Below are 71,723 nucleotides of genomic sequence, written 5' to 3'. Positions count from 1 at the left end.
ACACGTGGAACAACTCCTACAGAACTCCTACTGAAGGCTGGCAGAAGACCTCAGACCTCCCAAAAGGCAAGAAACTCCCCACGTAACTGGGTAGGGCAAAAGAAAAAACAGAGACAAAAGAATAAGGACGGCACCTGCACCAGTGGGAGGGAGCTGTGAAGGAGGAAAAGTTTCCACACACTAGGAAGCCCCTCCGCGGGCGGAGACTGCGGGAGGCAGAGGGGGGAGTTTCGGGACCGCGGAGTAGTGCACAGCGACGGGTGCGGAGGGCAAAGCGGGGAGATTCCTGCACAGACGATCGGTGCTGACCAGCACTCACCAACCCGAGAGGCTTGTCTGCTCACCCGCCGGGGCGGGCGGGGCTGCGAGCTGAGGCTCGGGTTTTGGTTTTGGACGGAGCTCAGGGAGAGGACTGAGGTTGGCGGCTTGAACATAGCCTGAAGGGGTTAGTGCACGACGACTAGTCGGGAGGGAGTTCGGGGAAAAGCCTGCACCTGCCGAAGAGGCAAGAGACTTTTTCTTCCCTCTTTGTTTCCTGGTGCGCGAGGAGAGGGGTTTAAGAGCGCTGCTTAAAGGAACTCCAGAGACGGGCGCGAGCCGCGGCTAAAAGCGCGAACCCCAGAGACGGGCGCGAGCCGCGGCTAAAACCGCGGACCCAAGAGCCGGGCGGGAGACGCTAAGGCTGCTGCTGCCGCCACCAAGGGGCCTGTGTGCGAGCACAGGTCACTCTCCACACCCCTCTTCCGCGGAGCCTGTGCAGCCCGCCACTGCCAGGTTCCCGGGATCCAGGGACAACTTCCCCGGGACAACGCACGGCGGGCCTCAGGCTGGTGAAACGTCACGCTGCCTCTGCCGCCGCAGGCCCGCCCCGCACGCAGTGCCCCTCCTTCCCCCATCCCCCAACCCCCGGCCTGAGTGAGCCGGAGCCCCCGAATCAGCGGCTCCTTTAACCCCGTCCTGTCTGAGCGAAACAACAGACGCCCTCCAGCGACCTACACGCAGAGGCAGGGCCAAATCCAAAGCTGAGCTCCTGTGAGCTGTGAGAACAAAGAAGAGAAAGGGAAATCTCTCCCAGCAGCCACAGAAGCAGCGGATTAAAGCTCCACAATCAACTTGATATACCCTGCATCTGTGGAATACCTGAATAGACAAGGAATGATCCCAAATTGAAGAGGTGGAATTTAGGAGCGAGATCTATGATTTTTTTCCCTTTTCCTCTTTTTGTGAATGTGTACGTGTATGCTTCTGTGTGAGATCCTGTCTGTATACTCTTGCTTCCACCATTTGTCCTAGGGCTCTATCCGTCCATGACTTTTTTTTTAAAATTCTTTTTCTTAATAATTAAGTTTAATTGTAATAACTTTATTATACTTTACCTTCGTTCTTTCTTTCTTTCCTTCCTTCCTTCCCTCCTTTAGACAACGAATCACCCCAAATTGAGGAGGTGGTCTCAGGGAGCAGGATTTATGATTTTTCCCCCTTTACCTCTTTTTGTGAAGGTGTATGTGTATGCTTCTGTGTAAGATTTTCTCTGTATAGCTTTGCTTCCAACATTTGTCCTAAGGTTCTATCCGTCCCTTTTTTTTTTTCTAAATATTTTTTAATTCAATAACTATATTATACTTTATTTTATTTTTACTGTATCATCTTTCTTTCTGTCTTTTTTCCTTCTTTCCCTCCTTCCTTCCTTCCTCCCTCCCTCCCTCCCTCCTTTCTTTCCTTCTTTGCTTCTTTCTTCCTTCCTTCCTTTCCTCCTTTCCTTCTTTCTTTACTCATACTTCTACTAATTCTCCCTACTTTTTCTCCCTTTTATTCTGAGCTGTGTGGATGAAAGGCTCTTGGTGCTCCAGCCAGGAGTCAGGGCTCTGCCTCTGAGGTAGGAGAGCCAACTTCAGGACACTGGTCAACAAGAGACCTCCCAGCTCCACATAATATTAAACGGTGGAAATATCCCAGAGACCTCCATCTTAACACCAGCACCCAGCTTCACTCAACGACCAGCAAGCCACAGTGCTGGACAACCTATGCCAAACAACTAGCAAAACAGGAACACAACCCCACCCATTAGCAGAGAGGCTGCCTAAAATCATAATAAGGCCACAGACACCCCAAAACACACCACCAGACGTGAACCTGCCCACTAGAGAGACAAGATCCAGCCTCATCCAGCACAACACAGGCACTAGTCCCCTCCACCAGGAAGCCTACACAACCCACTGAAACAACCTTAGCCACTGGAGACAGACATCAAAAACAACGGGAACTACGAAAGTGCAGCCTGCAAAAAGGAGACCCCAAACACAGTAAGATAAGCAAAATGAGAAGACAGAAAAACACACAGCAGATGAAGGAGCAAGATAAAAACCCACCAGACCTAACAAATGAAGAGGAAATAGGCAATCTACCTGAAAAAGAATTCAGAATAATGATAGTAAGGATGATCCGAAATCTTGGAAGTAGAATGGACAAAATGCAAGAAACAGTTAACAAGGACCTACAAGAACTAAAGATGAAACAAGCAACGATGAACAGCGCAATAAATGAAATTAAAATCACTCTAGATAGGATCAATAGCAGAATAACTGAGGCAGAAGAACGGATAAGTGACCTGGAAGATAAAGTAGTGGAAATAACTACTGCAGAGCAGAATAAAGAAAAAAGAATGAAAAGAACTGAGGACAGTCTCAGAGACCTCTGGGACAACATGAAACGCACCAACATTCGAATTATAGGGGTTCCAGAAGAAGAAGAAAGAAAGAAAGGGACTGAGAAAATATTTGAAGAGATTATAGTTGAAAACTTCCCTAATATGGGAAAGGAAATAGTTAATCAAGTCCAGGAAGCACAGAGGGTCCCATACAGGATAAATACAAGGAGAAACACGCCAAGACACATACTAATCAAACTGTCAAAAATTAAATACAAAGAAAGCATATTAAAAGCAGCAAGGGAAAAACAACAAATAACACACAAGGGAATCCCCATAAGGTTAACAGCTGATCTCTCAGCAGAAACCCTACAAGCCAGAAGGGAGTGGCAGGACATACTGAAAGTGATGAAGGAGAATAGCCTGCAACCAAGACTACTCTACCCAGCAAGGATCTCATTCACATTTGATGGAGAAATTAAAACCTTTACAGACAAGGAAAAGCTGAGAGAGTTCAGCACCACCAAACCAGCTTTACAACAAATGCTAAAAGAACTTCTCTAGACACGAAACACAAGAGAAGGAAATGACCTATAGTAGCGAACCCAAAACAATATATAAAATGGAAATAGGAACATACATATCGATAATTACCTTAAATGTAAATGGACTAAATGCTCCCACCAAAAGACACAGATTGGCTGAATGGATACAAAAACAAGACCCTTATATATGCTGTCTACAAGAGACCCACTTCAGAACTAGAGACACATACAGACTGAAAGTAAGGGGATGGAAAAAGATATTCCATGCAAATGGAAACCAAAAGAAAGCTGGACTAGCAATTCTCATATCAGACAAAATAGACTTTAAAATAAGGACTATTAAAAGGGATAAAGAAGGACACTACATAATGATCAAGGGATCGATCCAAGAAGAAGATATAACAATTGTAAATATTTATGCACCCAACATAGGAGCACCTCAATACATAAGGCAAATACTAACAACCATAAAAGGGGAGATCAACAGTAACACATTCATAGTAGGGGACTTTAACACCCCACTTTCACCCATGGACAGATCATCCAAAATGAAAATAAATAAGGAAACACAAGCTTTAAATGATACATTAAACAAGATGGACTTAATTGATATTTATAGGACACTCCATCCAAAAACAACAGAATACACATTTTTCTCAAGTGCTCATGGAACATTCTCCAGGATAGATCATATCTTGGGTCACAAATCAAGCCTTGGTAAATTTAAGAAAACTGAAATTGTATCAAGTATCTTTTCCGACCACAACGCCATGAGACTAGATATCAATTACAGGAAAAGATCTGTAAAAAATACAAACACATGGAGGCTAAACAATACACTACTTAATAATGAAGTGATCACTGAAGAAATCAAAGAGGAAATAAAAAAATACCTAGAAACAAATGACAATGGAGACACAACGACCCAAAACCTGTGGGATGCAGCAAAAGCAGTTCTAAGGGGGAAGTTTATAGCAATACAAGCCCACCTTAAGAAGCAGGAAACATCTCGAATAAACAGCCTAACCTTGCACCTCAAGCAATTAGAGAAAGAAGAACAAAAACACCCCAAAGCTAGCAGAAGGAAAGAAATCATAAAAATCAGATCAGAAATAAATGAAAAAGAAATGAAGGAAACAATAGCAAAGATCAATAAAACTAAAAGCTGGTTCTTTGAGAAGATAAACAAAATAGATAAACCACTAGCCAGACTCATCAAGAAAAAAAGGGAGAAGACTCAAATCAATAGAATTAGAAATGAAAAAGGAGAAGTAACAACTGACACTGCAGAAATAAAAAAAATCATGAGAGATTACTACAAGCAGCTCTATGCCAATAAAATGGACAATCTGGAAGAAATGGACAAATTCTTAGAAATGCACAACCTGCCAAGACTGAATCAGGAAGAAATAGAAAATATGAACAGACCAATCACAAGCACTGAAATTGAAACTGTGATTAAAAACCTTCCAACAAACAAAAGCCCAGGACCAGATGGCTTCACAGGTGAATTCTATCAAACGTTTAGAGAAGAGCTAACACCTATCCTTCTCAAACTCTTCCAAAATATAGCAGAGGGAGGAACACTCCCAAATTCCTTCTACGAAGCCACCATCACCTTGATACCAAAACCAGACAAGGATGTCACAAAGAAAGAAAACTACAGGCCAATATCACTGATGAACATAGATGCAAAAATCCTCAACAAAATACTAGCAAACAGAATCCAAAAGCACATTAAAAGGATCATACACCATGATCAAGTGGGGTTTATTCCAGGAATGCAAGGATTCTTCAATATACGCAAATCTATCAATGTGATAAACCATATTAACAAATTGAAGGAGAAAAACCATATGATCATCTCAATAGATGCAGAGAAAGCTTTTGACAAAATTCAACACCCATTTATGATAAAAACCCTCCAGAAAGTAGGCATAGAGGGAACTTTGCTAAACATAATAAAGGCCATATATGACAAGCCCACAGCAAACATCATCCTCAATGGTGAAAAACTGAAAGCATTTCCACTAAGATCAGGAACAAGACAAGGTTGCCCACTCTCACCACTCTTATTCAACATAGTTTTGGAAGTTTTAGCCACAGCAATCAGAGAAGAAAAGGAAATAAAAGGAATCCAAATCGGAAAAGAAGAAGTAAAGCTGTCACTGTTTGCAGATGACATGATACTATACATAGAGAATCCTAAAGATGCTACCAGAAAACTACTAGAGCTAATCAATGAATTTGGTAAAGTAGCAGGATACAAAATTAATGCACAGAAATCTCTGGCATTCCTATATACTAATGATGAAAAATCTGAACGTGAAATCAAGAAAACACTCCCATTTACCATTGCAACAAAAAGAATAAAATATCTAGGAATAAACCTACCTAAGGATACGAAAGACCTGTATGCAGAAAATTATAAGACACTGATGAAAGAAATTAAAGATGATACAAATAGATGGAGAGATATACCATGTTCTTGGATGGGAAGAATCAACATTGTGAAAATGACTCTACTACCCAAAGCAATCTACAGATTCAATGCAATCCCTATCAAACTACCACTGGCATTTTTCACAGAACTAGAACAAAAAATTTCGCAATTTGTATGGAAACACAAAAGACCCCGAATAGCCAAAGCAATCTTGAGAACGAAAAAAGGAGCTGGAGGAATAAGGCTCCCTGACTTTAGACTATATTACAAAGCAACAGTAATCAAGACAGTATGGTACTGGCACAAAAACAGAAAGATAGATCAGTGGAACAGGATAGAAAGCCCAGAGATAAACCCACGCACATATGGACACCTTATCTTTGATAAAGGAGGCAGGAATGTACAGTGGAGAAAGGACAGCCTCTTCAATAAATGGTGCTGGGAAAACTGGACAGGTACATGTAAAAGTATGAGATTAGATCACTCCCTAACACCATACACAAAAATAAGCTCAAAATGGATTAAAGACCTAAATGTAAGGCCAGAAACTATCAAACTCTTAGAAGAAAACATAGGAGGAACACTCTATGACATAAATCACAGCAAGATCCTTTCTGACCCACCTCCTAGAGTAATGGAAATAAAAACAAAAATAAACAAATGGGACCTAATGAAACTTCAAAGCTTTTGCACAGCAAAGGAAACCATAACCAAGACCAAAAGACAACCCTCAGAATGGGAGAAAACATTTACAAATGAAGCAACTGACAAAGGATTAATCTCCAAAATTTACAAGCAGCTCATGCAGCTCAATAACAAAAAAACAAACAACCCCATCCAAAAATGGGCAGAAGACCTAAATAGACATTTCTCCAAAGAAGATATACAGACTGCCAACAAACACATGAAAGAATGCTCAACATCATTAATCATTAGAGAAATGCAAATCAAAACTACAATGAGATATCATCTCACACCAGTCAGAATGGCCATCATCAAAAAATCTAGAAACAATAAATGCTGGAGAGGGTGTGGAGAAAAGGGGACACTCTTGCACTGCTGGTGGGAATGTGAATTGGTTCAGCCACTGTGGAGAACAGTATGGAGGTTCCTTAAAAAACTACAAATAGAATTACCATATGACCCAGCAATCCCACTACTTGGCATATACCCTGAGAAAACCAAAATTCAAAAAGAGTCATGTACCAAAATGTTCATTGCAGCTCTATTTACAATAGCCAGGACATGGAAACAACCTAAGCGCCCATCATCGGATGAATGGATAAAGAAGATGTGGCACATATACACAATGGAATATTACTCAGCCTTAAAAAGAAATGAAATTGAGCTATTTGTAATGAGATGGATAGACCTAGAGTCTGTCATACAGAGTGAAGTAAGTCAGAAAGAAAAAGACAAATACCGTATGCTAACACATATATATGGAATTTAAGGGAAAAAAATGTCATGAAGAACCTAGGGGTAAGATAGGAGTAAAGACGCAGACCTACTGGAGAACGGACTTGAGGATATGGGGAGGGGGAAGGGTGAGTTTTGACAGGGCGAGAGAGAGTCATGGACATATACACACTAACAAACGTAGTAAGGTAGATAGCTGGGGGGAAGCAGCCGCAAGGCACAGGGATATTAGCTCGGTGCTTTGTGACAGCCTGGAAGGGTGGGATGGGGAGAGTGGGAGGGAGGGAGACGCAAGAGGGAAGACATATGGGAACATATGTATATGTATAGCTGATTCACTTTGTTATAAAGCAGAAACTAACACACCATTGTAAAGCAATTATACCCCAATAAAGATGTTTAAAAAAAAAAAATTAAAAAAAAAAAAAAAAGAAGAGAGTGGAGTGAAATATTTAAAGTTTTGAGTGAGAAAAAAACCCCACGATCTAGAATTATGTACCCTGCGAAACATTCTTCACAAGTAAAGGAGAGGGTGGAGGTTAAAAAAAAAATGAAGAAGAAATACAGACTTTCTCAAACAGAAATTGAGGCAACATGTTGCCAGTAGACCTGTCTTGAAAGAAATTTTAAAATAGGCTCTTCAGACAGAAGGATATATGTGGTGATGAGATGAATTGGGAGATTGGGATTGACATATATACACTAATATGTATAAAATAGATAACATAAGAACATGCTGTATAATAAATAAATAAATTAAATTAAAATTTTTTAAAAAAGGATATAGGTCATAAAATAATCTGGTCTGAGCATCTGAGAGGGAATACTTGAAGGTAACATAAGATTTATTTCTCCTATTCTTAATGGATTTAACAGACAACAGCTTGTGAAAATAACAATGGCAACAATGCATTCAATTTTGTATGCTTGGGGTAAGACAGGAATAAAGACGCAGACCTACTGGAGAACGGACTTGAGGATATGGGGAGGGGGAAGGGTGAGTTTTGACAGGGCGAGAGAGAGTCATGGACATATACACACTAACAAACGTAGTAAGGTAGATAGCTGGGGGGAAGCAGCCGCAAGGCACAGGGATATTAGCTCGGTGCTTTGTGACAGCCTGGAAGGGTGGGATGGGGAGAGTGGGAGGGAGGGAGACGCAAGAGGGAAGGCATATGGGAACATATGTATATGTATAACTGATTCACTTTGTTATAAAGCAGAAACTAACACACCATTGTAAAGAAATTATACCCCAATAAAGATGTTAAAAAAAATAAAATAAAATAAATAAATAGCATAACACAAAGCTATGACAAAGGCCTACTTTTCTTTTGTCTTAACCTCAGTAAACTGATACATAGCCTTTTGATTTAAGTGGCCAATTAAACACACACCTATCTTCTCACCTATTTAAGGCCCCACTCAAATGACACATATAAAAATTATATAAACTCAGATGAACAAAGAGAGCATAAAAAGGGACAAAGTAAGCAACAGTACTATGGAAAATGGAAAGCAGAGAGGGCTAATTTGCACAAGAGTCTCCCATAAAGACTGAATGCTTAGAAGTAGTAGGTAAAGAAAAGAGGGGGAGTGTGCCTGGGCAGGGGCAGAGAAAACAGGAAGTTATTTTGAAAGTCCATCTATGACACAGTACACCTCTACATTCACACCAGATGCAGAAAGCCATCAACAGACACCTACTCATCAGGGATGAGAGAAGAAGATAGATTTTTTTCTTAGAGTCATTGACTGGGAAAGACTGAGGTCTTAGATACAGGGGCAGGGCATGGCAGGGTACAGGGGTGAGGCAGGGGACTAGAAACAAGGGTATTATTTACAAACCTAATTACAGAAAAATTCATCTGCCCCTCACCCACCCTAAGAATTCTATAATCAATCAACTACCAATCTGAAACAAAGGCAAAATGAAGACATATTCAGACATGCAAGGACATGAAGTTCATCTCTCATGCTTCCTTAGAATGCTTTTGGAGGATATCCTCCAACAAAAACTACATAATAGAGACTTCCCTGGTGGTGCAGTGGTTAAGAATCCACCTGCCAATGCAGGGGACATGGGTTCGAGCCCTGGTCCAGGAAGATCTCACATGGTGCGGAGCAACTAAGCCCATGCGCCACAACTACTAAGCCTGCACTCTAGAGCCTGTGAGACACAACTACTGAGCCCACATGCCACAACTAATGAAGTCCTCGCACATAGATCCCGTGCTCTGCAACAAGAGAGGCCACCGCAATGAGAAGCCCGCGCACTGCAACAAAGAGTAGCCCCTGCTCACCACAACTAGAGAAAGTCCGCACGTGGCAACAAAGACCCAATGTAGCCAAAAATAAATAAATAAATTTATAAAAAAACAAACAAAACCTACAGGGTAAACCAAGAGAGAAGGGTACATGGGATCCAAGAAACAATGGATCCAATCCAAGAAATTAGTGAAGAGAGCCATTACCTCCCTTGAGTGCTCTAAAATATCCCAGACCATGAGGTGCTTCACACAGGCAAATGCAAATCTTCTCTGGAAGAATGCACCTTCAACTAGGGTTCAGAATTCCTCCAATATAGTTATTCAAAGACAAGGAACAGCATAGCATCAAAAAGTAATCAGTCAAAGAGGGAAATAAAGCACCATGATAAACAACCAGCAGAAAACTATCTGGAGCAAATACTCCAGATATTGAAATTATCAGACACAAATTAAAAAATAACCTGCTACACCTTCCCAAAATCACTTTGAGCTTGGGAAATAAGCCTTTCAAACCCTCTACTAGCATTGCTTCTTTAAAAACTGCTATGTAGAAAAATCTGAACTCTATTTCCTTTATAAAAATATGAATTCTTCAACCAGGCTCCTCGTGACAGACTTAGGTTTCCTTTAAGTCCAAGGTTATTTTTTGTAGCTTTCTTTTTTCCTTTTTTATACTAAACAAAAGCTAGTGATGACTTCCCTTGAAGTATTCACATGAAAAAAAAAGACCACATTTTCAAGAAAAAATAATAAAATAACCTGCTTACTATGAAGACAAGCTTGAAAATATCATCCATGAAGGGGATCACACACAATCTAGCATTTCAAATAGAATAAAAGGTCTACATTAGCTTTGATATGTAACATTTCATTACCATCAGTTTTCTGCAGGGGTCAATGATGCATTCTGTATATAGTCCCATAAGGTCAAGTTTGTTAACCATGATTTTTTATATCATACTGACTTTTTGTCCAATGACTCAAGTTAAAAATAAAGCAAGAAAAGATAAAGGGCTAAAACCACATAGAAACAAAGACACATGGACACCCTTAAATGTGCCAAAAGCAGTGACTCTTGAGCTCCATTCAGAGATGCTCCTTAGACTAGGTTGGTTGTCAGGGAATTCAACTGTGAAAGAAAAGGATGTGTACAAAGGACTGAAACGCATCCTTGAAAACTGGGTCTAAAATGTAAGACCCAGTTTTTCACTTTTTAAATCTTCATTGAAGTGAAAAACTTAAAATCTTCATCGACATTCTTCCCAGCATTAAAATCAAGTTATAAGGCTTCCCTGGTGGCGCAGTGGTTGAGAGTCCGCCTGCCGATGCAGGGGACACGGGTTCGTGCCCCGGTCTGAGAAGATCCCACATGCCGTGGAGCGGCTGGGCCCGTGAGCCATGGCCACTGAGCCTGCGCGTCCGGAGCCTGTGTTCTGCAGTGGGAGAGGCCACAACAGTGAGAGGTCCATGTACCACAAAAAAAAAAAAAAAAAAAAAAAAAAAAAAAAAAAAAATCAAGTTATAATTATCCTCGTAAGTAAAGTGAAGAAAGATTTTGAGATAAATTACTTCAGAAATACATAAATTTTATTGTCTGTGTTTTAAGGTCAATCTATATAAACATATATACATATATACACACATATATATCAAGCTATAATAATTCAAAGTACTGCTTCATAGATCATAGACCAATGGGACAGAATGGTCCAAAAAGACCAAAATATGTGTGAAATGTGGTAAAAGATAAAGATGACATCTTAAATCAGTGGGGGGAAATATGGCTTAATTAATAAACAATGTTGTGACATCTGGATAGCCATCTTGAAAAAATTTAAATTTGTCCTATAGTCTCACATCTTACACCAAAATTATTTCAAGGGCTCAAAGATTTTAAAGTAAAAAATAAAACTGGAAAACAGTGGACAATTTAAAAAGTAATCTTGGTGTGGATAAGTACGTTTTACCTGTGATTTAAAACTCAGAAGCCATGAAAGAAAAAATTAATCAATTGTGTTTAAAAATAAAGCTTTGTAACAAATAAAAACACCATTATGTACAAAGTTAAAAGACCAAAAACAAAACTATAAAATACATTTGCAACTCATGACAATGGGCTAATCGCCTTGTTATGGAAGAGAACATACAAATTGATTTCTAGAAACCAACAAACCTAGAATGAGATATACAGTGGCTCTTAAGCACACGAAATGATGCCCAATCTAATTCATAGTAAGACAACTGCACTCTCAGTTATGAGTAAGTGCCAGGATCTAATGTTCAGCATGGTGAATGAGTTAACAATACTGCATTTTACACTTGAAAGTTGCTATGAGAGTAGAGCTGTAATGTTCTCACCATACAATGAGAACAACGTGCTAATTATGTGAGGTGAATGCTGTGTTAACTAACCTTATTGTGGTAAACATTTTGCAATATATATGTGTATCAAATCATCACATTGCGCCTTTTGGCCATCTGTATGTCTTCTTTGGTGAAATGTCTATTTAGGTCTTCTGCCCATTTTTTAATTGAGTTGTTTGGGGTTTTTTTTTGATATTGAGCTACATGAGCTGTTTGTATATTTTGGAGATTAATTCTTTTTCCATTGCTTCATTTGCAAATATTTTCTCCTATCCTGAGGGTTGTTTTTTCGTCTTGTTTATAGTTTCCTTTGCTGTGCAAAAGCTTTTAAGCTTAATTAGGTCCCATTTGTTTATTTTTGTTTTTATTTTCATTACTCTAAGAGGTGGGTCGAAAAAGATCTTGCTCTGGTTTATGTCAAAGAGTGATTTTCCTCTAAGAGTTTTTATAGTGTCTGGTCTTACATTTAGGTCTTTAATCCATTCTGAGTTTATTTTTGTGTATGGTGTTAGGCAGAGTTCTAATTTCATTCTTTAACATGTAGCTGTCCAGTTTTCCCAACACTACTTATTGAAGAGGCTGTCTTTTCTCCATTGTATATTCTTGCCTCCTTTGTCATAAATTAGGTGACCATATGTGTGTGGGTTTATCTCTGGGCTTTCTGTCCTGCACCATTGATCTGTATTTCTGTTTTTGTGCCAGTACAATACTGTCTTGATTACTGTAGCTTTGTAGTATAGTTTGAAGTCAGGGAGCCTGATTCCTCCAGCTTCGTTTTTCTTTCTCAAGATTGCTTTGGCTACTCAGGGTCTTTTGTGTTTCCATATAAATTGTATGGAATTAGAAAATTAGAACAAAAATTTTGGTTCTAATTCTGTGAAGAATGCCATTGGTACAGATAGACAAGAGGCACATGAAAAGATGCTCAACATCACTAATTATTAGACAAATGCAAATAAAAACTACAATGAGGTATCACCTCACACTGGTCAGAATGGCCATCATTTAAAAAATCTACAAACAATAAATGTTGGAGAGGGTGTGGAGAAAAGGGAACCCTTTTGCACTGTTGATGGGAATGTAAATTGATACAGCCACTATGGAGAACAGTATGGAGGTTCCTTAAAAAACTAAAAATAGAACTACCATATAACTCAGCAATCCCACTACTGTGCATATACCCTGAGAAAACCATAATTCAAATGGACACATGTACCCCAATGTTCATTGCAGCACTATTTACAATAACCATGACATGGAAACAACCAAAATGTCCAATGACAGATGAATGGATAAAGAAGATGTGGTACATATATACAATGGAATATTACTCAGCCATAAAAAGGAACGAAATTGAGTCATTTGTAGAGATGTGGATGGACCTAGAGTCTGTCATACAGAGTGAAGTAAGCCAGAAAGAGAAAAACAAATATCGTATATTAATGCATATATATGTGGAATCTAGAAAAATGGTACAGATGAACCTATTTGCAGGGCAGGAATAGAGATGTAGAAGTAGAGAATGGACATGTGGACACAGGATGGGAAGGGGAGGGTGGGGCGAATTGGGAGATTAAGATTGACATATATACACTACCATGCATAAAATAGCTAGTGGGAACATGCTATAAAGCACAGGAAGCTCAGTTCAGTGCTCTGTGATGACCTAGATGGGTGGGATTGGGGGTGGGGTAGGAGGGAGGTCCAAGAGGGAGGGGATATAGGTATACACATAGCTGATTCACTTCACTGTACAGCAGAAACTAACACAATATTGTAAAGAAATTATACACCACCAACAAAAAAATCATCACATCGTACACCTTAAACTTACAGAATGCTGTATATTGATTATATCTCAATCAAGCTGGAACAAAAACCCACCTTAAGACACCCTTTTTATCAGATTGGCAAAGATCAAAGAGTTAGCTATTGTTCTGTGCTGGCAAGTTGTGGGGCATGGCCCCCACCTCCCATGGCCCGTGGAATACACACAGTACAGCCTCTAAGGGGGGCTAGATGGCACTGTTTTGCTAAATTTAAAAATGCGCACACCCTTTGAACCTAGCAGCTCACTTCAGGGAGTTTTTCCACCAGAAATACTTGCATGAAATGGCACATATCTAAGAACATTAATTGCAGCATTGTTTGAAATAATGAAAGATTGAAAACAACCTCACTGCACCTCAGTTGGGAGCACTGATTTAAGTGTATTATGGTGCATCCATGTGTCGATGAGGCCAACCAATAAATAATCTATAATAGGAATAGAAAACAGTTTTATTTGAGCCAAACTGAGGACCATAGCCCAGAAGACAGCCTCTCAGATAACTCTGAGGAACTGCTCTGGAGAAGCATGGCTTTCAGCACAGTTTTATATCTTGTTAGAACAAAGAACATTAAACAAGTCAGGGATACATTCCTTCAAGTTTTCAAAAAACAGATCAGCACATACACAGTAAGTCAGTATGGCCTTGGCACCTGGGAACCGGCCTTATCATAGAAGGAGTACCAGCATTGGTGTCCTAGGAAGGGAGGCATTTAATCTTTATTTTTAATATGGACATTACTTTTGGTCAATGTGTCCTTTTCTTTAATAATTAAAGTAGATGTACAATGTATGTTTGATAGGCCACAAACAGGCTGTTTTAGTTAGCATCAAATTCAAGTTAACACATGTATAAGCCAGAATGACTTCCCCATACTTCAATATGTGAATATTTCCTTTATCACAAGCAATGGAATATTTTGCAGCCACCGGAAAGAATGAGAAAGTTCTATATGTACTACAACGAAAACATCTTTGAGATACGTTGTTAAATAAAAGCAAAACGCAGGACAACATATCTAGTATCTGCATTATAAAAAAGTTGGGGGGTGCTTCCCTGGTGGCACAGTGGTTGAGAGTCTGCCTGCCGATGCAGGCGACACGGGTTCGTGCCCCAGTCCGGGAAGATCCCACATGCCGTGGAGTGGCTGGGCCCGTGAGCCATGGCCGCTGAGCCTGGGCCTCCGGAGCCTGTGCTCCACAACAGGAGAGGCCACAACAGTGAGAGGCCCGCATACCGCAAAAAAAAAAAAAAAAAATTGGGGGGCTGTATATGTATAGACTATCTCTGGAAGGACACATAGAATCTGGTAACTGCTGTTGCCTCTGGGGAGAGAAACTGGGAAGGTGGAGGAATGGGAGAGAGGCAGTTGCTTTTCACTGTACAAGTTTTGAATTTGTACCACGTGCTATCAAAAAGGAAAAAAAGAAACCACATTAAATCACTTTAAAAACAGTGATATATCTACTGAATAACACTCAGAGGATAACGCAGCCACTCCTCCCACTTCCTTTCTCCTCCCCAACATTTATACACAGGGTAGCTGGCTAAGTACAGAATTTTCCCTTATAATGTAGCCCTGGGAATAGAAGTGCATTTTATAACCCATAAGCCAACTGAAGGCATTTTACTTTAAAGAGATATGTCATAAACCATACAGGCCTCAGCAAATTATTTGTTGGAAATAGTGAGGATCACCTGTTTACTAATTTAACACATATCTGTTGACACCACTATGTGCTCAATTTGAGTTGGGTTCTGGGCCCAGTTCTTAACATTAGCTCACAGCCTTCTTGGGGAACTAGACAAAGAGATGATGATAACCCAATCTGGCATGCCAGGAGCTACTGGCAGTTCCATTTTTGCAGGGTAAGGTAGGGAGATGAGGCTGGAGAGTCTACATGGATCTGGTTGTGAAGGGTCTTGAAGGCCTTGCTTTTAAGCAGGTGAGACCTCACCATCTACAGGGTGGACACATCACTGGTTGCTGGAGTGGAAGATGGACTGGAGCACACCAGAAAATTGGTCAGGAGCCTGGGGCAACTTACCAGGGGGAATCTGGCATATGCCTGCCTGAAAATATATTTATAATTCTTTATTTTTTGTATCTAAGAGCTAGAAATTATAAAATAACATCAGGTAATAATCAGGGTTGTGTCAGAGAGCAACCCTGTACGTTGGTTAAGGTGTATTGCTGAAATAAATTAGCAATTGAACTTTAGGTGGTTAAATAGTTTTTCCAACTTTGGAATTTCTTATTCATTACAAGGGAAATTAATTGGGAAAGAAAAAAATCAGAAAAATTTACAATCTTTTATGCTCTAGTAAAATTTATATATCAGTGGGAACTCTCTGTAGCTTAGAAGTTTGAAATGCAAAAGCTAAAACCTGGCAGTAGCTTCCTTTGTGTTAAACTGCCAAAGCTCATCGCACAGGCTGGTCTGGCTGTGTGGTCTCGCCTCTTCCCATCCAATCTCATCTTGCTCACATGGTTCCCAACTCTCTCTACCCACACGCCCCACTTTTAAAAAACATTTATTTATTTTTGGCTGCGTTGGGTCTTCGTTGCTGCGCAGGCTTTCTCTAGTTGCAGCGAGCAGGGGCTACTCTTCCTTGCAGTGCATGGGCTCATTGCGGTGGCTTCTCTTGTTGCAGAGCATGGTTCTAGGCGTGCGGACTCAGTAGTTGTGGCACACGGGCTCAGCAGTTGTGGTTCACAGGCTCTAGAGCTCAGGCTCAGTAGTTGTGGCACACGGGCTTACTTTCTCTGTGGCATGTGGGATCTTCCTGGATCAGGGCTTGAATGCACGTCCCCTGCATTGGCAGGCAGATTCTTAACCACTGCACCACCAGGGAAGCCCCAGACCCGTTCTTGAGATGTCATAGTCGTGGGTGTGCTGGGAAGTGTTTGTGCCAGTAGGGAGTAGTGGGGGATGTGCTGGATGTGTTAAGCACAGCACATCTAACCCTGGCGTGTCCCAAACAGTGGTCCTCATCTTCTGTCATGGTGTCTATCAGTAAAACTAGAAAAGCGAGGTGCAGAATGAACTGCTCCTCCTAGGAGGTTGGGGTAGAGAAAAGTCCCTGTCAATAATTGCTCAACTCTTGTTAGGCACAGGTAAGACAATTCATACGAATATATTTTTTATAAACTAATTCACCAATATAAGCTTAATATTATCTACATTACTTTAGACTTTTTCTATAACAAGGTATTCACGAAAAATACTATGAGATAAAGTATGTTAAAGAAATTTAAAAAAATAAATAATTGCTCAATTCTTGTCTAATACCATGCAGATCAGCTGGCAGAAGAAAAGGTGGCTGAAGGACTTTAACTCAGAGTTCTCAAAAACGCACTTTTGGGGGGTTAAGCCAAAGGTCAGACTGTCAGTGTGGAGAACCTACTTCAGATTTAAAAAGTATGAAATAGCACCCAGGCAAATTTTGGCTCACTTAGTTGAGGTGGTCATACCATAAGGTGTTAATCATATGGCATAATGTAATAAAGCCAATGCTAATGGTCTGGTCAGATGAACAGTACTATCATAAATATATCCAAGTTGACTCAGGCATTTCTAATAGGCCATTTACTTTTTGCCTCCCCAGCCAGGGGGCAGCTCAGAGGCATCTCAGAGGTCTAATTTCATGAAGACCCAAGTCTGACAGTGGTGGGCTCAGGGAAAGTGGACTGTAATCATATGGAGGGCCTTCACACTGCACTAATGCTGGTGGAAGCACAGCTGCTGGAGCTGCCACTGGGATGAGTGGCAGAAGGTCTTGGCCTTAGCCCAAATGCAAGCACATTCCAAGGGGCAGCAGCTCTCATTTAAAACAAAAGGAATGGGCTTCCCTGGTGGCGCAGTGGTTGAGAGTCCCACCTGCCGATGCAGGGGACATGGGTTCGTGCCCCGGTCTGGGAAGATCCCACATGCCACGGAGCGGCTGGGCCTGTGAGCCATGGCCGCTGAGCCTGTGCGTCTGGAGCGTGTGCTCCACAACGGGAGAAGCCACAACAGTGAGAGGCCTGCATACAGAAAAAAAAAGGAACAACAAAGTTAGCTGAGAAATATGTTCCTTGTGAGGGATTCAAGGCAAGGAGGTAATAGTGAGGACAAGGCGGGCCATAGGGATAGTACTGAAGGCAGATCTCTGTAGCAGTGAGCAGCTTTCCAAGTTTATTGTGGAATCTGGAGTTGCCAGCCATGTAAGGCTGCAGATGAACATGTGTGGGCCCAGGGCATGGAGAGTTTCAAGCAACCTCTTGAAATGCTGCTTCACCTGAAGCTCAATAGGGAAGAAAGGATGAGTTGCTGATCTAACAGGAGATGCCTACCCACACCGGTGGCCTTTATTAGGTGGGAGCTGAATTTAGAGAACTTGGGTATTTAAAGTTGCTGGAAGCTTCCAAGTCCATGTTCAACCTGAAGTCCTGATTCCACCATGACAGACTATCCTCTCCTGTAACTTGGAGCTGAGGTGCAGCATTCGTAGGGGCCGGCAGTTCCCCAAATTGATAGAGAGCACTTCCACAGACCAGGAACCTGTCACACTGCTTCCCAGACAACAGTTGACTTGCTCTTCCACCTTCATGCTGTAGTATGCTCCAGTCTGCAGTAGTGCAGGCTCCGCATTCTTTGTGGTGGGGAAGGGGAGGTGCCCCCAGAGGCTGTGTGTGAAGGGACACAGATGTTATTTTATCTGTGACTTCTACTGACAGCACTGAAGAATTAAAGATAGTGAAGGAACTGTACCTGCAGGACTAGAGTATTATTAAGACTTCTGGGCATGGACACTGCCCCTGCCAGAGAATGTCATGGTGCTGTTGACTACTCAACACGCTGCTCACCACTGTCAGAACGGGGTAAGCTTTAAGTGGTGGAATACCCAGGTGGAGGACACGAAATGGCCACTTCCAAATGCAAAATCAGAAATTCAAAGCTCTCTGTGTTTTCTGTGAACAGAGTTGATACCTTCAGAAAAGTAGACAAAGCAGGGCAAGAACCAGGATGCAGCAGTTCAATATTCTGGGAGTAACAAATATACACTAATGCAGTGGACACAGAGGATTGCCCAGCCAAGGGAAAAAGTGGGTGAGAGCCTTTTGACAACTCCCTTGAGACTCTAACCTCCCTTGTCAGATGCACATCAGGAAATGGCAAGTCATAGAAGTAGCAGTGCCCAGAACATCTCTAGGTGGCTGGGATCATCACACCGGAAGCTGAGCATGCCCCTGACTGCCGTGTGTAGCGTAACTACAGTGCAGAACAACTGGCGGGGGGAATGTATGCACAGATTAAGCCCCTACTTTAGGGATTATCCAAGGGTCAGAGTCAAACTGAAGCCCAGAGGACCTGGGTTACTCAGGAATTTTTATCAACCTCTGCCTTCCAGATAGGGGTCCTGAGTTCTGAAAGCTGGGTTTGGAACAACATCCAGAATCATGGACTGTGTGTGAGGTCAGATAACCACAGTCTTCAAGGGCAAACTGGGTGGTAGTAACTGATGTGATGTTATCAGTTAGGAGTTGCTAAATCAAAAAGGGACACACAGTTCAAATGAATTGTCCCAGGAGAAGAATACAGGTAAGAAGCCAGTGGACACACGAACCAGGGAAATCTGACAAAAGTTGGTTTGAAGCAGAAGGTGGGAAGCATAATTTAAGTAACTCCTGGGCCAATGCACAGGTGACTGCACTTTCTTTACACTGGGTGTAAGCAGTGGGGGTGAGGAAAACAAAGGGTTCCCTTAAAGGTAGAAACCCTCCTATATAAGAGAATCAAGTACAGTAAAATACTTATAGACCATTTTCTTACTTTTTTGTTCCTGTGCTTCTCAATTTTTACAATTTTATAATTTATCTTAATGGTCAACTAATTTCTATGTTGTTAATGAAGGTCCATGTTGGTTCTGATACTTGGTAATTCAGACTATTCAACTGAGGCAGTTCTGAATTATGAGTGTTTGACATTCTTAAGTTCTCAAAACCCACACTACTGTGAACCTTGACTCTCAGTAAATAAAATGACTATCTTCATGTAAGCTTTCATGGTTATTCTGTAGAATGGAAATTCTCTTGCATTCAATAATTAATACACTTAGTCTCAAAGCTCTTCCATATCACTTTTCTCCAATATGATGTCTCTGATGCTGAATGAGGTTTGCAGTCTGGTTGAAAGCTTTCCCACATTTATTACATTTATAGGGTTTCTCTCCCGTGTGAATCCTCTGATGTTGAGTCAGGTGTGTACTTCGGATAAAGGCTTTCCCACAGATTTTACATTTATAAGGTTTTTCTCTAGTATGAATTCTCTTATGTTGAGTGAGGGCTGAATGGTCACTGAATGCTTTCTCACATATATTACATGCATAAGGTTTCTCCCCAGTATGAATTCTCTGATGCTGGGCTAGGGCTGATTGGTCCCTGAAGGCTTTCTCACACAAACCACATCTGTAAGGTTTCTCTCCAGTATGAATTTTCCGATGTCGAGCAAAGGATGAATTATCCCTGAAAGCTTTCCCACATTCGTTACACTTATAAGGTTTCTCTCCAGTATGAATTCTTTGATGTTCAGTAAGGGAAGAGTTCACCCTGAAAGCCTTCCCACATTCATTACATTCAAAAGGCTTCTCCCCAGTGTGAATTCTCTGATGCTGAAGAAAACTTGTACTCTGATTGAAGGCCTTCCCACATTCATTACATTTATAGGGTTTCTCTCCACTATGAATATTCTGGTGTTTGGTAAGATGTGCCCTGCACACAAAGGCTTTGTCACATATGTTACATTTAAAAGGTTTCTCTCCAGTATGTATTCTATGATGGTGGGCAAGGTGTATGTTTCGGATAAAAGCTTTTCCACATAAGTTGCATTCAAAAGGCTTCTCTCCAGTATGAATTTTCTGATGATAAGTAAGTGAGGAGCTCACTGAGAAGGCCTTGCCACATTCCTTACATTCATACGGCTTCTCACCAGTGTGAATTCTTTGGTGATGGATGAGGTGTGTGCTCTGGTGAAAGGCTTTTCCACATTCTCTACATTCATATCGCTTCTCTTTAATAAGAATTTTCCGATTTGCATTAAGTTTTTCAGTATGAATCTTCTGATGTTTATTGAGGGTTGAACTCTTAGTGAAGACTTTTCCACACTCATTACACTCAAAGGCTTTTTTGCTAGATTGAAATCCCTGACTCTGAGCAAAGGATGAGCTCATGGTGCAGTGCTTCCCAGATTCATCACATTTCTGGTCACCAACCACAGATGAAGTTTTCTCATGAGCAAGCATCACTTGCTGCAACTTTATCTCCTGGCTTCCATGCTGCCATTCCAACAGTGTATCATATTTCCAGTGAGTATCTTTAGTGAATTTTTCCTTTATCATCCACTGATCCAATTCTCCTTCAGGAATATCTGCCTTGAGAGTTGATTTCTTACTCACAGGTGTAGTCATCCAATCTGAAAGACATCAAAAATTCAAATGTCTGTTTTATCCTAGTAAAACATCTAGTTGGGATAAGAACGTGACCTTGTTTATAATGCTAACAGAGAGGTTGTAATTTTGAAGATTTCTTGAAGTGAAGATAAAACAGGAAAAGGGAGAAGAGGTGAACAGAGGACATGGCAGGAAGGGGTTGACAACTATACAATGTATGAAGCAGGAGAGCTTGGAGCTGGCATTCAGAAGTCACAGGCCTGAGCTGGGATCCTGAGTACAATATTTATTTTCTTTGTGATTACAGAGAAGTTTCTTGAATTTTGAAGCCTCAAAAACACCTGTAAGACCACACTATGCTAACAGATAAGAAAAAAATGTACCTTATCCGTTTTAGTGATATGGTCTTTAAAATAACCTAGATGTGACCTTAAGAAACCATTGAAACTAGAGGTCAACACTTGGTAGAAAAAAAGTTCAGCTTTGGAGTAACTACTAAAACCAGCATTTATGTTTTATAGACACATTTTAGCATTCAGATGGAAAATAAAATTTAGGCTACTATAGAGCCTGTGAAACACTGATACCTACTAATAAAGTTAGAACCTCCTGCTACCAGTGAGGAAGCAACATCTTCAAACCTATATGAATAATGTGACATCGATATAAGGAAAATGTACCATGAGGATGTATATGTGAGCATAAAAAATTAGGAACAAAGCAGCAAATCTGCCAGGATATATCCAGTATGTCTTGGAGGCAAGGCCCTGAATTTGGGGAAAGGAGTATAATAGTCATTAGAAATGGGACTCTGCTACTGGGATCTGGGCCAAGGTCCCATGAATTGTCTGACAAAATGATTCCTCTCCCAAAAAACAAATTCCACACTTACTCAACAACAGTCTCACTTGGTCTCATGGGTATCCTGATATTAACAAGTAGAGTTCTGAATGCATACTAGTTTTCTGTACGTATTTGTGAATATCTGTCTTTTGTGTTAAGTCTATTTAAGACTTTGTACTAAGAACTGCAATGATAAGGACTTGATACTAGCACAGATGATGCAAAGATTCCTGGGAAAGCCTATCAAGAACAAGCCTCCCGCAATGCTTTTTTCTCCTACTCACTCCAGAAAATCTATAAAGAGCTATAATAATAATAATAATAAAACTCCTTGTACTTACCTGGAAAAGAAAGTTAAACAGGTGCACTTTAAGGCTAAAATCCTTGTGAGCTTAGAATAATATATCCTTGCTCAAAACAAAGAATGTTTAAAGTTAAACACCAGTTTTGCCAAATCTCAAAATCTTAAGAACTGACTTTCGCTTCTGGACCTGACAAAGTAGCCTGTGGAAGACCAGATTCTTGCAAAAAACACCCGAAAAATCTGAATTGAAAAAAAAAAATCTGTCTAAAGGCATCAGATATCACTTGAGGCCAACTTGATAGTCTAATATTTGGGATAGAAGGGAAATATAGAGGTGATTCTAACAGTGTTTTTTTTCGTCAGAGAATTTGCTGAATTCTTAAACTTCTCAGGGCAAGAGACTAAGCTAAGCAGAAATTCAGAATTCTCTATAGTCTTAGAGTACTGTTGAACCAAAAACTGGCGTTCAGGACCTTCTGGGGGGCTGTGGGGTGAACAGTGGTCAGAGTAAACATGTAAAGCTCTTGGTTGGGACTCCTGGAGGGCTACAACCTAACAGCAAGGGCAAACAAGAGATAGGTAAAGCTTCATAAACATTCAACCCAATCTCCAGCTAATGAGTACCTGGGTGGATGGATTAGGGTGGTTTGCTTGTACTCCAGCTGTCTACCAGAGGGAAGGAAAATCTTCTCTGGAGGAACATAACCTCATCCAGAGCATATTCACTCTTTCACACATGATGTCAAGGATTCAGTCAAAAAGTACCAGGAGTACTAAGAAATTATTGAATCAAGAGAAAAAACAGACAATAGAGAAAGACCCTCAGAACTCAGATACCAAAATTATCAGACATGGGGTTTGAAATAAGTGTGACTACATGTTCAATAAAACAGATAAGAGGGGCTTCCCTGGTGGCGCAGTGGTTGCGAGCCCGCCTGCCGATGCAGGGGACACGGGTTCGTGCCCCGGTCTGGGAGGATCCCATATGCCGCGGAGCGGCTGGGCCCGTGGGCCGTGGCCGCTGAGCCTGCGCATGCGGAGCCTGTGCTCCGCAACGGGAGAGGCCACGACAGTGAGAGGCCCGCGTACCGCAAAAAAAAAAAAAAAAACAGATAAGAATGAGAACTTTAACAGAGAATTGGAACCAAAAAATCAAATGAAAATTCTAGAACTGAAAAATATAACTGAAATTAAGAACTCAATAGATAGCTTTAACAGTATATTGGACACTGGGACTTCCCTGATCATCCAGTGGTAAAGAATCTGCCTTCCAATGCAGGGAACAGGGGTTCGATCCCTGGTCAGGGAACTAAGATCCCACATGCCACGGAGCAACTAAGCCTGTGTGCCACAACTACTGAGCCTGTGCGCCTCAACTAGAGAGCCCGTGTGTCACAAACTACAGAGCCCATGTGCTCTGGAGCCCAAGTGTCACAACTAGAGAGAGAAAAAACACACACGCCACAACTAGAGAGAAGCCCACGTGCCACAGCGAAGAGCCTCTGCACTGCAACAAGAAGATCCTGCATGTCACAACAAAGACCCGACACAGAGAAAAAAAATTTTTTTAATAAATAAATAAAATGAATAAATATTTTAAGAAACAGTATATCGGACATAGCAGAAGAGAGGAATAGTGAACTAAAAAAAAAATACATAGGCAGAAAATATCCATGGTAAAACCTGGAGGAAAAAATTTTAAAAGGCATATAAGACATGGTGAAAACATTTATTAACACATATGTGACTGGAGTTCTGGAATGGGAGGAGGAAAAGAATGGGGCAAAAAACACTACTTTTTTTAAAAAAATGTTGAAAAATGAATTTGAGAAGCACAACAGACTGCAAGCAGGATAAATTCAGAGAAAATCCACCTAGGTACACCATAGTCAAACTACTGAAAACATAAGACTAATTTGAAATTTCCTTGAGAGGAAAAATATATTACCTTTAAAAGAGAAAAAAATAAAACTGATAGCTCTCTTTTCAACCAAAAACAAGGGAAAACAGAAGACAATGAAATAGGAACTTCCCTGATAGCACAGTGGTTAGGAATCTGCCTGTCAATGCAGGGTACATGGGTTCAAGACCTGGTCTGGGAAGATCCCACATGCCGTGGAGCAGCTAAGCCTGTGTACCACGACTACTGAGCCTGCACTATACAGCCCATGAACCACAACTACTGAGCCCTCATGCCACACCTACTGAAGCCCACACACCTTGAACCTGTGCTCTGCAAAATGAGAAGTCACGGCAACGAGAAGCCCATGCACCGTAACAAAGAGTAGCCCCTGCTCACCACAACAAGAGAAAGCCTGCATGCAGCAATGAAGACCCAACACAGACAAAAATAAATTAAATAAATTTTTAAAAATAGCTCTGTAATTGTCTAAAAAAAAAAGAGAAGACAATGAAATAGCATCTGAAGTGCTGAAAGAACATAATTGCTAAACTAGAACTCAATAGAAACAAAATGTCCCAAAAAGGTAAATATGAAATGGATATTTCTGTACAAATAAAAACAGGGATTGTGTCACCAGCAGGCCCATATTAAAAAAAAAACAATAAAAGGAGTGTTCCAGGCAGAAGAAAGATAATCCCAGGTGTAAAAGTAAGAAAAGGCAATGGAAAGAGTAAATAAAAATATTATTGCACAAAACAATAATTATAATGTCTTGAGAGGTTGAAAATATATACATAATTAAAATACATAGCAAAAATACCACAAGACATGAAAGAAAGAAAATAGTATTGTTTTAAGCTATTAGCATTGCCTGGGAATTATTTATTTTGGATAGTAATAAGCTGGTTTTACTTATTAGACTTACCAATAAAAGACTGGTTAAAGAAGATACAAGCTCATACAGTCTTTAAGACTAGTTAAAGAAGGTACAAGCTCATTGGAATATGGAACAATAAAAATAGTTGATTCAAAAGAAGACAAGAAAAAAATGGACTTAAAGCAGGTGAGTAAAATTAAAATTAAATAATGAAATAGCAGACGTCCAATCCTATACATATTAGTAATTGGTCTAAATTCTCCTATTAAAAAACTAAGGTTGGGCTTCCCTGGTGGTGCAATGGTTGAGAGTCCGCCTGCCGATGCAGGGGACACGGATTCATGCCCCGGTCCGGGAAGATCCCACATGCCGCGGAGCAGCTAGGCCCGTGAGCCATGGCCACTGAGCCTGCGCGTCCGGAGCCTGTGCTCCGCAACAGGAGAGGCCACAACAGTGAGAGGCCCATGTACTGCAAAAACAAACAAACAAACAAACAAACAAATAAAAAACTAAGGTTGTGAGGCTGGATTAAAAAAATAAAATCCAACTATGTGGCACTCAGGAGAGAAATATCAAAAATATAGATCCAGAATTAAAAGGAAAGAAAAGAATGGAAAAGGATTTATCAAGCAAGCACTAACCACAAGAAAGCTGGTATACCTATACTAATATCAGACAACTCTCATAATATTAGAGAAAACAGGCTTTAAGATAGTTCATATTGACAAAAGGTTCAATTATCTAGGAAAAGACAACAAATCTACATTTTCACATAATATAACTTCAAACTGTATAAAGTAAAAATTGAGAAAATAAAAAGGAAAAATAGAGAAACCTTAACAATGATAGTGAGATATGTTTACATACCATTCTCAATAACTCACAAATCAAACCATTAAGAATAGGGGATCTGAATAACAAGATAAACAAACTTGATCTAAATGATATACTTATAACACTATATCCAACAATGACAGAATATACATATTTAAGTGCATATAGAACATTTACCCAAACTGAACATATACTGCGATGTTAAGGAGTATGAACACATTTCACAGGACAGAGGTCATTCAGAATGTGTACTCTGAACTCAGTGGAATTATGCCAGAAGTGAATAACAAAATACCAAAAAGACGGTTAGAAAATCCATATATTTTAAAACTAGTCCATACATTTCTAAATAACTGATAAAGCAAAGAAGAAATCAAAAGAAAATTAGAAAATATTTTAAACTTAATGATAATAGAACCATGAAATGAAACTTACAAAATGCAGCTACAGCATGGTTAGAAGGAAATGTACATCTATCTATCTGTATCAATTATCAATCTCAAGAAATCAGAAAAATAGCAAATTAAATACAAAGGAGAAGGAAAGAAATAATAAAAATAACAGAAATCGATAACTTAATAAAAAATTGATAGACCTTTATCAAGACTAATGGAGAAAGAGAGGAGGCACATATTACCACTATCAAGAATGATAAAGGTGAAATCAAGACAAATTCTAAAGAGATTTATAAGATAATAGCATAATGAGGAAACTTTATGCCAATAAACTAAAAGACTAAATTCTAGGAAGGTATAGTGTATCAAAACAGATGCAAGAAGAAACAGAATATCTGAATGGTCCTACATCTAATAAATAAATTGAATCTTCCATTTAATACCTTCTCACAAAGAAATTTCCAAGCAGAGATGGCTTCACTAGTGAATTCTTCTGAACACTTAAGGAAGTCCAGTCTGTATACAAACAGGCCAGCGGAACAGATTATAGACCCAGGATCAGACCTATGCCCATGCAGTCCCCATATGTATGACAAAGGTACACTGCAGTACAATGGGGGAAAAGATAGTCTTTTCAGTAAATGATCCTGGGTCAACTGAATACCTTTATGGAAAATAATGAAAATAAATCTTCCATGTGGACTGTAGACCTAAATATGAAAAACAAAAGAATAAAGGAAAACAAAGAAGATCTTCATGGCATTAAATGTCTTAAGTAGGACACAAAAAGCATTAACTTTAAGAAAACCCCCAATTAATTGGACTATCCTAAAAATTTAGAACTTCTGTTTACCAAATAACACCATTATTCGAAGTGTGAAATAATATTTATAATGCATTATGTATCTATATGACAGAGGATCAAATCCCAAATGTACAACCCTAAAATATATCAATAAGGAAAGATTAGACAACTAAATAGAAAATAGGGGAGAGACTTATAGATACTTTACAAAAGAGGATATTTAAATGATCAATAAAAAAATAAAAAGATGATCAACTTCATTAGTCATAAGTTAAGATACAATGAGATACTCCATATATCCTCTAGAATGGTGAAAAACAAACTTTTAATGACAATACTAAGTATATAAGAGGACATGGAACCCTCGTATCCTGCTGGTTGGAGTATAAACTGGTATAACCACTTAAAAAAACTATTTGGCGGTGTCTATTAAAGCTTGCAGGGACTTCCCTGGTGGTCCAGTGGTAAAGAATCCACCTTACAATGCACGGGACACAGGTTCGATCCCTGGTCAGGGAACTAAGATCCCACATGCTGCGGGGTAACTAAGCCTACAAGCCACAATTACTGAGCTCACATCCCTCAACTAGAGAACCTGCATGCTGCAAACTATGGAGCCCACACCACAATTACAGAGCCCACGTGCCCTGGAGCCTGTGCGCCACAACTAGAGAAGAGAAAACCTTCATACCACAACTAGAGAGAAGTCCGTGCACTGCAACTAAGACCCAACGCAGCCAAAAAAAATAAATTAAAAAAAAAAGCTTGCCTACTCATGAACATAGTACTCCTAGCTATATGCTCAAGAGAAATGTATAACGTACATTCTCTAAAAGATGTACAAGAATGTTCATAATAGTTCCAGTATTACTGATAATAGCTCCAAGTCAGAAATATACCAAATATCTAGCAACAGTAGAATGTATAAATAGTGGTAGGTTTACAGAGTGAAATATCATACTTCAATGAGAATGAACCAACTATTGCTACATAAGACAACATGGATGAATCTCAAATACACTGGGAAACCAAAGAAGCCAGACACAAAAGAGTAGACACATATGATTCCATTTATAAAAAGTTTTAAAATAGGCAAAACAAAGCTATGGTCAGGGTAGAAATTATCTCCAGGACAAAAGAAACAGAGGGGATGGGAGGGGATATCTGGTGTTCTAGGAACATTTTATTTCCTCATATAGGTGCTGGTTATACAGATGTATTTATACTGTAAAAATATGTACACTTATAATTTATGTATTTTCCTGTGTTAGTATTACTTCAATAAAAGTTTAAAAAATCTGGGAGTGGCTTTCAAAAATAATAATTTGGCTCAATAAAAACAACCAATTGCTAGCTTTCTTTTCTAGCAGCTATTAGATAGCTATGTTTATTAAAGCCTTTTCTTGATTGTGATCATAAAACGTATCACCTATATATAAGAGAAAATTGGCTTTTTAATGTTTTGTGTTACAGGAAAACACTCATCTAATTGTGTTATCAAGAGGGGGTCAAACACACCCTGGTTTCACGATGCTGAAGATGAACTGAGATGGGGAAAGACTGGACCCTCAGAGTCAGTTCTCACTGGGGCCCAGGTTACTTCATGGGGGCTGAATTAGGAGCAGTACCTGTAGCTGCATTGGGCCACACTAAAAAAAAAAGTATGGTTTTAAACTATATATCGATAACTCTAGGGTATCAAACAAGGTATGCAAGTAGTATGATCCAAACCCTATACAATGTAGTCCAGAGGTCACCCCCAGGGAGGGACCAGAAACTGACCCAATTTCCTCCAAATCATCAAAAGTTTCAAGACTTTGCACTATCAAGTACATCTGAGAGTGGGGGTGGATAAAATAAGGAGTTTTGGATTAAGGTCAGTTTATGCCTTTATGCCCTCAGATCCCTTCCTCAACTCAGAGGAGCTGGAAGGTTCCCCTCTCCCAACTGAGGAAAGCCTCTAACAAGAAAGAGATACCAAAGAGATATCAAAACAATCAAAGAGAAAATTTGAGAACACAGTGCCTATAAAGGGAGATGAAAGTGTTTTTGGAAATCATTACCTTTAGAGGTAAGATATTACAATTGTAAAACACGAATAAGAGCTTACAAATAAAACAAGAGTTTTTGGAAATTAAAAAGGATGGCAGAATTTGAAAACTCAACAGAGAATTCCCACCATAAACAATTAGAAAACCAGGGGAAAAATGAAACAACTATTTTTAGGCAATGGAAAAGTAATCCTGGAAAAGTAAACTCACAGTGACAGAAGCAGACCTGTGGTTGCCAGGGGACGGGATTAATTGCAAAGAGGTAAGAAGGCATTTTTGGTTAGAGATGACAAAAATGTTATTCCTTTGATTTGGTGATAAATTTGTCAAAACTGATCAAATATTACACTTAAAATGGTGAATTTTATTGCATGTAAATTATACTTTAATGAAGCTGATTAAAAATATTTTAAAAATCTCAGTAGATGAACTGGAAGACATAACTGAAGAAACCTGTCAAAAGTAGAACAAAAAAAATAAAGATGGAAATTTTAATAAAAAGATAAAATTAGGGCTTCCCTGGTTTTGCAGTGGTTGAGAATCTGCCTGCCAAAGCAGGGGACACGGGTTCGAGCACTGATCTGGGAAGATCCCACATGCCGCAGAGCAACTAGGCCCATGAGCCACAACTACTGAGCCTGCGCGTCTGGAGCTTGTGCTCCGCAACAACAGAGGCCGCGACAGTGAGAGGTCCATGCACCGCAATGAAGAGTGGCCCCCGCTCACCACAACTAGAGAAAGCCCTCGTACGGAAACAAAGACCCAACCCAGCCATAAATAAATAAATAAATACATTTTTTTAAAAAACAAAAAAAACTTACTGGGGACAGTAAGATTTATATATATATATATATATATATATAAAGATAAAATTAGAAGACCAGTCCAGGTGGTATCAGACATTCCATCAAGAGAAAATAGAGAAAACTGAAGGTGGAAATTAAAAAATGCAAGAAAATGTCCAAGATCCACAGGGCAGAAATTTAGATGGAAAGGCTCACCAATCCTCAGTGGATCCAAGTATAGGAGCACACCAGGGTACACCACTGAGAAACACTGGAGTAAATGAGGAGATCATGCAAGCTTTCAGGTCACAAGTGATGAAGAACCTGAAGATTTTGGATTTCTCAATAGCAGACTTAGGTCTAGAAAACAACAGAGCAATGTCTTCAGAATTCTGAAGAAAAAAGATTTCCAGTGTTGAATTCTATCTAGTCAAACTATCCAGAAAGTGTTAGGGCAGGAAAAAGACATTTACAGACTTGCTAGGTTACCAAAAACTTCTTCCTGTGCATCCTTTCTTAGGAAGCTACTGGAAGACATGTGCAAATGAAGAGATAAGCCAAGAAAAAGGATGATGTGGGACGTGCAGGCCGGGAAAGACGAGATTTGCAGGAGGATGACAGCTAGGCACCTGCCATTCCAGAAAGGAGCAGGTCAGATGGCTCCAGAAGAGACTTTTCCAGGAAAATGAAATTGTCAGAATGACTTCTGATCTAAAAGTCTTGAGAATCGAGATGCAGACAACTAGAGAAGGTCTGAGATTAAATTAAATTAAATTAAACTAAATGAACCCTGGGAAAGATTGCTTAGGAAAGCAAAAGCAAAAGTTGCCAGGATTTACTTCATGGATCAGCTGTGAATAGTGCTTCAGAATGTAAACAATGACTATTTCTCTGACCATTAAGTACACTATAACCCTACTGGAAGGACAGGGAATGGAAAAGGTAGTAAGACGAATAGTCGGGGAGGTGAGTTTAATCCTCACTTTTATAGAAAGAATTCAGTAAATAATGCCTAAAACTGAAAAGTCAAGAGGTAGCAATATAAACACATTCCTTGAAGACATGGAAACAAATGTACCAAATAATCAACTGAAAGAAGAGAAAATGGTTACTTCTAAAGAGGAGAGAATGGGGATAAGGGGGGATAAGAGGCCATCAGTTTTCATAATAAACATTGTAGTTTTGTTAAACTAAATGCATTATTGTGATGACATTTAATACTAAAAATAAAGAAAAAGGAGAGAATAAGCGCCAAAAAATTCAAAGGAAAGAAATAATGAAGAGCAAAAATTAATGAAATAAAGATAAAATAGAAACAATCAGTAAAGTCAAAAATTATTTATTAAATTTATTAAAAAGGCAAACCTCTGATAAGATTTATACAGAAAAAAAAAGACAAAAGTAAATTATTATTAGAAAAAATTCATGATTTCATTCAACAAATACATTATGGGACCTGGTGAGCTAAGATACAAGAGTAAACATGACCAAGTCCTTCCCTCATGGAGCTAAGGGTAGAAAGCATTATTTAAACAGGACACAGAAAGCACTAAGATAAAGATCATTCAGACAAAGACTGATTACGAACTTCTGCTAGTAAAGAAAGAGAAAAGATAAGCTATAGACTGGCACACATATTAACTGATAAAGTATTCAATTCCTAATTATATATAGAAGTCTTACAAGTGAATAAGAAAAAGATAAACTATAACAGAAAAATGGATGAAGAATAAGAATATGTCACAGAACACAAATAATCAACATATGAAGATGTTCAAGTCCACCAGTAAACAAGGAAGTGCAAATTAAAACCACAATGAGATACCATTTCTTAGGAATTTTGGTTCAGTTCCTGCTACTTGCCAAAGCAACAACAACTAACCTGCATCAACTATTAGTATAATTTGGATCAACTAATTTAATCAGCAATCTGGGACCATGTAGTAGACCTGAAGAAGCATATACTCTTAAACCCACTATTTCTACACCTATGAATACACCTAAAGAAATTGCCAAACAAGGCCCATGTGTATAAGGAAGTATGTACAAGAATATTCAGGTCTGGACTTCCTTGGTGGTGCAGTGGTTAAGAATCCGCCTGCCAATGCAAGGGACACAGGTTCAAGCCCTGGTCCAGGAAGATCCCACATGTTGTGGAGAAACTAAGGCCATGCACCACAACTACTGAGCCTGCACTCTAGAGCCCACAAGCCACAACTACTGAGCCCTCACGCCACAACTACTGAAGCCTGCATGCCTAGAGCCCATGCTCTGCAACAAGAGAAGCCACCTCAATTAGAAGCCCATGCACCACAACAAAGAGTAGCCCCCACTCACCACCACTAGAGAAAGCCCATGTGCAGCAATGAAAATCCAACGCAGCCAAAATTAAATAAATAAATTTAAAAAAAAAAGAATATTCAGGTCAACATCACTCAAAAGGCAGCAAAAAGTCTGGAAACAACCTACAGGTCTATCAGCAAGAAAATAGTTAAATAAAGGTATAGCCATTGAAGGAGTATCAGAGTGCAGTTAAAAATGACTAGAGCTACACATCTCAACAAGGATTAAAAAAAATGCAAGCTGTGGAAAGGTATCTATAGTACAATACATATATATCAACTTTAAAGTGTGCAAAGCTAAACAATATTGCTCAGAGCTATGGATAAATGTGGTAAAGAGCAAGAAGAGCAGCACAGGAGCTAATGTAAAATTCAAGCTAGTGGCTCTCTGGTATGAAAGGAGGAAGATCTGATGAGGAGGGACACATTGAATTTCACATATGCAGCTTTGTTCTCTTTCTTCAGCTGGAGAGCAGGGTATGGAGGGTGTTTGCCCATTCTTCAGGCTGTTCAAAAATGTTACATATTCTGTTCTGTAGATAGGATTACAGTATCAAAATATATTTGCTTTAAGTAAAAAAAGGAAATGATAATGCTAAGTGTCGAAATAAAATTATAGCATGTAAGAGAAATAGGAGCTGGTTCTCTACAAAAAGTCTCAACAAATTTTAGAGGAAAAATACACAGATAAAGTTGGAAATGAGAAAGAGGATATAATATAAAATGTTAAAATTCTAGATGAACCTGGAAGAAATGGACAAATTCTTAGAAATGCACAACCTGCCAAGACTGAATCAGGAAGAAATAGAAAATATGAACAGACCAATCACAAGCACTGAAATTGAAACTGTGATTAAAAACCTTCCAACAAACAAAAGCCCAGGACCAGATGGCTTCACAGGCGAATTCTATCAAACATTTAGAGAAGAGCTAACACCTATCCTCCTCAAACTCTTCCAAAATATAGCAGAGGGAGGAAGACTCCCAAACTCATTCTAAGAGGCCACCATCACCTTGATACCAAAACCAGACAAGGATGTCACAAAGAAAGAAAACTACAGGCCAATATCACTGATGAAGATAGATGCAAAAATCCTCAACAAAATACTAGCAAACAGAATCCAACAGCACATTAAAAGGATCATACACCATGATCAAGTGGGGTTTATTCCAGGAATACAAGGATTCTTCAATATACGCAAATCAATCAACATGATACACCATATTAACTAACTGAAGGAGAAAAACCATATGATCATCTCAATAGATGCAGAGAAAACTTTCGACAAAATTCAACACCCATTTATGATAAAAACCCTGCAGAAAGTAGGCAAAGAGGGAACTTACTTCAACATAATAAAGGCCATCTATGACAAACCCACAGCCAACATCATCCTCAATGGTGAAAAACTGAAAGCATTTCCACTAAGATCAGGAACAAGACAAGGTTGCCCACTCTCACCACTCCTATGCAACATAGTTTTGGAAGTTTTAGCCACAGCAGTCAGAGAAGAAAAGGAAATAAAAGAAATCCAAATCGGAAAAGAAGAAGTAAAGCTGTCACTGTTTGCAGATGACATGATACTATACATAGAGAATCCTAAAGATGCTACCAGAAAACTACTAGAGCTAACAAATGAATTTGGTAAAGTAGCAGGATACAAAATTAATGCACAGAAATCTCTGGCATTCCTATACACTAATGATGAAAAATCTGAAAGTGAAATCAAGAAAACACTCCCATTTACCATTACAACAAAAAGAATAAAATATCTAGGAATAAACCTACCTAAGGAGACAAAAGACCTGTATGCAGAAAATTATAAGACACTGATGAAAGAAATTAAAGATGATATAAAGAGATGGAGAGATATACCATGTTCTTGGATTGGAAGAATCAACATTGTGAAAATGACTCTGCTACCCAAAGCAATCTACAGATTCAGTGCAATCCCTATCAAACTACCAATGGCATTTTTCACAGAACTAGAACAAAAAATTTCACAATTTGTATGGAAACACAAAAGACCCCGAAAAGCCAAAGCAATCTTGAGAACGAAAAACGGAGCTGGAGGAACCAGGCTCCCTGACTTCAGACTATACTAAAGAGCTACAGTAATCAAGACAGTATGGTACTGGCACAAAAACAGAAAGATAGACCAATGGAACAGGATAGAAAGCCCAGAGATAAACCCACACACTTATGGTCACCTTATCTTTGATAAAGGAGGCAGGAATGTACAGTGGAGAAAGGACAGCCTCTTCAACAAGTGGTGCTGGGAAAACTGGACAGGTATATGTAAAAGTATGAGATTAGAACACTCCCTAACATCATACACAAAAATAAGCTCAAAATGGATTAAAGACCTAAATGTAAGGCCAGAAACTATCAAACTCTTAGAGGAAAACATAGGCACAACACTCTATGACATAAATCACAGAAAGATCCTTTTTGACCCACCTCCTAGAGAAATGGATATAAAAACAAAAATAAACAAATGGGACCTTATGAAACTTCAAAGGTTTTGCACAGCAAAGGAAACCATAAATAAGACCAAAAGACAACCCTCAGAATGGGACACAATATTTGCAAAGGAAGCAACTGACAAAGGATCAATCTCCAAAAGTTATAAGCAGCTCATGCAGCTCAATAACAAAAAAACAAACAACCCAATCCAAAAATGGGCAGAAGACCTAAATAGACATTTCTCCAAAGAAGATATACAGACTGCCAACAGACATATGAAAGAATGCTCAACACCATTAAACATTAGAGAAATGCAAATCAAAACTACAATGAGATATGATCTCACACCTGTCAGAATGGCCATCATCAAAAAATCTAGAAACAATAACTGCTGGAGAGGGTGTGGAGAAAAGGGAACACTCTTGCACTGCTGGTGGGAATGTGAAGTGGTACAGCCGCTATGGAGAACAGTATGGAGGTTCCTTAAAAAACTACAAATAGAACTACCATATGACCCAGCAATCCCTCTACTGGGCATATACCCTGAGAAAACCATAATTCAAAAAGAGTCATGTGCCAAAATGTTCACTGCAGCTCTATTTACAATAGCCCAGAGATGGAAACAACCTAAGTGTCCATCATCGGATGAATGGATAAAGAAGATGTGGCACATATATACAATGGAATATTACTCCGCCATAAAAAGAAACGAAATTGAGTTATTTGCAATGAGGTGGATGGACCTAGAGTCTGTCATACAGAGTGAAGTAAGTCAGAAAGAGAAAGACAAATACCGTATGCTAATACATATATATATGGAATCTAAGAAAAAAAAAAGAAAAAAATTTCATGAAGAACCTGGGGGTAGGATGGGAATGGAGACGCGGACCTGCTGGGGAATGGATTGGGGATATGGGGAGGGGGAGGGGTAAGCTGTGACAGGGCGGGAGTTGTGGCATGGACATATATACACTACCAAGCGTGGAATGGATAGCTAGTGGGAAGCAGCCGCATAGCACAGGGAGATCAGCTCGGTGCTTTGTGACCACCTAGAAGGGTGGGATGGGGGGGGGGGGGGTCGGGGGGAAGGGAGACGCAAGAGGGAAGAGATATGGGAACATATGTATATGTATAACTGATTCACTTTGTTGTGAAGCAGAAACTGGCACACCATTGTAAAGCAATTATACTCCGATAAAGATGTTAAAAAAAATTATAGATGAATACCATGCACAGTTGTAAATGAATACATTTTATGGCTCAAGAAAAGATAATTTAAAGATAAAGGGCAAATGTACAATCGATATAACAAAAAAACTAAACAGATTAATAAGTAAGGAAGAAATGTAAAAAGTTATTAGCAATCTACTCAAATTAAGGGATCAGGTCATTTTCTTTAGGTTTACTGGGTAAACAATTTCTGTAAAATTAAAACTATTTTGGAGAAGTGGGGGGGAATGACACCATTCGAGGGTCACACTGGTTTAACCCTCATCCTGACTTGCAACAAAATGGCAACATTAAATACATTGATATTAGTTAACCACCCTGAAGTTGAGTTTTCTGGGTTTTCTGTAGTGGGGTTAATCATATTTGCCTCACAGGTTGTAAGGTTGAAATGGGGCAGCTAACAAATCCCTGGAGATCACCCAGCACAGTGCTGATCCACAGGGGCTCAAATGTCAGCTCCCTGCCTACACTAGATCATGGCCCAGGGAAGAGAAAAATTTTAAAAGAAAGCTATCAGAAGGACTTTTTCTTACTATTATTAAAATTAAGTGTCTTTCTAAACCAAGAGTGATTGATGCAACAATGGAAAAATTCTAGATCCGATCCTTTGAAAAATCAGAGATAAACCTATTATCATTGTTCTACATGGTTTTTCAAGTCCTAGCCAGTCATTAAGAAGTGAAACAGAAATAAAAAAACTATACTAAAAATGATTCAGTGAACACTTTAAGAATAAGAATTGGAGAGTGACAAGGGGAATACATATTTGGAAATGACTACCACTTCTTTACAGCAGCAATTTCCAGTTGAAAAACAAGGAGGTAGTTCTATTAAAAAACAGAACTATAATTTTAATAGGAAATTGAAGAAACAACTATAAAACTTTACTGGGGGAATTCCCTGGTGATACAGTGGTTGGGACTCTGTGCTTCCACTGTTGTGGGCCTGGGTTCAATCCCTGGTCGGGGAACTAAGGTTGGGGCACTAAGATCCCGCAAGCCGCATGGTGCAGCCAAAAACCAAAAACAAACAAACAAACAAAAAACCCACCAAACAAACAACAACAACAGCAACACAAAACCCCAAAAATTTATTGGGAAATATAAGATTTCTTTCCATGTCTGACTGGCTGACCACTAATCATCCTTCGTGAATCAGCTCACAGCTTAGGGTGTCCAGGAAACAAGAGGTGCTGGAACAGAGGATCGTGAAAGGCATCTGGGAAGGACTGAACCATGACCTCATGGTTTTTCATGTCATTACTCATACCTGACTATAAAATCCCTTCTAGGCATAAAAGTCCTCTTCATCTTCACAATCAATCCCCCCTCAGAAGTGAAATAAAGAATTAGTGTCAATGATGAATAATGGAAGAATAAATGATGTTATTAGGCCAGAGTACTGGGACAGTGGATTAATTTCTTTTAATTCCCATCCTTTGTCTTTTTTTGTTATAACACTGCTTGTATAATATAATACTGAGTGAAATATTAAAAATGCCTTAGTTTGGGTGTAATAGAACATACAAATTCAGAATGCTATTGGGGTAAGTTAAAAGATTTTTTTGATAACTGAGTTTTGGAGTTAAGACATATAAATTCCATAACAGATTAGATCCTAGACATTCCAGTGAACAGTTACTTACTGTAGGATATAAAGTCCTGCCTACTTCATTGGGCTCCTGTGAAAAATCAGTAACAAAAGGTTTTAAAAAATATTTTACAATTGGCCAAATGCTGGCAGAAAGTGAAATGTAATGTCTTGAACATGCCAATAGCTCTCTAAAATATTGGGGGGCTTAGGGAAAGGCACCCCTGCTCCCGTTCTTAAGCTACCAGATCCAATGGGTTCCTCAAAACAAGTAACAGCCGCTAAACTGTCGTGTTCTCTGTATCCCCAGGCAACAAGTCTTTGCCACTTACTAGGTGCCAAGCACTGTGCTGGGCATGAGTAATACAGCAAAACAGGCAAAACATCTGGCTGTGCTCGTATGGTGCTTACAGCCCAGTGCAGCACCAGCGGAAGGTGGAGAATAATTAAATGCTGAATGTAGGTACACGTGGATGAACAAATATGAAGGTGCAATGTTTAGCTAGAAGAGCTGCCTCTGTAGGCATATGGTGACTGGCCCTGAGGACCAGAAGCTGCTCAGCTGTGTGTAACCTATGCTGTTCCTCCTCACTGGAGAAGTGTGAGCAGAGACTGCACGGTCAGATGCTGAAGGCAACAACAGGACACACAAGCACAGTGGGGAGCTGTCCATCTATGCCAAATAGAGAGAGAAGAAAAATCATGGGGAGGAGGAGCCAGGGAGGCACAAACTGCCACAAGAAAGGAGTGCCACATGCACGTGGGGACAAATATGGCAACAAGGTATTGAGGTGAACATGAAGGGAAAAGATGCTCGTTTCTCAGTCCACAGGCCTGGCGCACGTGCTGTGTTCCTCCCGATGCCTCCCACATGCAGCATGCTTACCAAGACAGAAGCCTCCCAAGGAGTCCTCCAGCATCCATTCTTCCCCCTTTCCCAGCTGGGAAAACATATCTGGCTTGGATCCTAAGAGTCCTGTTTTTGAGGGGAAAAAAAAAATGGGCCATATCTGTTCATACCAGAGATAAAATCATTGCAAGGATGAGGTATGGGCCATAGAACTTCCTGGAAAAGGTGACCTGATAGGGGCCCAGGGTAGACAACAGTTCCCAGAAGGAGGAAAAGATGGTTTGGGCCTGACACAGAGAATCTGTTCCCATCTTTCTCTCTGCTGGAAGGGAGGGAGGATTCGACCTTTAGTCACCTTTGAGACATCTGCACTTAGACTCCAAAGAGCCCTGTGCCCAGGACACAAAGGATAGGCACTGAGATAACATCCTCAGAACAGCTCACTCCCAACCCCAACTTCTGTATGGAACCAGTTTACGGGTCCCAAAGAAATCTCCAAATATGAAGATGAGACTTCAGAGGCTCCCACTTACCCAGGGACACCAGGTTGCTGTAGTTCTCCAGCATTACATCCCTGTACAGGGCTCTTTGAGCAGGGCTCAGCTGCACCCATTCATCCTGGGTGAAAAGCACGGCCACATCCTTGAAGGTCACTGATTCCTGTAAGGGCAAACCCATCCCCGTTGACTGGTGGCTACTCCCTCACATGACTCTCTGGGAAATGCTGTGACCGTCTGCAGGGCTGTTAGCACAGAAGGGGGATGGTGTTCTGTGACAAGGGAAGCACTTCCTCAGGGTCTCCTAGTAGTCAAGCTTTTATCAGACTTCGTTCCCCTGAAGAAAAATACCTTGTGGAGAGGACAGGCCTCCTCAGCACTGGGACTTCACACTGGCTGTTCATCTTGCCCAAAACATTTTCTCCCATCTCCATCAATCTGCACAGCCCTGCCTGTACCCCCACCCCTATGACCAATCCTACCCAGGTCTTGGCTTCAGCATTACCTCTTCAGCACCCCTCCTCAACTGCTCCCATATCACCTGTGCAGGGCCATCCAAGCACTGTCCCACTTTACTGAGTTTTGGTTTACTTTTGGTTTCCCCCACTAGACTCTTAACTCCAAGAAGCTATGGACCATTTCCACATCTCCCTTGTCTTCCCATCATGTCTTCTAGAACATGGCCCATATACCCAGCACCTGTTACAAATGTGTTACTCAGCAACTCCTGCTTTTCTTCAGCTGAACCCAACACACATACACAGTTCCCATGGAAACAGTCCTTCTGGACAATGTGACCTTGTTCCCTCTGATCACAGCTAGTACCTTCTGTGGAAACACTTGGCTGAGAGGCCAAGAGAGCTGGTGTGAACTGAGAAGGAAGAGTTAAGTAGAAGCCCAGAGAAGAAAGGCAAGGGTCCAAGAGAAAGGACTTTTAGATTATTCTAGACCCCACTTGCCTAGCTGAAGTACAGGTGCATTTTGGCCTTTGGATTTTGGGCAATACCCCAGTATCCTTCCAATGAAGACCTGCTTTTGCTTAAGGTAGTCTGAGTTAGGTTTCTGTTACCTGCACCCAGAGCCTTGCACAAAGTAGGCTGAACCAAGGAACATTTGTTGGACTGAACCCATGAACCAATCTGTCAGGGAACATTGTTCACCTTTCTATCATGGGCATAGATCTAATACCTGGCACATTTTACATCCCTAATACAGGTCTGCTGAATGGCAACCAAAATTATGGCAGCCTGTAAACACAAGATAGTTGTGTGACACCAACAATGAATTTGAGGAAAAGGCTACGGAAGAGAAATATCACAGTGGACTGGCACCGTGAAGACAGGTTTCAAAACAAAAGTGGTGCCTGAGATGGGTTCTAAAGGACAAGCTAGAAACCAAGGAGAAGGGTGAGCAACCAGTGAGCTGGGACTGGGTTGACATGGCACTTTCAATCGGCTGCTCAGCCCTTCCAGTGATTTCTGCCACAGATTCCTGCCCTGGACAGGTTTAAGTATGAATGAATTAGAACAAATTTACCAAATTCATCAGAATTTGTACATTCAAATGAATGTTGTCTCCTTCAAAGTGGAGTCCATACCCTTATTCTAATGAAGTTGGCACTGCTCAAAGCTTTTCAGTAATTTATTGAAATTGAAAACATACCACTTGAATGATTTCATTTGTACCCAATATTCCTCTGAAGTAAAAAGCCAAATATAATTTTTTTTAAAAGCCCAGTAAATCCCACCTTTCTAAGAAAGCATTCTAATTTCTCTCTTCTATCACTCCTATGTTAGGTACTGCCTTTACCACTTTAGACCCTTATTTTACTTGCTAGTGGAAAGAGCGCAGGTTTCCACTTTGGACCAACCTGGGTTTCACTTCCAGTTGTGTCACTTAGGTGAGCTTTAGCAAGTTCCTGAGCTCTGACACCCACCAGGATGTGCCCAAGATGGGGGGGGGGGGTGGGCGGGCAGGAGCGGGTCAGGCTCCTGAGTGAGACTGGACTGGGAGAAAAGCTCCTGATCAGGGGAAAGAAACAGGCCCACCCTCCTCAACTACTACATTCAAATCTCCTAAGGCAATTTAGAGGGGGAAGCCCACAGCAATCCCTCACTCACCTGGACCACGGTTGGCAGGCACCTGACTGCCATTCCTTCTTCTCTGATGAGCCTCAGGCTGGTAACACCTTCTACTGTTTATGAGGAGAGGACTGGGTCAAAAGATACCACACAGCAGTCCAGAGTGGGTCTTTGAGCATTCACACCCTGGGAATCCTCCAATACTCCAGGTAGTGAATTCTTAGTCCCTATTTGCTCCCAATCCTCTCTCCTCCTGGAGGGTCTTTCTGATGGTCTCCCCTGTAAAGGGAATAGCTCACCTTGCAGCTACTCCCAGCACCTCCCACCAATTTTCCCCCTAGCAATTTGAGTCAGATCCTCCATATCTTCCCTTCTGTATTTAAATACTTTGACTTTTCTTGAAGAAAGCATCCTCCAGCCCATTTTCACACTTTCTACACACTCTCCAGCCTTTTACCCTTAAATTATGCTGAGAGATCTCAAGAAAAGTGTGTCTCCTGCCTGGACGGCTGCCTAATCCTGGGGCGGGGAGTGAAAGAAGTAGAGAAGGAGGGTCGTCTTCTTTCTCCTAGAAAAGAAGCTAAGAAGGCTGGATTTTCATTGTCGAGACGTCTCTCAAGGCCATGCCGTTCTCTGGCCTCAAGCCTCTCCTTCTCTGGCGCCCAGTTTGGGAGACCTGGAGTCAAAGGTAGGAGAGAAGCTGTGTATTTGTGCGGGGTGGGGGTGGGAGTGGGCGTTGGGCGCCACGAATGCTAATCGTACAACCCACCCTCCCGCCCTCTGCCAGGTCCCCTGGGAAGCTGCTGCAGGGGCTGCGCAGCTGCTGACCCGGCCTCAGCGAGTTCCGGATACTGTGGACCACACCGGGAGCATCTACCACAGAGCGTAAATGGGTTTCCCGGAGTCGTTTCCAAAACACACGCCAGAGGCCCTGACCGCATCCTTTTCCACATGCACCCACAGATTCGGACCCTAAACCCGAGAGCTCACACCTGGCCTTTTTGTCTTTGGAATCAAACCTTAGCCATACGTCCCGGGAAGTTTGGGGCATCAGATTACCGTCCTTCAGAACGGACCACGACCCAGACCTACTCGGTTTTCATCCGCCCTTCCCACCGGGCTCCACCACCCCAAGGCTGCTCCCGCTCTCCCGATGCGGCTTCGGCCACCGTGTCTAGTCACCACTGGGTTGCCCTTCGAGGAGCCTCTGCCCGCGGCGAGAGACCGCCACCGCCACATCGCAGGCAGAACACAATGAAGTGGAGTCTGCAGTCCGGATCCGAACTGCGCTTGCGCGTTGCCGGGAGACCCGCCGAGCCGGATTCCCTCAAGTCAGAGAGCTGCAGCGCTTCTGCTTCGCAGACTCCACTTCCCAGAGGGCGAATCGGCGGCAAGCGCCCGCACCAGCGCCGGGCGGAGAAACTGATACTTCGCGCCTGAGCAGATTAGGGCCCCGCCGCTCAACACCCCCACCCGCCACCTCACCCAGGCCAAGGGGGTTTCCTTGCAGAAACTACATTTCCCAGGGACCTCGGCGGAGGCGTCACGGTTCCCTAGGCAGGTAACCACCCGCGCGCTAACCCGCACGTGAGGATTTGGTTCCGTTTGGGTCGGACTAGGGAAGGCAGAGACCAACGAAAAGTTAACAAAGGGATGAGGAAGGTCAGTCCGAGGAAGTGGAACCTGATCCGGTGAGTAGAGCTGATCCAGGACGGCCCCCAAGGACTCAGAAAGAGGCGACAAGTCGAAAAGGAGCGTTCCTGAGGGAGGACCGCGCGGAGATGACTTGAGAAGGCAGCGGGACTATGCCTCGGCCACGGGGATGCAAAAAAACCTAACAGTGTGGCTTGGCGTTCGTGGTGGGGCGTGGTTCGGGCGATGAGTGGGGCCCGGGGACCGGGAGGACGGAGGTGCGGGCAGAAGGCCTGCGGACCAGTGAGGAGGCTGCTGCGGCAGTTCAGGAGGTGGCTGGGACCAGAGTGGTGGCCAGGACCAGAGTGGTGGCCACGGGACCAAGGGCACGGCGCGAGAAACGTCGACAGGTGGAATAAACTTGGTTCTCCACGACTTATCAGGAGGAAGGAGCTGGATGCCAAGGAGTCTGTCTTGTACAACTGGGTGGTATTTATTTTTGTGGACAGTATTTTGCGGAGGCGGGCAAGGATGAGGTAAAATATAGAAAGATCCGACTGGAGATACTTAGTTGCCTTTGAATTTTCACGGAGCTCGGGAAGGAAAGATGAGAGAGTTTTAACTTTGTCGGTGGCGGAAAAAAAGCCAAGAATGGACCTCTTAGTGAGCAGTGTCAGTGACTTTACTTACGTAACATTGTGGCATTCTGTTTTGGCTTTTACTGAAGATTTCATTCTATAGACACTTTTGGAGCATTTATGTGTCAGGCATTGTTCTAGGGGCTGGAGAAATAGTGAAACCCTGAACTTATGCAGGTGGAATTCTACTAGAGGGGGTACACAATAAACAGAAAATATTGATGAGGTAGTGATGACACATTGAGGCTGTGTTACGGTTTAGAGTGTGACGGGGGTGGGGAGGTGGGAATTATTTTCAGCAGCGTTTTGAGAAGTTCTCTTTGAGGAGGTAACATTTGAGCAGAGATTTGAATGTAGTGAGGAAGGAAACCATGTGCATATCTGGGAAGAGAACAGATGCTGACCAGAGATAGAAGTGTGCTTGGTGAGCCTGTGGTTTAGCAAGGCCAGTGTGACAGGAGAGGGCATAGTGAACAAGGGAGAGTGGGAGAGGAGGTTGGAAGGGTAAGTAGAGGGCTTGAAGGACATCGTAAAAAGTTTGCATGTATTCTCTGTGTGACAGAAAACCATTGAAGGGGTTTGAGCAAAAGAGTGGCTTGGCTGAACACATTTTGACAGAATAACCGGTCCGCTGTGGGGCGAACAGGCTGTGGTGCGGCTAGAAGAAATACAGGGAAACCAGTTAGGAGGCTGTTACACCAGTGGGGGTGGGGTGGGGGGAAGAGAGAGCCTCCTACAATTATATCACCTTCCTACAAGGCATTTGCTTTGAGAGCCTAAGATAATTAAGGGTTGTGGATGCCATGCTAAGGAGTTTGGATATTGTTCTGTTTTCAGATATATAAGGATAATAATAAAATATTTATTGAGCACTAAATATGTGTTGGGCACTTTCATAAGCACTTTACGTTAGTATTGCATGTAATCCAAAGCTATGAGGTTTGCACTGTTAACAAATAAGAAAACTGAGACAGCGATATATTAAGTGCCTTGCCCAAGGTCTCATGTCTAGTAAGTGGGACCAGGAGTCCTGCTCCTGCCGATAGAGGAAAGGTGCAGAAGTTTCCTCCTGACTTGTTGCCCAGAATGGCTGAGCACTGACATACAGGGGCCCGAAGCTTCCAAAACTCCTGAAAAAGTAGTGAAACCTTCTACTGACCCATTTGTCTGACCCATTTCTCCTGCTGCTCCAAGTGTTAATATTTTACCAGTTTGGGGTTACTGCATCCATCTTAGGCTTCAATACATTTTATTCTTCCTATCCCCCTTGTCTTCTGCCTTCTTTTGAGCCTTTAATTTTGCTACTGTCTTTATAATCTTCCATCTGTTTTCTACCCATCTCTCTGCCTCCTTCTTCCCCTCCATTTCTGTCTTGAGATCAGGTGGGGAACAAGAAGATACATGAAGAGAAAGGAAGAAGCTGGATGCAAGGGAGAGACATTATTTAAAATCTTAAGTTTCTGAGGTTACAATTAATTCAGTGTTTCATTCCTCCTTAGTCCTTGCCTTTTCTAATTCCATAGAGGTCCTGTAGCCCAAAGAGACCAAACTGCTCAAATTCCAAACACTCAGAGTCCATGGGGAACCTCCTCCATTGCCACCCACAGATATCTTCTGTACCCATCGTTTCTTGATTCCCACCTCTCCCAGTGGAAAGTTTCCTTCCTCCTGTTGAAAAAAGATCCCTGCAGCCTCCACCTGTGCCCCAAATCTTATTTCCCCACTTTGAGCTGCACATCCCCTCCTTTCTGCACCTTCAGACTCTCCCATGCAGTGATAAACATGCTCAGTTCTTCTACCTTAAATCATACAAATGCTCTTGGCAGATTATTCATTGGCTAAATCACCACCTTTCTCAATCCCCCCTTTTCCTTGCCTACCTCCTCTATAGAGGCTGAAAGAGCTAAGTACTTATTTTTTTCAGCCTCCTTTGCTCCTAGCCTCCATGCAACACAGCTGTGGTCAGTGAGGTTTAGGCAGAAGTCTGCTGAGGGGCTTCTGGGAAAACCTTTTCTGATAAAAGGCACAGATGTTGCTGGTGCTACACACCCCCTTTCTTCCTGCTCTGAATGCAGATATTTTACCTGAAGCTATAGGAGCCATCATGTGACATGATGAAAAAGTTATGAAACTCAAGGCATTGAACTATTTTGTCTGAACCAATGCCAACCACCTCCAGATTTGTTATGGGAGAAAAACAAATCCCTATTTGCTTGTAAGCCATTGTTATCTGGGCTTTCTATTATTTGTAGCCAAAAGCTCTTCTGATATATACACCCTCTCTCAACCACAATCTCTCTCTAGTTATCTTCCTAAATCTCTCCTTTCTCAAACTACTAAGTCCTTTTCAACCTTTAAGTCACTCTTCAACCCACTAAAATTTACAGAGGTTATCAATAACCAAAACCAAAGGCCATTTTCTATTTTTATCTTACTTTAATCCTCTGTGGCATTTGAAAATATGAAATGTTCCTATCCCTATGCTAAAATTCTTTTTTCTATGCCACCACCTTCTCCTGATTTTTCTTTGTTTTTCATTTTTCTTTTGCCTGTTGTTTCCCCTCAGCTTCTACTGATGATGCCTTCCACTTCCTTCAAAGACAGTACTCCCAAAAAACCCTTTATCACTGCCCCTTCTACTTATTCTACTGCCTATCAGGAATCTTCACTTGGATACCCACAGACTCATAAAATACCCCCAGACCAAACTCACCATTGCCCCACAAAGTCAGTCAACATTTTGTGTTCTTAATTATGGCACCCATCCACCCAAATAAATTCAAGTGCTCACATTTAATTGATTACATTACCTAGATTCTGCCTTATTATTGCTTGAATTCTTCCCTTCCTCTCCCATCCCACTGCCAGTTTCTCGGTTCAGCCCTTAGAAAACAAAACAATCTTATGCAGTTTGATTTCCTAATCATATTTAGCACCTATTTAGCACTTATTAAATGTGTATAAAATAAATTGCCTTAACTATTCTCATAACTATAGATCTATAAAATCTTTCTCTATGATTGTTTTGAATATGTTGTGAGTAGCAAAGATTTTGTTAATATGTCAAATTTTCATGTCTGTTAGTGTTCAGCCTCTTCTGCTTTCCACTCTGATAGTTAGAGTACAACACAAAGATGTATTTGAATCCTATGTACTCAAAGACTATATTTGTTATATTGTTTTCTAAGTAATTAGCTTATTTAACAATAGTTTAATGACTGTTAATTAAGAACTTAAAACAGCATGCTATTGCATTAAGATTTGCACAATTATTCTATCATCTGGTAGCAAGCAGCCAATATTTCAGAGGAGAAAATAACAGGGAGAGGGGGAAGGACATGGAGGGATAATAGAAGTTGGTAGAGGTAGAGAGTTTTGACTCAAAACATTCAGGGAAACCAGATTATGGAATAGGAACATCTAGATAACATATATAACATGGTGAAAAATCAAGCATATTTATGTTTGTATCATTTTAGATCTTATAGGGATCTTGGAGCCTTCTAAATCTAAAATCCCTCATTTACCAAATAAGGACACTGGGACCTGGTGAAAGTAGGTGACTTGTCCAAGTTAGTGGCAGATCAGGACTACATACCAGGTCTTTGGGCTATCCAGTTAAGCACTCTCACATTTCCTCTCCAGTGTGAAGTCTCTGATGTCCAAAGGAGAATCTGCAGTATAATACAATAGAACTTATCTTCAGCATGAATCCTCATTGCTTAGAACATTAGCTACTTAAACCTGGTATAAAGTTTTACTTTCTGAATCAAGATTTCTCCACTTTTATATGGTTTCTCTGCAGTGGTCTGTATTTCTGATATGGTATATTATACTTCAACTAAAAGATTACTACAATCGTTACATTTATTAGGTTTCTACATCACATGACTGATCTGATTATCACTGAAGGGTTCACCACGGTGAAGGATCCCATGGAAGCTTCCCTCATGTATGAGTTCTCTGATGCCGTGTAAGATTTGTACTCCGACTGAAGGCTTTTCCACATTCATTACACTGATAGGGTTTCTCTCCTGTATGAGTTCTCTGATGCACTATAAGGGATGAATTCTTAATGAAGGCTTTTCCACACTGATTGCATTCATAGGGCTTCTCACCAGTATGAATTCTTTGATGCTCAATAAGGTATGCGCTCTGGCTGAAGGCCTTTCCACATTCACTGCATTCATAAGGCTTCTCTCCAGTATGAGTAACCTGATGTACAGTAAGGGATGATCGCCCAGTGAAATGTTTCCCACATATCATACACTCATAAGGTTTCTCTCCAGTATGAATTCTCCGATGCTGAGTAAGAGATGAATTCTTACTGAAAGCTTTCCCACACTGATTACATTCAAAAGGTTTTACTCCAGAATGAAGTCTCTGATGCTCTATAAGGTATGTACTTTGGCTAAAGGACTTCCCACATTTGTTACATTTGTAGGGTTTTTCTCCAGTATGATTTCGCTGATGCAGGGTAAGAGCTGAACTCTTACTAAAGGCTTTTCCACATTCACTACACTCATAGGGCTTTTCTCCAGTATGGCTTCTCTGATGTACAGTAAGATGCATACTTTGACTGAAGGCTTTTCCACATTCATTACATTCATAGGGTTTTTCTCCTGTATGAGTTCTTTGATGCACTGTGAGATTCATACTTTGGGTAAAAGCTTTACCACATTCATTACATTTGTAGGGTTTCTCTCCAGTATGAATCCTTTCATGCTGAATAAGGGATGAATTCTTGCGGAAAGCTTTTCCACACTCTTTACATTGATATGGTTTCTCTCCAGTATGAGTTCTTTGATGAACAGTAAGATTCATGCTCTGACTGAAGGTTTTCCCACATTCGTTACATTTGTAAGGTTTCTCTCCAGTATGAATTCTTTGATGTATGGTAAGCGAGGAGCGTTCAATGAAGTGCTTCCCACATACATTACAGTTATAGGGTTTCTCCCCTGTATGAGTCCTCTGGTGCTTAAGGAGGGATGAACTCTGGCTGAAGGTTTTCCCACACTCATTACATCCATAGATTTTCTTTCCTGCAAACATTCTTTGAGTTTTAATTAATTCAGCATTTTGTTTAGTGTCTTTTCCATGTGAATTCCAACTGTGAGGACTTTTCCCCACAGGAATAGTTTGTTGTGTATCAATGATTGAACCCTGACTGAAACATCTTTCAAATTCATTACCTCCACATGTCCTTCTCACAGTGAGGGTTTCCTTATGGGTAATGTGCACTTGGCCCAGATGTCTATCCTGGTTTTTCTGTTGCCCCTCTAACCAATTATCAGGTTCCCAGGTTTCCCCTAAAGAAGAATGCCAGAGACCTTCTCTTTCCATTATTACCCCATAAGATAAATCTTCAGTAATTAGGGCTTTGTAGTTGACTCTTTGGTTTCAAGTCTTATCTCCCAGTCTGAAAAAAATAAAAATTCAAATACACATTGGTTTCTGTGCTGAAAACTGTATAAGGCAGGAAGAAGAGAATGAAACTGAGAATAACTATAGGGCACATCTGAGAGCTTTCAAAGATGTCCCTATAATTAGGAAGAGAATTAGAAGGGAGGGAAAAACAGTGAGCCGTCCATAAATAACAGGGAAACTAGAAGCAGGGTAAGCAGAGGAAAGAGTGAGCCTATGCAGGAGGGATAGATACTGAAATCACTGACCACTGGACAAAACTAAATAATGAAGATGGAACTAAGGGAAGATATACAGATGAGCTGGGATTGGGAGAGGCAGATCACAAAGCCCTGGAACATTTATCTGGTACTCCTACCAGCAGTTTCTTCCCTCCCGAAGGCTGCCTATAATTCTGATACTAAATCTTCATAAAACATCACAGTGTGACACAGTGAAAAGATTGTTTACCCTAGAGTCAGACAAACGTGGGTTTAAACACTGGCTGTTAATCACTTATCATCTTAAGTAGTTGTTTCTCTGAGTCTGAGTTTTCAGAGATATAAAATGAGGATAAAATAATCTGATAAGGATTAAGTAAATTAATGTATATAAACTATGCTTAGGGAACATACTTGTCTGGAACATAAAATACTAGAACATACTTGAAACTTAAACTCTCAAGGGAGGATGGCAAAATCTAAAAGCTCCTCTGCTCCACAAGGAGCATGTGATTTTCTCACTCTCTTTAGGTAAGAGAGTCCTAAAGGGCCCTACCCTTTCCTAAATATCCATTCCTTACAGATAAGAACTGGTGGCAGAGGCAGGTAGGGGAGAATCTGTTGAACTGCTTGAGATGGGGCTGGAGGAAAGGCCTTGTAGCCACTCAGACTTTATTTTCTCAGATCCCATTTCTTATCCCAGACAAAACATCCTGGAGGCAGAGGGGCAGAGGACAGGGACTACAATCCAAGAATCACCTTGTCGGCTTGATCAAAATTATCAACACTGAACCAACAGACCAAAGGTCTGTGGGCAGGAGGTTTACTATGAAGCAAAAGATACACATGAACTGGACTTCCTCCTTCCAATCTGACCTGGTTACATAAAACAGAAAAAGTGGAAAGCCAAGCAGGCTCCACCTGTAAAACACACACACCACCAAGTAACCTCAGAGAGGACCTATCCAGTCAAGCATGAAATACCAACAGGCAACACATGAACTGGAGGCTGCCTCCTGCCCCACTTCACTCTATCATATCCAGCTATCCAACTGAAGTTCTTTGAGATCATTCCAAGTGCTACCCAGTAAACAACATAAAGGACATGGGACATCTATTAGACACACTGTTAGACAAATACAATGTCCAGACAGACAAAACTATTCAAAGATGAATGACACACAGAAAATATCAAATTTGGAAACTAGGTAGAGGTTCAAGAAAATTTTAAAATAATAAAAGCAGGAGAACAAGGGGTTGGGGGGAAAGCATTAAAGCCAAATGGGAGAATAAACATTGGAAGAATAAATGCTTCCAGTCATCAAAAGATGTGAAAAAAAAAAGATGTAAAAAAAATAAAAAGTTACATACTGGGAGAAGGGATTTGCAACACATGACCCAAAAAGAGCTCTAGAACTTAGACTTGGAAAACAATATCTGTTTAACACTAAGCCCACTAGAGAAATGGACAGAAGACTTGAATAGACACTTAAGAAAAGGAAACCTGGGGACTTCCCTGGTGGTGCAGTGGTTAAGAATCCGCCTGCCAACACAGGGCACATGGGTTTAAGCCCTGGTCTGGGAAGATCCCACATGCTGTGGAGCAACTAAGCCCGTGCACCCCAACTACTGAGCCTGCACTCTAGAGCCTGTGAGCCACAACTACTGAGCCCACATGCCACAACTATTGAAGCCTGCGCGCCTAGAGCCTGTGCTGTGAAACGAGAAGCCACCACAATGAGAAGCCCACGCACCGCAACGAAGAGGAGCCCCTGCTCGCCGCAACTAGAGAAAGCCCATGCACAGCAATGAAGGCCCAATGCAGCCAAAAATAAAAATAAATAAATGTATTTTAAAAAAAGAAAAAGAAAAGGAAACCTGAATAGTGAGTAAACATAAGCAAAGATGCCAATCCAACAGTAACCAGGAGAAGGTTGAGTAAAGCCTCAGTGAGATACTATTACCACATCCACCTGAGAAACAAAATTCAAAAATTCAAACTGACAGCCTCAGAATTTAGAAAGATGTGCAGTATGGGGAACTTCACATACTGCTGGTAGGAGTGTAATTTTGTTCAAGTATTTGAAAAACAGTTTAGCACTACCTAGAATGTAGAACAGGCACACAGACTATAAGATTTAGCAAATCCACTAGTAGGTACATACACTTAGGTAAATCTATATTGTAAAGTTTCACCATGATTCATAATTTTTAAAGTAGCATTGTGTACAGTAGCAAAAAACTGGAAACAACCCAAATGTCTACCAACAAGAGAAAGGATAACTAAATTGTCAAATACTTATACAAGAGAAATGAAAACAGTGAATGTTACGGATTTCACGTCTGCCTCTCCCCAAAATTCATATGTTGAAGCCTAATCCCCAGTGAGACAATATTAAGAAGTGGGAGTCTTTGGGTCATGAGGGTAAAGCCCTGATAAAATTAGTGCCCTGATAAGAAGTGGCACACATGAGGGAACTTGCTCTATTCTGTGAACCAGGAGGAGGGCCCTCACCAAAAACCCATCCATGCTAGCACCCTGATCTCAGACTTCCAGCGTCGGGAACTATGAGAAATAAATGTCTGATAAATTCAGTCACCTGGTCTATGGTATTATGTTATAGCAGCCTGAACTGCTTAAGACAGTAAACATTAATAAACTAAAGCCACACATATCAATATAAATGAATAATTTAAGCAAAGTCACAGAAAAATAAATACAGTAAGAGTCCATTTAGATAAAGTTTAAAAACAGACTATAAATATATTGTTCATCTGTGGATAGCAATACTATAAAGAAAAGCAAGGGAAGGGATTTATCACAGAAGTGAGAACAGTGGTTATGTCTTGGGTAGAGGAAGAGGATGGGAATGAGGAGGTGCATATAAAGCTACTAGGGTACTAGCAGTGTTCCGTTTCTGAATCTGAATCTGGGCTCTGGTGCCTGGGTGTTTTCTTTTGTTATTATTCATTCATTTTTATCATCATGAACTATAAAAAAAGCAGTACGGTTAAGACAACAACTTTGGAGCCAGACCACCTGGCTCCATCACTGTTAGCTGTGCGACCTTGGGCAGATTACTTAACCTGTCCTGTGCTCCAGTTTCCTCATCTGTTAAATGGTACCTATCTAGTGTTGATATGTGAACAATAATTAGTTGATATTTATAAAGGGCTTAGAAGATTAGGCAGGTTTTTGCTAAGTAGTACCCATATTTTACACATTCTTCTGTATATATAACATTTCAAAAAACAAATGAGAAGAACAACAAAATATTTTCTATTTTGGAAAATATTGATCATTTTAAGTTGAAACATATACTGCAGAAAACTTAATAGTAAGGGTTCAGTGTATCTTCATGGAATTTAGAGACCTAACTTAAAAAGTTACCTCTGAAGATTTGTTAAGAAAAAGAAAAAAAATAGACTGCCCTACAAATTTTTTTAAAACTGGCCTAAGTGATCTCTCCAAGAACATGGGATGGCGAAGGACAGTGGAGTCATGTCTACAAAGGATTGAGGAAAAACTGATGTGACTCAAGAATTCCACATAGCCAGTACTCTATACATGCATAGGAAAAAACAATACATGTTCTTAAATATGAAAGATTCAGAAATTGCAATACTCCTAAAGCATTCCTGAAATGTTACTTAAATGTTTATATGTTTGAACAAAGGATTTATCCAGGAATTCCAGACTGCTCACTATTAGGAATCTAGTAATATATTAATAGGTCATGGAAAAAAGGGCATATGATCAACCTGATGGATGCTTCAAAGTGTTTGATAATATCCAACATCCAATCCTGATTCAAAAACAAAAATATTAGCATTGTACCAAGCATAAAAAGAAAACACTAGAAGAATTCACACTAAAAAACAGAATCAAGGAAAGGATGCTTACTATTACTGCAACTATTTAATATTGTTCCAAAAGTGTGACCACTTTTAGACAAATGAGAGGGGAGGAAATTTCATTTTTCCCAGATTACATAACTGTCTCTGTGGAAAACATAAAATTGTTAAGGTGGCTTTACTCATATTAGTGAAGTATTGAAGCCTGGAACTGAGCACTAAATATCAAAACCATAGCTCTTTCAGGATTGGACGACATTTCCAATCCTTACCATTTTGCTCTCATTAAATAAGGACCTGTAACATGCACAGCTTTATGCTTGGCCACAATAAGAGGTCAATGATTGTTAGAGGTTATCATTATTATTTTATGTCAAACAATATACAGCTCTCTCTTCCGTTCCTTTATTCCTAAGCAGTTCTTTCAAGTGATGGCCCATACTCCCTTATAGTCTTAGAATGCCTAGTTAACTTTAGGATTTATATTAACTTTGGTACTCATCAGGACGTAAGAGTCCCCAGGACCAAGGGGTATGGGAAAGCACAGCTCTTTCAGTATTTATGGCTGGGACTGGCCATAGTAGAGGCCAAGAGCCTGCAGAGTATTTGACCAGGGGTTGGGGGCCTGGGTGAGAGACTTGGGCAGCAGGCCCTGCTCTTCCTAGAGCAAGCTGATTTCTTTCTTTTCTCCTTTTATATTTCTTCCAGCCTAACAGTTAAGTTACTCCTTCCATTCAACCAGACTATTTCAGTACTCACCTGACTGGACTTCCTACGTAACACTCTTACTACCCTAGAGTGCATTCTCCACAAAGCAGCCAGATCGATCTTCTGAACATGATAAATCATTCATTCAATAACTATTTATTGAGTGAGGCACTGTTCAAGGTGCTAGGGATACAGCAATGAACAAAAGTGCCCTGGAGGAACTTATATTTTTTTTTTTTTTTTTGCGGTACGTGGGCCTCTCACTGTTGTGGCCTCTCCCGTTGCGGAGCACAGGCTCCAGACGCGCAGGCTCAGCGGCCATGGCTCACGGGCCCAGCCGCTCCGCGGCACGTGGGATCTTCCCGGACCGGGGCACGAACCCGCGTCCCCTGCATCGGCAGGCGGACTCTCAACCACTGCGCCACCAGGGAAGCCCGGAACTTATATTTTAGTGAGAGGAAGAAGGGTAATCAACATAATAAATAAGTAAAACACTTAGTATTTAAGTGGTATACCTTATGGAAAAAATAAAAGCAATAAAATGGAAATAGGGAATATGATGGGTAAGGGGAAAAGTTTGTAATTTTAGATACAATCTTCAGGAAAGGCCTCACTGACAAGGTGACATTGAAGACAAGACTTTAGGGGCCAAGGAGGGTGTCACAGGACTATCAAAGGGAGAGCATCCCAGGCAGAAGGAACCACCAGTGCTGAGAGCCTGTGCAAGGATGAACAAGCTTTTTGGATTCACCTACATTGATTACAGTCTTTTAGATTAGTTTTCCTACTGGAAGCAAAGATATGTGCCTGTACTAACCATTAATGAGGCTCATTATGAAGGTGGCATGAAGGTACATGGGGACTCGGTAAGAGCACATAAATTCTCTCCCTTTGTGTGTGCATGTGTACACACATATACATTTACTCACACAGGGAGGTAAATCAGATGATACCTGGGGAAGAGCTGAGCACAGCACTTGGTTGCCGCTTTCCCCGCTTGGTTTTGGACAGCATAATGAGACTAACTGGCAGTAACATCAAAGAAAATCTAGAAAGAACAAGATCTGGAATTTGCATATCATCATGTTTTCTGAGCTCCGTTCTCTTCCTCCACTTTTCTGTGTCTTTATTTCCTTCTCTCCAACAGGTACCTCTCTGCTCTTGTAAATACATTCAAGTCTCTATCTCAGTAAAAGACAAATCGGAGGCATTCTACATCTGACTTCTTTCAGGTCCTGCCCTTTCTTCCTTTTCCTTCAAAGTTAACTTTGTTGAAAGGATAGTCTGTACTTAAAAGTCTCTCTTTTTTGGGGAAGTGGGGGGCGGGGTGGTGGTGGTGGGACTTGTCACACGGCTTGTGGGATCTTAGTTCCGTGACCAGGGATTGAACCTAGGCTCTTGGCAGTGAGAGTGCAGAGTCCTAACCACTAGACCGCCAGGGAATTCCCCATAGAAGTCCTCGTTTACTTCTTCACTCTTCTCCCCAGGCACATGTCCTGCAGCACCAGAGTGCCTCCCTGGGTTACAGGCCACTTCCTCTACACTAAGACCAATAGCGTTTCTCATTTCTTACTTGGCACTGTTGCACTCTTCTCTGTTTTTCTCTCTTCCCTTGGCCCAGCTCTCCATAACTCTCTCCTCTCCCTCTGACCACTTTTTCTGTCACTTTTGCTAGAGCATCTTTGGCCCCCAGTCAAATGTTATTCCTCAAGATTCCATCCTTGCTGCTTTGCCCTTCTTATTTGCTCTTCCTGATAATTAAAATATTCATTGATATGAGTGTAATAAATATAATTTTCAAAGCTATAGTTTTACCTGATTACTAAAAATTCTACTTGATGTCATCTAGTATTCACTCAACAAAGATATTAAATACCTACTCTCGCAGACAACATGCTAGGCAGGGGATATAAATAAAAGTAAGCTCAATCATGACAATTCAGTGAGCCTACATACTAGTGGCTAGATAGATATTCAGAGAGACAAGAGAAATACAGTGTGAAATGTAATCATATGCAAGTGATAAATCTTTAGGATTCAGCCCAATAGAGAAGTTGGAAGGTGGGTAAAAAACTGGGAGAGGAAAATCCAGTATGAGCAATAGCTTTGTTTGCCTTTGATGCTTCTAGAAAACCCACCAACATGACAGTGAAAGAATGAAAAAGTCATAAATAAATGCACTAAAATAATCTAGGGAGCAAAATGCTGCAAAAGAAAACCAAAACCAAAACAAAAAACCCCTACCAAAAATATAATTTATATATCCTCATACAGACAAGAGAAGTTAATACATGCATTTTAAAAGATTGCTATTAAAAAAGAAGGAGCACTTAGAGATGAGAAGGCTCATAGAAATAAAAAATATGATAGCAGAAATAAATTTTTTCACAGGACTGAAAGACAAAGTTTAAAGAAATCTTCATATCTCACATTTTCCCTTCAAACAATGCCATGCAATTTACCACAAGGTCTTTGCACCTGCTGCTCCCTGTGCCCAGAATCTGCTCCCACATGACCATCACTTTGAGTATCTGTTCAGTAGTCACCTTAAAGAAGAGGCCTTCCCTGATCACCCCTATAAAACAGCACTCCTATTAACTGATTACTTCCCTTATGATGCTTTGTTTTTCTACACAGCACCTGACTCTATGAATAGTCGGTCCCTCCCTTCTTCCTTCCTTTCTTCTCCCTTCTCCTTCCCTGCCTTCTTTCTTGATTAATTTATTGTTTCCCCGACTAGACTATAAACTCCACGTGGAAACTCTGCCTGTTTTGCTCATTGCTCTACACCCAATGTTAGGAACAGGGCCCAGTGCTCAAAAAACATTTGTTTGTTATTTATGTAAGAATACAAATAGCAATAGTAATTGAATCCACAGAAATCTGTAATAAGGTTAATTAAAGCTACCTTAAGCAATCATTCTATACCTAAAAATTAGCATGAAAAGCATAAGATAATATCCAAAGTTGTACAATATGTAGCAAGAGCCAGAAAAATGTATATATCCTTTGACACAGTGGCTCTTCCAGAATCCTGTTCTTTAGAAAGCTTAATGGAAACAAGCAGCGATGGTCACAAGATGATTTTTTTCCTATCAATGTTTTTTTACTGATTTCTTTTATTGCTCTGTACTTAGATAGCCATACACTATCCAGACACCAAAAAATATCTGCCTAACTCTTTAAACAGTGTATGAAAAGAAGTGATCAACACTTTCACATGAGTAGAAAAGATAAAGGTGTAAAATGCATTTTTTCAGAGAAAAGTCACGATAACATCTAATAAAGAAATTTCAGTTGTGAGGGGGATTAGTAGGCAGATAACAAAGATTACGAAGCATTAAATGCTTAGAGGAGAATGGGATTAAATAAGTAGTAGATTCAGATTAAAAATTTAGGAATGAGAAAGGAAATACATAAAATGTAAGGTTACTAGTAAAAAGAACAGGGCTAAACTCACTCGTCATTTGTTTTTAAATGAAGACTGTATAAAACACCTATATAATTCACAGGAAGAGAAATGTTAGTCTCCTTTTAAAAAGCTGACAAATGTTTAAATGAATAATGGAAAGGAAGCTATGGATATAGGTAATGGCCGAGAAGATTCACGAAAGAAAATAAAGAGAATAAAGTAGAGCGGGATAGAAAGACAGAGATTGAAAGTACAGATGAGGGAAATCCCTGGTGGTCCAGTGGTTAGGACTCCATGCTCTCACTGCCAAGGGCCCGGGTTGGATACCTGGTCAGGAAACTAAGATGCCATAAGCTGCGCAGCATGGCCAAAAAAAAAAAAAAAAAAAAGTAAAAGATGACACAAGAGGAAATAATAACTGCTGATATTTACTGAATGTTCAGTATGTTCCAGGCAATTTAAAAGAGTCACAAACGTAGTAACTCATTTAATCCTCATAAGATATTACCTCCCACTGAGTTAAGGACATACGCAAGACCTCGGCAGGATGAGTGACATCAACAATGCAGAGGCATTTGAGAAACACACAGCAAATGGTACAGGTCTCAAGAGACCCAGGGACCTCTGTAGTGGTTTCTCCCCAAGGTGACACTCATGGAACACATTCTTGCAGCCAGATGCTTACCTGGGGAGATGCACCCTGGATGTTCTTTTGTCATCAGGCTCAGTTCTCAATCCAGCTGAGATATCACATTTGGTTTAGAAAGCTGATGCCCTGCTCGGGAGGAAAAACACTAAATTTGACTTCTGAACTGAGTATAAAAACCACTCCCAGCATATGTCTTATCCCTTCATCTTCAGGGCTTCCGTAACAAAGGAAGGTGTGGCTTCTGAGATTTCCCAGTTTTCCATTCTCTATAGAGAAGGCCTTTCACCTTGAAAGACAGGACACTAAGGAACTACCCTAAAACAATGTCCTGTACTATCAGGATTTCAAGTCCAAATTCACAAATTTCAGAGGCTGTACAAGATGTCAATAGTGGGGAAGATGGCAATAGGTAGGTCTTGAGTTACAAGGAGAAGTCCTTACCCAGCGAAACCAGGTTACTGTATCACTTTCCCATACAAGTTCCTCTGAGCAGAATTTAGATTGGACCCACTCCTCCCAGGTAAGTTCTACAGACACATCCTTGAATGTCACTGATTCCTGAAACTATAAATTTCTACTGAACAAAGGATTATGCCAATATCACCCTTTATGGAAATTAAAAAACAAAAAACAAAAAAACAAGCAGCATTAGAAGGACAGAAGAGATCTGTGAGAGAAAAATATTACCCTCCAAAAGAAACTAAACATCTGCAACAAAAACCGACATTATCGTGAAATAATCAGAGACAAATACACAAAGTGCTCTGACATTTAAGGACAGGAAGAGGAGGTATAAGGAGTCATAGGGAAAGATAGTGAAGGCTGCTCTAGATTAGCACTGGAGAAGAGTAGGTGGTGTTCTGATTGTATCCTATTCACCCCATTGATGAAGGAGGGATTCCCCACCCTAAATAGCACACGGTGACCGAATATATGACACCCAGCACTGGACAGATGAGCCTGACAGGAGTTCATTAGTCACAAGTTGGCCTCACAATCCCACGCCATGCAAGACCACTCGGGGCCTGTACTCAGGCACAGTGAACCGCAGGGGCTGTGGGAGGCAGACTTGGTACTGACAGGAGGCTGAGGTGACCCTTGGTTCCCACGGGAAGATGTGACTGGCTTGTTTGAACACTTTCGTGGGCTGCTAGGGAGGTGAAAACCATTAGGTTGAGGATTAGGAGGGATGTACCTGGCCAGGCTGACAGGGGAGCTAGTTGGGTGTGGAGCCTTTCCCAGTGGGTGGGGGCCTATCCAGGGAGAGCAGGGGAACTCACAACGAGGTCTTTGGAGCTCCCTAAGGCTCAGAGTTGTAGAAGCAGCACATGGAATTTTAGGCTTTACAATCACTGGGTGGGAATTCCAGTTAATGCGGGGAAAGCATGTGCAAACAGAATAAATCTAGACTGTGGTTGGTCTATGAGACAACCAACAAAACACCCAGCTGGACTTGAAAATGGCATTTCAAATTTATAAGCCCATTTGAGCTTTGTTTTCTAGCCCTTAGACTAGGAAATAAAACTCTGTAAGCATTCACTATCTGTTTGATGTGTATGACGGTTAATTTCATGTGTCAACTTGACTGGGCTAAGGTATGCCCAGAGAGTTGGTAAAGCATTATTTCTGGGTATTTCTGTGAGAGTTCTCCCATTTGAATCAGTAGACTGAGCAAAGAGGTGGGAGGGCGTCATCCAATCTGCTGAGGGCCCAAATAGAACAAAAAGGCTGAGGAAAGGTGAATTTGCTCTCTATGCTTGAGTTGAGATAGCCATTTTCTCCTGCCCTTAGACATAAATGCTCCTACCTCTTGAGCCTTCAGACTCAGACCAGGACTTAACACCATTGGTCCCTGGATCTCAGGCCTCCGCGTTTGGAGTGGGACTGCAGCACTGGCTTTCCTGGGCCCTACGAGTGTAGACGGCAGATCATGGGGACTCTTCGTCCTGCATAATTGTGTGAGCCAATTCCTCATAATCTCTTTCTGTATATCTACATATATCCTATTGGTTCTGTTTCTCTGGAGAACCCTACCTAATACAAGGAGGGAACACTAACTGAGTGGCAGTTACCATAAATGATAACTCACATTGTACTCAGTTCTGTACTAACAGGAGGTTCGTATGCCTCAGCTCATTTAATCCAAAGGACAACCCGCTAAAGTGACAGAATTAAAGTCATCACTTTACAGATGAGGAATCTGAGGAACAAAAAGGTTAAATAACCTCTCCACGATCACACAGCTTGAACCCAAGGCCATCCAACTCCTCATGTTGTGAGAAGGCCAAGAAAAGACCCTAGCAATCCTCAGCAAGAGGAAGAGCGAGAGAAAGACAGAAAGGGAGATGGAAGGAGACTCAGGATTGAAGCTCAGGAGAAAGAGGGTTTCAAAGAGGAGGGACTAGTCAACACTATCAGAAGCTGCGTGGGTCAAACAGAATGATGATTGAAAAGGATCTGCTGATTCAAAAATTAGCTCATTTCAGAAGAGTCATGAAGGAAGAAGTCAGCTTACAGTGGAGAAGATAAGGAAGATAGGATCAGGAATCAGAAGCAGCCAGATGAAATTACTTCAAACTTTTTGTGAAGATGAGAGAGAACACTGTATGAAAAAAAGTAAGGAATAAGTCATGTAAATAAAGCAATGGAAAAGGTTTTCCTTTAAGGACAGAGAGCACTGTAATATGTGAAAAGGCAAAGGGGAGAAAGTTAGTGGAAAGAAAAGGACTGGAGAGACCAGAGATGGAATGAAATCAATTTCCAAGCAAGTTGTGTATTTTACATCCTACTGGCTATGAACTCCAGAAAAAGTGTCAACCCTGAGGCACAGAATTTATCATATATCTTTCTACCTCATTATTTTCTCCTAATACTTTTAAATCAATATATCAAAATAACAAAAATTTGTTAAAAATCACTGACAAATAGTGTCAAGAAAAGTAAAAGTAGCTACTAGCAGGATATAAATACATGGCAGAATTTTCATCTTATGAAAGGAAGAAAAGGAAACAAGAGAAATCATCAGTTCAAAAATTTAAAGCAAGGAGAAGAAAGGAAACAAGAAAGCATAATAAAGACAAATCATTAAATAACCAGAAAAAGACTTGATACATGCATAACAACAAATGTAAATGGGCTGACTTTGTCTATTAATAGACAAAACTGTAAAATTGGTTTAAAACACAATTATATGGCACATACAAGAGATACACCTAAAACACAAACCAAAAAATTGTTAAAAAGGGGTGGTGATAGAGACAAGATATAGCAAACAAAAGCAAACAAACAAAAAGGCATGGAGGAGACCATATCAATATCAGATAAGGTAGAATATATGTGGAAACAAAACATAAGCCCCTTCTTTCTGAAAAACAACAGATCAGAAATATGACACTCTTTCCAAAAATTACTCTACTTTCAATAAATTAATTACAAGGCAATCGTCTTTTTAGCTGAACATATTGGGCAAAATTAAAAGCCCAAACTCAGACTCCTATGGGCTATATGCTGGTCTTCCCCACTTCCCTAGATTCTTCTATTCCCTAGATTCCCTTAAGTGCAGAACCTACCCACCCCCAACCTCCAGCCCTCGTGCTGCAGAGCTTGTCCCTACTATGTAACGTACTATGGAGCCCTGGGTAGATTAGTACAGAAAGGCATTTTAAAAGGCTGAAGTGAAACTTAACTATCGTTCATAAAATGTATTTGTTGTTAATCCCTTAAAATGTTTTCTGCCTTTCTCCTTTCCACTTATTATGCGTTTTTTCTCCCCAGCACTACATTAAGCACGGGGTAACTCAGGGTGTTTGAAATAAGCAGCTTCATGGGTTTATCTCCTTTATGCAGAGGTTTTCTTAAACCTAAATCACAGGCTTTTTTGATATTGTTATTCTTTAAAAAGATGAATTATCAAATGGAATAAATAGGGATATTTTAATAATGAAAGTATACTTTATAAAGAAGATAAAATAGTGATGAAGTTTTAGGCACCACAACAGCAAAGTGTCTTCAAATATAATTCTTAGCAACCCAATTTCTTCTTTTTTTTATAACAAAGTCACAATCATGGATAAATCCCAATCACAGTGCAACAAAAATGAAACACCTCAGAATATACTTACTAGGAATAAGCAAGAGCCTCACGATCAAAGTTAACAAAACCCATAATGCAAGATCCAAATAAAATGAAGGGTAATTTTTTTACTCAGTAGGAAGAATAAACATTGTAAATATGGTAATCTTCCTCAAATTGATACAGATTTAATGAATCCAAATCCAAATTGCATATTTTTTCTTTTTAACTGTTTCTGTTAGAACTTGATTATAGTTAACAAAATTTGACCCTAAGGATAAATGTATAACAGTACAGTAACCAAAATTTTGAAAAGAAAAACAAGGGGGGGGGTGGATTTTCTTTATAAAATAACAAAATAAATTCTAAAAGAAATAGTGTGTTACTATAGTAGAAATAGAGCAATAGAACAGAATCCAGAAAAATAAACTCATGCATGTATGTATGTGTGTGAATATGTTATATGTGCACATCTTATATACATATATAAATTTAGTATATTTTAAAGGTAGCATTTCAAATAAATGGAGAATTAGCAGATTATTCAATAGATTATTTCAACAGATTTACAACAGTTTGAATGCTATCTCCTCAAAGGTGCCCCGTCACACTCAGCCAGGCCACCCTGCTGCGTGGCCATCACAGCACGTAACCTCGTCCTCAGCAGTATTTCTTCTTCACTGCTGCCTCCTCTTTCTAGAAGAGAAGATCCAGGAGGAAGGGGTGTTACCTGTTTCATTCACTGCTACCTTCCTAGCACCCAGAACGCTGCTTAGCACATGGTAGGGAGGTGCTAAAAATCTGTTAAATGAAAGGATGGATGATGAAATGCCTCATCACACCATGTTAAATGAAGCTAGAATACAACCTCACATATATATAATAAATTCCAGATAGCTCAAGAATCTAAATTTAAAATGATAAAACTAATAAAAAATGTAGAAAAGTATTTCTATAACCTTAGGGTACAGAAAGCCTTTCACAGCAACGATCCCAAAGCCAAACAAGGGAAAAGGAAAGTTAACTGCATAGGACTTCAAAACTTATTTGTAGAAGATTATAAAAAATTTTAGAAGAAAAATGACAGAGGGCTTCCCTGGTGGCGCAGTGGTTGGGAGTCCGCCTGCCGATGCAGGGGACACAGGTTCGTGCCCCGGTCCGCGAAGATCCCACATGCCGCGGAGTGGCTGGGCCCGTGAGCCATGGCCGCTGAGACTGCGCGTCCAGAGCCTGTGCTCCGCAACGGGAGAGGCCACAACAGTGAGAGGCCCGCGTAATGCAAAAAAAAAAAAAAAAAAAAAAAAAAAAATGACAGAGAACAAGAATGACAATTTATGGGAAAGGACTAATATCCACATTATATAAAAGGCTTCTTTTATATATAAACAACTCAATATAAAAAGGGGCAAAGGATATAAAAAGCTATCTTAAAGGCTAGAAGAATGTATATCCATAGTTATTTTTGAGGATTTGAGACCTAGAAATATATCTTATGGCCTTAATTTTTTCTTAGAACTATATGCCTAATATTTATATTCAGAAAAGGAAGATAAAATTTAAAGGCAAACACAAGTCATACTCGGGCAATTCACAGGCACATCACTGGCCAATGTAGGAAAGATGAAAATATTAGTAAAGATGACAAAAGGAATACAGCTCTAATGCTGCACTGATACCTCCTAAATCAATCACTATACTCTTCGAAAGTGTCAAAAGTCATCAAAGACAAAGACCGAGAACTGTTCCAGGTTAAGGGAGACTAAGGAGACAGGACAGCTAAATGCCAGATGTGACCTGGATTAGTTCCTGGACCAGATAAAGGACATTTGTGGCAAATTAGGAGTAAGGTCTGTAGATTAGTTAACAGTAGTGTATCAGAGTAAGTTTCCTCATTTTGATAATTATATTTTGGTTATGTAAAACAGGGTCCTTTGCTCAGCAAATGCCTTTTGGCTAAACTATTAAATATTTGTCAAGTTAATAATAGCCAATACATTCTCCACTGCATTCCCTGGGTGGGGCTCAGCACAGCCCTTACACTATATATATTTTTACTGCAGGCCTCAAGCTATCACCATTCCCACCCTCTGACACTATGACAGCCCTTTTGCTGGTGGGTCATGCCCCTCTCCCAGGAATGACCTTGCTTTGCTTATGCCTGAGTGAAAAATAAACATGTACCTTTTTTTACAAAAAAAAACCAGGGTCCTTATTTTTAGGAAACACATACTGAAGTATTCAGAAATCAAACCAGTGGTTGCCTGGGATGGGGATCGTGGACAGGAAGGGTATGGATACTTTCTGGGGTGATAAAAATGTTCTATAACTTGACTGGGGTGGTGATGATGTTGGTGCATAAATTTGTCAAAACTCAATGAATTATATGCTTTAAGTGGGTTATTTTATGTAAATTATACCTGAAAAATAAAGCTGATTTAAAAATTTAGTTAGTGCTATTTTAACTAAATAAAATAAAATCAAGGCTATTGACAACCATACCACAACCTACATCAACCAAAATCTTCTGAGTGCTCCCCTCTTAAAGCTTCCCCTCTTCCAGAAACTCCCTCTCTCTGATACCTATTTTTGTGAGTTATGTTGCCTTTTAAAACTGAGCTTGATAACACTGAGAAGAGAAAGTAGTACAAATAGAAATCACAACAGTTGGACTTCCCTGGTGGTACAGTGGTTAAGAATCCACCTGCCAATGCAGGCGACACAGGTTCAAGCCCTGGTCTGGGAAGATTACACATGTCACGGAGCAACTAAGCCCGTGTGCCACAACTACTGAGCCTGTGTGCCTAAAGCCTGTGCTCCTCAACAAGAGAAGCCACTGTAATGAGAAGCCCACACACCACACGAAGAGTAGCCCCCTCTCAAAACTAGAGAAAAGCCCGCACACAGCAACGAAGACCCAATGCAGCCAAAAATAAATAAATTAATTAATTAAAAAAAAAAATCACAACAGTTAGTGCTTGTCTTCATGAAGGCTTTAAACTGGTTCCTCTTGTAAATAACCAAGTGACATATTTAAGAGAATCCTAACATATGATCTTATGAATTAAAAAAAACCACAAGTCCTTTGGGATGGCAGACAAAGTTAAGTAAACCTAATCCTAAAAACAAAAACAACCCAAGAACTTAAGGTTTCCTGGGTAAAGTGCCCCGATGTCTTATTTCCTTTTCCAGAGAAGGAACAACTCCAGGTTCTAGCAAAAACTAGCAGGTTCCATTTTCAAGCAATCTCACAGGGCAAAAAAAGCCTAGGCTCCTTACTCACTTATTTTCCTCTATGATTTCCTCTAGCTGACGACACTGCTTTTTTTTTTTTTTTTTTTTTGGTTATGCGGGGTCTTTGCTGCAGCATGCGGGCTTTCTCTAGTTGCGGTGAGTGGAGTGCGGGTTTCTCATCACAGTGGCTTCTCTTGTTGCAGAGCACGGGCTCTAGGCACGTGGGCTTCAGTAGTTGCAGCAGGCAGGCTCAGAAGTTGTGGTGCTCGGGTTCGGTAGTTGTCGCTCACGGGCTCTAGAGGGTAGGCTCAGTAGTTGTGGTGCACAGGCTTAGTTGCTCCGCAGCATGTGGGATCTTCCTGGACAAGGCATTGAACCCATGTCCCCTGCACTGGCAGGCAGATTCTCAACCACTGTGCCACCAGGGAGGTCTAACACTTCTTAGAAAAGCTCTTATCATGGCAACTCCCTTATTTAAATTCCTCTGACTCCTCCTCTACTCCCATGCCTTCCACCCCACCAAACACACAAACTCCTCCTCCCTGGTACTTGACCCCAAACTGTATCTGATTCCCTCTCCCTTCCAGTCCCTTCTACCTTCACTCCACCTCTAAAACTTGTCTCCTACAAATTGGCACTTGCCATCTACCCCTACAAGGATCAAATTACGAGCCACTACAGCTGCTGACTTTCAACATCCCCTGAAAGGAGTTCAGGGTGGAGATCAGCACTCTGCTCTGGGAAAAACTGTTAGTACAGGTCTTCAGATAGATATTTTCAAAAGACAATTTTATGAGCCCAATTCTTATATCTCCTCACATCTAGAAAAGCACTAAAATCCTTCATGGTGACGTCTGCTCCTCGTGACTAGCAGTAACCTTCACGAGACTAGCAGAAACCTTCTACAAAAAAAAAATATGTGCTTGATTGCATGCACCTCCCCCACCTCACCAAAATCACATATATACTGACCTTCCCCCCTGCTTCTTTGGAGCAGTTTCTCAGAGCTATCTGAAATGCTGTCTCCCAGGCTATAGTCCTCAATTTGCCCCAAATAAAACTTAACTCACAACCCTCATGTTGTGCTTTTTTTTTTCAGTCGACAAACTCTAAAACACCAAGTTAGTGGCTGGAATCACGCTAAGAATGCCTACCACTGAGCTAGTACCTTCAACATTCCAGGAACCAAAGCTGGGCTCTTTTTACTTACATTACTTATTTCATTTAATAATACCTACTTCATAAGTTTGTTGAAAGTTCAAATGAAATAAGTCCGGTGAAATTCTTATCAATGTCAAGTATGTGGCAAACACTCAGTTAATGCTGTTATTTCTATCATCACATGAGGAACAGATGCTTCAAGGGAAGTCAAGTCACTCGCCCAAGACAGTGCAGCTATTAAGTGGTAGTCGGAATTTAAACTTGGGACACTCTGACTCCATTACAGCAAATCCTCTCCAGGTATCCCTACCCAACCCTACTTCTGGCCACCACACTGATCTTCTCTCTTTCCAGGTCTTGGAACACTGACAATGTGGGTACTTAACCATACTTGTTCTTATTATCATATACATGTGCAATCATCATGACTGTTCCTTGTAGAGATGTGACCTCTTTTATGTTCCCTGAAAGTCCATAGCCCTATAAGCACCAGGACCATCTCTCACATGATTTTTGTTCCTTTTCTGACACTTGGACAATACCAACAGCTCAGCAGGCCAAGGCATCCTGCTGAATAAGGAACTGGAAGCTGAGAACCTAGCTGAGGGATGCTGAGGGGGAGTTTTGTGGAAAACATCCAACATTCAGAGATCTCCATGGCCTTGTTTTCTGTGGTGAGGCCCACCTACAGTACAGGAACAAGGAGTAAGGGAGAGGTTTAAGAGAGAAAAATGAGCTCACCTGAACTCCCAATAGTAGAGGCCCAGCAGCCATTGCCTTCTCCTTCCTTCCTGTGGTGTCCTTCCCAGGCGGTGGGCAGGATCAGAGGAGGCAGAGCTGAGGGAAGGAAAAGATGTGAGAAACAAGACTCCAGCAACAACAAAAAATATTGAGAAATGGAATACTGCCTTTATCAGTAAACAAAGGATGTCACAGTCATCAGCGATTGCAGCCACCACCAGTGAGCTGGTGAGCCCTGAGGGAACTTAGAAAGGAAGAGAATACCTGTCATCTAGCAGCCATCAGACTGCAGCCACTCCCCACAGTGAGCCCTGAGGAAACTCAGGATGTGAAAACACAGGATACTGGCCCCACATAGCTGAGGTACATATCAAAGGAATGATTTCAGTGAACCCAGACTCTTACATCTTCCCATACATAGAAAAGTGCTAAATTCCTCAACTTGAGATATCTGGTTTTCTTTAATTAACCATAATCTTCTGACATTCAGACTACCTGCCCTTTGTTGCAAAACTCCTATATATCCTGCCCCCGCCCCAGCCCCCACCCACCCCTCGCCTCCTTGGGGTAGTTCTCTCAGGGTTACTTGAGATGCTGCCTCCTGGGCTTGAAGTCCTAAAAATTCCTGCCAAATAAAACATAACTCTCAACTTTTAGGTTGTGAATATCTTTTCTCATCGACAATATAATACCTACAGATAAGCCAAATAAGAAGTGTATAGTATTAATGTAGAGAAAACTATACTTTTTATTTATTAAGCTTATTTAGATGTATAAAGTAAGCTGAACAGAGAGAGACATACCATACTCCTGGATAGGATGTTACAGTATCCTAAGTTGTCACTTCTTTGAAATTAATTTATAAACTTAACATATTCCCAACCAAGTTACAGCTAAATAATAATCTTGTAAAGTTAATTATGGAAAAAATGATTTTTTTAAAAAGTTAATTGTGTTGTATAACAATGGATGTGAGAACTTGCCCTCCAGATATTATAAAGCTATGATAATTAGAACACAGTGTTACTGTATAGTGTCACTCATTCACCAGATATATTATTGACCACCTACTGTGTACCAGGCACCATTCTTAGGGCAAGGGATGAATACAGCTGTAAACAAAATAGATAAACTCTCTACCCTCGCAGATGTTATAGTCTACCAGGGAAAAGGGTGAATAGAACAAATTAAAATCCTACCAACACAATCAGTTCAGAAAGAAAATTTATATATAAGAATTCAGGATATGAAAAAAGTTGCATTTCACATCAATGAAGAAAGGATGAATGATTCAGTAACTTGGAACAAGGACTTACCATTTGGAAAAGAATAAAAATTTACATATAAAGTGAAACTAAAGTACTACAAGAAAATGAAGATGAACATTTTGTGACATATGGAATAGAAGACCCCTAACAATGATGTCAAAGACCCAAACATGAAGGGAAGGTTTGCACATCTGAACATATGAAAATGTAACATTTCTGCATAGAAATTGGAAATATACTTGTGTATCAGACACAATTTAAAAACACAATGCAAACTGCATAAAAATATTCACTAGTTTTCAATAAGCAAATCTAAACAACCCTATTGTTTGCACCTCTCAGAAAGTTAGAGAATAGTAACACTCAGACTTGCTGTGAGTCAATCAGGCACCCTTACCTTGCAATGTTTATTAAACTACTACTTTTCTAGAGAGAATAGGACAGGAGGTATCAAAAGCCTTACAGTATGATCTAGAAATTTCACTTGAAGATTTATAGAATGAGACAAGAATGCAAAGATATATGTAGCCAGATGGCCTATATTGTTTATAATACTAAACAAACAAAAAACCCCACAACAGCCCTGAGAAAGAACACAAAGGCCTAAAGAGAGGATTAAATATGGCACAGACATACTTTTCCTCATGTTCATTAACAAGCAGACTTAGCTGTTCTTAAAAATTGGTATAAGTAGATAGTTTCAAAACTTACAAAAGTTTATTCTGCATCTTAAGTGGTACTACACAGATTAAAATATTTATTAAAAAATCACGGAGCTTAAGACTTGTGCACTCATTTTTGAAGTAAATGGAGAAAAGAGTACTAATATCCATATATTTGCTTAAAAACAAAGCGTTTCTGTGTTTATACGTATATGCATGCCGACATGCAGATTCTGACAGTTTTCAAATGATTTTTTCCTTTTTGCTCCTCTGAATCTTCTAGTTGTCCTACAGTGAACTTTTTTTTTGGTAAGAGAAAAACTGCTTTAAATAAATAAATAAATAAAGGAAGAAAAGAAAGAAAAGGATTCCCTGAAGCAGAAATCTGCACAGGGTTGGCCTCCCCATGCTTACAGAGAGATGAGTTAAGGGGAGCCCACGCCATCACCCTTAGGAATCGTAAATCACTGAGGGCGGTCCCCGAGATGCGGTTTACACAAAGGGCAGGTGCTGGAGCCCGGAGACCCGCACCCTGGTCCAGCATCCCCCGAGACTTTCGAGGTGGGTCCGGGGGACAGCCCGCGACGGGGAGGAACCCAGGGTCCGAGAGACTTCCAGAGCCTTCGGTCCCTCACCTGCCCCTGGGACCCGGGGCCGCCGCGTCGGGTCCCCTGCCCTCGCCACTCGGGGGACAGGTGGTGGAAGGACCGCGTCCGGCGCCTCAGCTCTCGGTGTTCCCAACCCGGCTGGGCCCCCGGGGCGAGAGGAGGAACATCTGGAGCTAGAAGCCCGGCGCTGCGCAGGGTCCGAGAGGTCGCGGCCCATCTGCAGCCCGCCCCGCCCCGCCCCTAAGGGGCCTGCCCGGCTGTACTGGACTCCTCCCGCCAGGCCCTCCGACGCCCTCCAGACCCGGTGCCTCCCGCCGTGGCCCCGCACTCACCCTCTCCCAGCAGGAGCCAGAGCAACCAGCGGACCAATGCCGCCCCTCCCAGCATCTCCACCCCGGGGAGCCGGACTACATTTCCCACAAAGCTGCGGGGGCGCGGCGCGGGCGTCAGGAGTGCGCAGGCGCGGGCCTCGGATGGTGGGGGGAGGGGCGGTTCCAGCGGGACGGAAGGTGGTGGCTTCCCGAATGGCTACCTCCTTTTGGTGGGGTTGTGGCTTGCCAAGCCAGGAGTTGACTGCGCGGTAACCTTACCCCGGCAACCCTAAAGAAGCCTCTCATTAGAACCTGTGGGTTCCTAACCCATGGGTAAGGAAGAAGGGGCAGACAGCCTTGGCTAAGCCTCACTTTCCTCCTCTGAAATAAAGGGAGCCTAGAGGAGTCCCTTGCAAAGTTGTCAGAAGACTGAGTAGATGTGGTAGTTAACATACCAGATGCAGAGTGAGCACTCCATGAATGGTGGCTACTGTACCTCCTTTCCTAGCTCAGTGTCAGGTGCTGCCGTATTTGCTTCAGAATTATCACTGTATAGAGTGCAGACAAGGGCTTCGCTGGTGGCGCAGTGGTTAAGAATCCACCTGCCAATGCAGGGCACACAGGTTCGAGCCCTGGTCCGGGAAGGTCCCACATGCGGCAGAGCAACTAAGCCCGTGTGCCATAACTACTGAGCCTGCGTGCTGCAACTACTGAAGCCCATGCGTCTAGAGCCTGTGCTCTGCAGCAAGAGAAGCCACTGCAATGAGAAGCCTGAGCACCACAACAAAGAGTAGCCCCCTGATCACCACAAACTAGAGAAAGCCCGCGCGCAGCAAAGAAGGCCCAATGAAGCCAAAAATAAATTAATTTTTTTAAAAAGAGGAATGCAGACAAAATCTCTAATTAAATGTGTGGCCAGAGCTGTCAGTTACAGCTGGGTCTGCCGCTGGAATTTGGAGAAGTACATGACAGTTGGGGCAGATCTATATGGTAGCTTGGATTGTAATATTTGTTTTTCTAAAAATAACCGGTAGCTTCATCTGCCTCTTTCTGTTGATGTGACAAAGACTCCACCTTTGACTAAACTTTAGGAAGGTTCCTATGAGACTTCTTTTCTACTAGGTCTCCTCCTTGAGCCCTGTCCTTGGCTTGTGGAGCCCAGTTTTAGCAAGAATACTGCTAAGTCAGTTTAGGTAGAATCCCACATTATTAATATCTGATCAAATTCCTCATCCCCTACTCTTGATGTCTAAGTCCTTGGCCAGCCTTTGGCAAGGATCCCCCCAAATTTGCTGTCTCCTTTTTAGTAATTTTCCATCCACTGACCCCCTTTACCCTGCTTGTTGGAGCTGTAAATCCCCAGCTGTCTTTGCTCTACTGGGAGTTGAGTTCAGTTTTACTGAAGCCCCTATTGCAATAGTACTGAATAAAATATGTCTTTACTCTGTTAAACTAGTGTCCAACTCTGTTTCTTTTTGAGAGATGTTTGAACTATTTCAAAATATTGAAAAACATGAAAATCTTCACAGTTCGTTTAATCAAGTGAAGGTAACCCAGATAGCAACAAACAAACAAAGTAAAAATCTACCACTGTATTTTTCGATTCAAATACCTTGAATCAGACAGTTGTTCCAGGACTACAAGGTCATTCGTACATCAGAAACTGCATGAACATATTCATCATGGTTTGGGGAGAAATGGCCCTTGATAAAATTCACAACATAAGAGTGTGCAATTTCCCAACAAGTAGGCAGAGAATGTAGAATAGGGAGAGGGAGAAGGACCAAAAGAAACCAACACCCCCCCCCACAACGCAACAACCCGCAAACATAAAACTCAGGTAAATAAAAAATATGCAAGAAGATGATAGCAGTAATGCCAAGTCTATTAGTAATCACTACACATGCACATGAACCGAACTTTCCAATTGAAAGAAAAATACTGGCAGACTACATTTTTATAAATCTAAGCTATATGCTAAAACATAAGGATACACAAACCTTGAAAGCGGAAAACTGGCAAAAGATAAACCTGGCAAATATTAACCCCAGAAAGTTAATGTAGCTACTAACACACACACACACACACACACATTAAAGCAAAAAATATTGCTAGAGGTGGAAAAGGTAATTACATAACAATAAAAGTTAATTCACCAAGAAAAGAAAATATTCATAAACTTTTATGTATTTAATAATGGAGTTTCAAAATATATAAAGCAAAAATTGACAGAAGAGAACTGACAAATCTACTGAGTTATTTTTAAACTATTTTTCTCAGAAATTGACACAAAATCTCACCAAAAAAATCACTAAAGATATAGAATATCTGAAGAGCAAAATTAACAAG

General features: G+C 40.8%; 1 protein-coding gene across 3 annotated transcripts; it reads right to left on the bottom strand.

The window, feature by feature from the left end:
- Positions 1 to 17,506: 17,506 nt before the first annotated feature.
- Positions 17,507 to 69,471, bottom strand: ZNF454 (zinc finger protein 454). Of its 3 annotated transcripts, none has more exons than XR_004349127.1 (5): positions 40,842 to 41,496; positions 38,758 to 38,884; positions 38,261 to 38,350; positions 18,272 to 20,971; positions 17,507 to 18,186 (listed from the first exon to the last, which is right to left on the bottom strand). XR_004349127.1 is itself a non-coding variant. In XM_032626154.1 (5 exons), the coding sequence occupies exons 4-5, from the start codon at positions 48,413 to 48,415 to the stop codon at positions 19,638 to 19,640; spliced, it is 2,244 nt and encodes a 747-aa protein (XP_032482045.1). In that variant the 5' UTR covers positions 48,416 to 48,491; positions 57,357 to 57,446; positions 66,526 to 66,621; positions 69,396 to 69,471; the 3' UTR covers positions 17,507 to 19,637. The 3 variants fall into 3 exon arrangements, 2 of the variants coding, with proteins under 2 accessions (XP_032482045.1, XP_032482044.1); XM_032626154.1 differs by lacking the exons at positions 38,261 to 38,350; positions 38,758 to 38,884; positions 40,842 to 41,496 and adding exons at positions 47,025 to 48,491; positions 57,357 to 57,446; positions 66,526 to 66,621; positions 69,396 to 69,471 and having other exon boundaries at positions 17,507 to 20,490; XM_032626153.1 differs by having other exon boundaries at positions 17,507 to 20,971.
- Positions 69,472 to 71,723: the final 2,252 nt, after the last annotated feature.

This window comes from Phocoena sinus, chromosome 3 (genome assembly GCF_008692025.1).
Source record: "Phocoena sinus isolate mPhoSin1 chromosome 3, mPhoSin1.pri, whole genome shotgun sequence".
In the NCBI taxonomy this organism is placed as follows: domain Eukaryota; kingdom Metazoa; phylum Chordata; class Mammalia; order Artiodactyla; family Phocoenidae; genus Phocoena; species Phocoena sinus.
This window is presented reverse-complemented; position numbering and strand designations above follow the sequence as displayed.

What these genes read in the sequence shown, in the direction of transcription:
- ZNF454 (XM_032626154.1), bottom strand. Translation starts at nt 48,415, where the DNA reads ATGGAAAGAGAAGGTCTCTGGCATTCTTCTTTAGGGGAAACCTGGGAA. An exon ending in CGGCATCAGAGAACTCATAC is followed by an intron (nt 20,491 to 47,024) that starts ATGAGGGAAGCT and finishes AAGAATTCACAC; the next exon opens with TGGTGAGAAGCCGTATGAAT.